This window comes from Muntiacus reevesi, chromosome 12, assembly GCF_963930625.1.
Source record: "Muntiacus reevesi chromosome 12, mMunRee1.1, whole genome shotgun sequence".
In the NCBI taxonomy this organism is placed as follows: Eukaryota; Metazoa; Chordata; class Mammalia; order Artiodactyla; family Cervidae; genus Muntiacus; species Muntiacus reevesi.
In genome coordinates this window covers 67,026,276-67,098,364 of record NC_089260.1, presented here as the reverse complement: position 1 = coordinate 67,098,364, position 72,089 = coordinate 67,026,276, and positions in this window count along the sequence as shown.

Sequence of the window (72,089 nt, the reverse complement as noted above, 5' to 3'; positions counted from 1 at the left end):
AGACTAGGACGTCATATTCAAAGTCTGATACTCAGCAAATGCTCCATAAATGCCATTTAAATGTTTATTGATCTATAATAAAGCAAACACACAAAAAATAAAGCAAACAAAAACACACCTTCTACTTTAAAATCTTAACTGAAGGAAACTGACTTACTTGTGAAGGCTTATTTGAGTGGGGCCACTTACTTATGCAAATGTACGCTGAGAGAGACATAACCATTGTGTTGAGATAATGTATAGCAGAAACTTTTATAACTTTAGCAAGAGTGTCCCTCTCTAGACAGACGGTATGCAAAGCTGATCTTGGCAGAAGAGGAGGTGAGTATATTTGCATGAGGATCCCATGACTTCTTAAAAGAGAAGGGACAACCTGTCCCTTCTCCCTGAGATCCTAATTAAGGGAGAATCATTAGAGTGAAGCTGGATGGGCCTGCTAAAGAGCTAGATGTAGGAAAAGGCAATAAACTTCTCCAGATAAAATCTTTCTGAAGGATGAGAAGACCTCTGCTGATGGCCTGAATCTCAGTCACCTTGCAGGTCAGCTGGTTGCCTCCACTGTGAGAGGTGTCTGAATCTCTTCTGGATTCAGCCATCACAAGAAGTCATACTCTGGGTAACAGGAGCAGAATATGGTGACAAAACTGAACACTAGTCTCAGTCTGGAATCTCTTTGGCTTATACTGCTCCTGGAGGAGTGAGATCATTTTCATTTGAAGAATAGTAGTGCTGTGAGCAAGGGAGCTTGACTTAGTGAGAGAGTATTGCTGTGGTGACCAATATTCCATTACATCAACCTAGAATGATAAGGTCTTGCCAGTGTCAGCATGTTGGAATTTGTTACACCACTTGCTCTGATACAATTTATTTTTAACAGCTTTACTGATGTGTAATTGATACCCCAAAAAGTGCAAATATTTAATATATGCAATTTGATGAGTTTGGACATAGGTATACACCTGTGAAATCATCATATTCACCACCTCCAAAGGTTTCCTGTGTCTCTCTCTCTTTTAAAAAAATGATTTTATTTATTTATTTATTTTTGGCTGTACTGGGTTTTTGTTGCTTCTTGGGCTTTTCTCTAGTTGCAGCGAGTGGGAATGACTCTCCAACTATGGTGCATGGACTTCTCATTGCGGTGGCTTCTCTCATTGCAGAGCACAGGCTTTTGGGCCCTTGGACTCAGTAGATGAAGCTCCAGGCTCTAGAGCCTGAGCTCTATAGTTCTGGCACATGGGCTTAGTTGCTCTGGGCATGTGGGATCTTCCTGGATCAGGGATCAAACCCATGTTTCCTGCATTGGCAGGCAGATTCTTTACCACTGAGCCATTAGGGAAGCCCCCCCTCCCCTGCCAACCCACTTTTTATTCACAGTAAGAACACTCAACATTGCATCTACCCTCTTAACAAATTTTAAAGTGCATGGTACAGTGTTGTTGACTATAGGCATGATGCTATACATCAGATCTCTACAGCTAATTTTGAAAGCACTGTGTTTTTGGACAATATAGGCAGTTTAGTGGAAGAAGGGAGTCTTGAGGGAAATGACTTGTTACTAATCTGGCAGGTGAGAGATCAAATATGCATAACTGTAACGAGGTTGATAGAACTTATGTCAGTTTCAGATGGATTCAGTGAACAGAGGAGTGAATGATCATGTATGCTCTTCTCCTACTGTGGGATTTAATAGGGAGAATGTGGCATCAGAAAGAGCAGTATTAAGAATCAAATTCCAACACTTATTACCTGTACATGTGAGCAGTGATTTAACTTCTCTGAGGATCAGTTTCCATTTCTGTCTGATGTGGATGTTCATATCTATTTCAGAAGATCCTTTTTGTGAGACAATGCAGGCCTCCTCATTCCCACCTAGACCTGTCCCCACTTTTTGCTTATGTCGTAGTCATATGGAAACCATTCACAGATTACTGTTTTTCAAATCCTGCCCTTTGTGTTAACAGTTGATACAGTAAAAGACTGTTTGCTTCCAGTATGCACAGGAATCTGTTCTCCATTCAGAACTGAGCGTGAGAACATCACTATTACACATTTTCTACAAGGTCTTATTTCCCCTCTACAGCTAAGATTGTGCCCCTCTGTCAAATGGAGACAGTACTTGGGATCAAAATGGGATGAAAATTCAGAAGGAAACAACAGAAGCTGAAGAGAAAGTGCTTTCAAAGGAAGTGAAAATACAAGAGGCTCTAGATTGCTCAGGATTGTGGCTTTAAGTCCTGGAAGATCTATTCTTACACTTTGCCTTTTTATTTAACAGGGGAGGGGCTGGTGGGAATTTACTACACAGAGGTATTTTTGAATGATACTGAATTCCCTATGTAGCTGGCTATTTAGTTTATATCCTGTGATCCTGATGTTCATTTTGGCTGTCTCTATAATGTAAGTTCCAGAAAGACAGGGACTAGGGTTTGTAATTTTGATTGTTGATACTTAATCAATTCATTGTCTCATTTCTTTAAAAGTATTTTTGTGCTCTTATTTTATAGGACTGTCCTTCTTATAAGGAAAAGACATTAAGAGCATTCTGCCTTGATAGAACTTTTATTCTAGCATGGGGAGGGGGGGCAGATAAACATTAGTATTTCCAGATATTTTCTAAAAAAATATCTATCATTATAGATGTTGTTATAGTGTCATTATAGATGATTTGGGGGATGCTCTCCTTAGATAGGTCAGGAAAATGATCAGCGATCCAAAGAACCATGAAAAAACATGCAAGATGGAGGGAACGTGAAACATAAAATTTTGAGACTAGAAAAAGCTTGTCAAGTTTTAATAATTTATAGAAACCAGTGTAGCAATTGGATGGGAATTGATGATCTAGACTATGGCACTTAGATACTTACTCTGTTAGTAATCTGTGTGTCTTTCTGAAGTCTTTAGCTCTGTAAGTGTCATTGCCTCTCACTGGCATAATCTTGAAACTCTTCAACTTCACCTACTTCTTCAAACACCACATCTACTCAGGTACCAAATCCTGTTGTGTTTCTATAAACTTTCCCACTGTCACTCTTAACTATGTTGATTCTTTTTGCCCCTGTTACTACGGGGCATGATTGCTATGGAACAAGTCCTCTGAGCTCTTACTTGCCTTACAGCAACAACCTCCTGTAGTCTGTATTACCATTGCCTCCCTGGTATCCTGTTCTGTATTTTCTCCATTAGCAGCATTGGTGTGCTATAGTGAGATCGGTCACACTTGAGCCTGCAACAATGATCCCTCCTTTGCTAATGTCATACCACTGGCATCTTCACATTGTGATTGGTTGAAGGAAGGGCATGTAACCCAGGTGTTGGTGGGCTTTCCCAGGGTCAAAAGGGTAGGTCCACACATGGTTACTTAATCCAAGTTGGTCCACTCAGTGTGAAACCCTGGATTCATTGATTGGGTGAAGAGACGCTCTCTCTTCTTTTGGATTTGTTGTAAGTCCAAGAGCACAGTGGTGAAGAGTCCACCTGCCAATGCAGAAGACGCAAGAGATGTGGGATTGATCCCTGGCTGGGAAGATCCCCTGGAGAAGGAAATTGCTACTCACTCTAGTATTCTTACCCGGGAAATCCCATGGACAGAGAAGCCTGGCAAGCTACAGTCCATGGAGTTGTAAGGAGTTGGACACAGCTGATTGACTAACATACACATTTATTTATTTGTCTGCATCAGGTCTTAGTTGTGGTACATGGGATCTTCCCTGCAGCAAGTGGGATCTTCCATTGCTGTGTGCGGGCATCTCTAGTTGTGATTCTTGGGCTCTAGAGCAGGTGGGCTCTGTAGTTGTGGCTCATGGCCTTAGTTGCCGCATATTGTGTGAGATCTTAGTTCTTTGACTGGGGATCTGACCTGTGTCTCCTGCATCGCAAGGTGGATTCTTAACCACTGGACCACCAGGGAAGCCCCCTCAGCATGGTTCTATATAGTGAAATCATTGGGGGAGAATTCTTTCTTGCCTCTTCCTAGCCTTTGGTCATTTGGATACATAGGGATGCCTCTGATCTGTGTTGAAATGCAGGAAATCCTTGGCTTGCAGCTGCAGCACTGTAATCCATGCCTCTACCATCACTTGGCCTTCTTCTTCCCATAAGTACCTTTGTTTTCTCCTCTTGTTATGGGAAGATTTCAGAGGGAGAAGGGCCCTGCTGACAGTTTGATTTTGAACTTGTAGCTTCCAGAACTGCGAGATAGAAAATTTCTGCCGTTTTAAGCCATCCAAATTTGTGGGACTTTGTTACAGCAAGCTAATAAGTGACCTTAGCCAAACACACAGAGTTCAGGAAGTTCAGTCTTCAGTGTGCCTGAAAAAAAGAGGAGGACTGCATGTCAGCACTAATGGCTAGAAAAAGAAGCAAAATACTGAATATTCTGTGGGTTTCATCAGAGCATGTAGCAAAATCCATCAAAATAAATACCTGAGATGGAGGGTAACTTGATTTATCTTATAATATTTATAAATATTGAATCATCATGTTATACACCTGTAGCTAAAGTTGTATGTCAATTATGATGATTATTTATCTGAGTAAAAAAATATCTGCAAAAGCTTTTAAGTTTAATTAGGTCCCATTTGTTTATTTTTGCTTTTATTTCCAATATTCTGGGAGGTGGGTCATAGAGGATCTTGCTGTGATTTATGTCAGAGAGTGTTTTGCCTATGTTCTCCTCTAGGAGTTTTATAGTTTCTGGTCTTACATTTAGATCTTTAATCCATTTTGAGTTTATTTTTGTGTATGGTGTTAGCAAGTGTTCTAGTTTCATTCTTGTACAAGTGGTTGACCAGTTTTCCCAGCACCACTTGTTAAAGAGGTTGTCTTTTTTCCATTGTATATGTTTGCCTCCTTTGTCAAAGATAAGGTGTCCGTAGGTACGTGGATTTATCTCTGGGATTTCTACTTTGTTCCACTGATCTATATTTCTGTCTTTGTGCCAGTACCATACTGTCTTGATGACTTTGGCTTTGTAGTATAGTCCAAAGTCAGGCAGGTTGATTCCTCCAGTTCCATTCTTCTTTCTCAAGATTGCTTTTGCTATTCGAGGTTTTTTGTATTTCCATACAAATTGTGAAATTATTTGTTCTAGTTCTGTGAAAAATATCATTGGTAGCTTGATAGGGATTGCATTGAATCTATAGATTGCTTTGGATAGTATACTCATTTTCACAACATTGATTCTTCCAATCCATGAACACGGTATATTTCTCCATCTATTTGTGTCCTCTTTGATTTCTTTCATCAGTGTTTTATAGTTTTCTATGTATAGGTCTTTTGTTTCTTTAGGTAGATATACTCCTAAGTATTTTATTCTTTTCATTGCAATGGTGAATGTTATTGTTTCCTTAATTTCTCTGTTTTCTCACTGTTAGTGTATAGGAATGCACGGGATTTCTGTGTGTTAATTTTATATCCTGCAACTTTACTATATTCATTGATTAGCTCTAGTAATTTGAATCAGCTCTAATGAGGTGGATGAATCTGGAGCTCATTATACAGAGTGAAGTAAGCCAGAAAGAAAAACACCAATACAGTATACTAACACATATATATGGAATTTAGAAAGATGGTAACAATAACCCTATATGCAAGACAGAAAAAGAGACACAGATATATAGAACAGACTTTTGGACTCTATGGGAGAAGGCAAGGGTGGATGATCTGAGAGAACAGCATCAAAACATGTATATCATCAAATGTGAAACAGATTGCCAATCCAGGTTGAATGTATGAGACAAGTGCTTGGAGCTGGTGCATTGGGATGACCCAGAGGGATGGGTTGGGGAGAGAGGTGGGAGGGGGGTTCAGGATGGGGAACACATATAAATCCATGGCTGATTCATGTCAATGTATGGCAAAAACCACTACAATATTGTAAAGTATTTAGCCTCCAACTAATAAAAATAATTGGGAAAAAAAGTGGAAAAACAAACAAATCTGTATATATATACATATGAATGTATATATGTATTGATCTATCAAGAAATCTCATTTCTAATCTTCTCATTTCTAATGTTTTCCCTAGCAACTACTCTTTCCTTCTCTTTGTTGTTTGGTCACTCAATTGTGTATAATTCTTTGTGACCCCATGGCCTGCAGCATGCCAGGCTTACCTGTCCTTCACCATCTCCTGGACTTTGCTCAAACTCATGTCCATTGAGTCAGTGATGCCATCCAACCATCTCATCCTCTGTCTCCCCCTTCTCCTCCTGCCCCCAATCTTCCCCAGCATCAGGGTCTTTTCCAATGAGTTGGCTATTCACATCAGGTGGCCAAAGTATTGGAATTTCAGCTTCAGCATCAGTCCTTCCAATGAATATTCAGGACTGATTTCCTTTAGGACTGACTGGTTTGCTCGCCTTGCTATTCAAGGGACTCTCAGGAGTCTTCTCCAGCACCACAGTTCAAAAGCATCAATTCTCTTTGCAATCTGCAAACAAAACCCTTTTGTTTTTCTTGCAATTTACCTCTCATCTCATTCAGCTAAATAAAAGCCCCATGATGAGCCAAGAATTAGCCTTGTTCCACTAACTGGAAGAATCCTCCTGTTGGAGGACCCCACAAGAACAGGAATATGGGGTCTTGGCCAGAGGTCACTTTGGTGCCTCCACAGCGTCACTAGACTAGGTTTTAATTACCCAAGAACATTCACAATGTGTTTCTTCCTTCTGATAACTTAAGGTGTTCATTGCATCACTTAACACTCATGAGTTAATACTGTAGCACAGTGGATACTTTTCCAACTATGTATTCCTATTACCTTATTGGCACATGGTACCAGTTTGACTAAATTATTGGATAATTTCTATTTCATACTGTTGGTGTAGTGCCTTGCCTAAAGGTGTAAACATCAGCTAATGAGTTTTTGCTGGAGGCAAACATCTACTAGTAGATGTGCATAAAATCATGATGTAAGGTAAAATATACTTAATTAACAGAAAGTACAGAGTGCTTTTGGTCTTCTCCTTGGTCTGTTAAATTATAAGGAAGATCTTGCTATTATGACTTCCCACAGGCAAAGCTAGAGACTGGAACACATATCAAGGAGCTGTGATGTGAAGTCAGGTCTCATTTTGGCTGAAGGAGGATCTGAGACCAGGTGGCAAGGACACTGAATAGAATATCCTTCCTATCACCCCTCTCGTTCCTTCAACACACATAATATTAGCACATCTTTAATTGAAGGACCAGCCCAGTAGCACAGAATGCTTCAATTCTCCAGGTAACATATGATACATAAATATTTCATCTGTACTAAGCAATCACAAGCCATTGCTTCTTCCCAGCAAGTCAAGTTGCATAAATTAGTTAATGTTTGGCTTGGATTAATATTTATGAGATTATCATTTACATTAAATGATATTAAAATATTAATTTAAGCATACATTGAACAAATTCAATTCCCTACCATGGGATGTTTGCAATGTGTTTGCTGAATAATTAGATATTTATAAATCCTTACAAACTGTCCCTTTATCTATGGCCAGATATGTCAAAAGGACCCTTTGAGGAAAATAAGTTACACTTTCCAAAGGTGATTTTGGCCTTTTGATGCTTATTAGAAGTTAAAAAAGTGTGATTACAAACATGTTCACTGTTTTCTTTGAAAACATTAACAATGTAACCCAAACATTGGGCTATACCTAATTTAGCGTAGGGTCTTTACCAGGGGTGATCAAGTTAAAATGATATCCTTAGGGTGGGCTCTAATCTGTTATGATCAGTATTCTTATAAAAAGAGAAAATTGGAGATGGGCTTGTAAGAGGGAAGACAATATGAAGACACACAGAGGAGACAGCCACCCACAAGCCAAGGGATGCCTGAGGCTCCCAGAAGCTAAAAGAGAGGTGTGGGGTCATTCCTGGTGACTCAGTGGCAGAGAATTTGCCCGCCAATGCTGGAGGCGGGAGCTCGGCCCCTGGTCTGGGAGGATCCCACAGTTGCGGAGCAATGAGACTTGTGAGCCACAACCAACGAGCCTCTGCTTTTAGAGCCTGAGAGTGGCAACTACTGAAGGCTGCACGCCCTAGAGCCCATGCCCTGCATCAGGAGGTGCCCTCGCAATGAGAAGCCTGTGCATCACAGCTGGAGAGCAGTCCCTGCCTGCCACAGCTAGAGAAAAAGCCCATGCAGCAGGGGAGACCCAGCACAGCCAAAAAGAAATGGCTCTTAAAAGAAAAAAGTCATGGGAGAGAGAGTCTCACAGCCCTCAGGAAGAAACCAACCCTACTGATTGCTTGATCTTGGACTTCCTGCCTCCAACCTGTGAGACAACAAATTTCTGTTTATAAGCCCTCCAGTTTATGGTATTTTGTATGGCTGCCCTAGGAAACTGATACACTGGCATTTTGATCTCTGTTCTTTACATGACTAAACTGAGCCTCAGTCACAGTAATACAATCCATATGGGACAAAGTCTGGGCTGGAACAGACACTTTTAGAGCCCCCAGATATCGACTCTTAGCTACAAAGGACACCGAGAAAGTAGGGTAAGAAGAAAACACTGAAGGGTTGAGTAGCTGAAGAGCAAGGGGCGGTTCCGGGAGGAACTGGCGCCCAGGGAGCTTGTATAGCTTTAATCACTTGCTTCTCCAAACGTGGCTGATTAAACCCCCTCTGATCATGAGTATTGCCTTTCACTTAGAGAATTTTTGCCTTTCGGGGTCACACGTTGACCCCTTTCTGTGTTTCTGGGGATTCACTGTGTCAAAGGGAATTCGAGCTGCTTATTCAAATGTGTCTGATTTGCACAGGGCGTCAGCCTGAAGGATGACAGTGCAAACCTGAGGGGACCACCTCCAATTAATCACGGTGATCAGTAAGTCAGGTTTAACCTTCCTAGCCTCACCCAGCGTGTCATGATCACACCTATTGATTCCTGGTTGGCAGATGCTACAGCTCAAAAAGCTCCAGGTAAGAGGAGGAATCAGAGCCTTGTTTTCTATTGCCACCAAAGTGTTCAGGCTCTTTAAGGAAGCTGTTTCTTCTAGACATTTAGTTGAGGAGTTGGGGCCTATTCTTTTCCAGTTAAATGGAGTCTAAGTTACGTTGTTGTTTCAGCATGATCTTTGGGCCGCTTACAAATCTCTCAGATTATGTCTCCAAGACTTTATTAATGTACCCTAGGCATTGTGATGGCTGCCACCTGATTGTTTTCTTCTGTCTTGTTTGCCCTGTGTCTCTAGTAGGTAGCAGACAGCCATGTATGTAGCAGAACCTCAACAAGTTTTTGTTTAATAATTGGAAGATGCAAGGGTTTGGAATCATATAGACTGAGTTTAAATTTGAACTCCTAATATTCTGGAAAATCCCATGGATGAAGGAGCCTGGTAGGCTACAGTCCATGGGGTCGTGAAGAGTCAGACCTGACTGAGCGACTTCACTTTCACTTTTCACTTTCATGCATTGGAGTAGGAAATGGCACCCCACTCCAGTGTTCTTGCCTGGAGAATCCCAGGGATGAAGGAGCCTGGTGGGCTGCTGTCTATGGGGTCGCACAGAGTCGGACACGACTGATGTGACTTAGCAACAGCAGCAGCACTCTGTTTCAGGCCTTGTGCTCAGTATTGGGGAAGCAGAGTGGAACTGATCCGATTCCTGTCTTCAGAAGCTCGCGGTGGGGTTAGGGATGCAGGTGAAGAGGTAGGGAGGTCGGTACAGAGACAAATCTGTAGTGGTCCATGGGTATACCCAGGGAGAGCGTTTTAGCCAGTCACCTTCGCTGGAAAGGAACTTGAGTCAGAGATACCAATGGGAACCTCAACTGTCCCTGACTGAGCTGTACTCAGAAAATGAATTTCTGTTCTAGGCCATTTAATTATTAATAGAAATAGATATTATCACATCACCAAGGAGAGAAGGTAATTTTTTTGGGTCAGGTCATTCACTGCTGAGAAGGCCCCCTGAGAAATTTGATGTCCTTGGGCTCCCTGGCAACCACTGGTATGATAAGGAGATAACCACTTCTTATCATGAGCACTGCTTTTTATAATTCTGCTTAATTTCTATAAGGTCCTATATATGTACCTGAATGATCGGTTGACTGGATTATTCTTTCCATAAGCATTTATTGCTTACTTACTGTAAGTCAGGCACTGTGCTGGGTCTTGGAAGAAGATGTAGAAAAATACACTCCCTGCCAGACTACACAGAATCAATAGACAAGTAGGAGACATCTGAATATCTAAATACTAGTCTCTCTTATGGACAGAGGAATCATTTATGAAGAATGATGGAATCACAGTTTAAGTGATCCTTGATGAATCTCATGAATGGTTATAAACAATAGAATACTCAGTTGATATAAACCTATGCTGTCTTTAAAAATGAGGAATGATTTATAAATAATTTGGAAAATGCTCACATGTAATAATAGTTATAAAAATGGGCACGCTGTTATGTATTTGACCCAGGCAAAGCAAGTTAAGAATTAAGACAAAGTAGGACTATGTAAATGAAAATTGGGAAGGATTTACACAGATGTGAAGATGAAATAATTTCTTGGTGTGGGGCTCTGTGTTTGATTTTTCTTTTCTTCTTTTGGGTATTTTCAAAATTTTACATAATTAGCATTCATAATTTTAAAAAATGGCATGAAAACTTCAATCAGCTCTTTTTAAAAATGTACTGGTTACTATAAATTAATGAAGCGTTCTGAGTGTGAGGTGTGAGTGAGGTTGTTTTTGAAATGAATGAAATGAACGATGTGAGCCCACTGATCCATGATGATCCTCATTAGATAGAAACTTCATTAGACACAGCTGAGGCCAAAACCAGCATGCAGAATCTGCCTGAAGCGTCTCCCAGGAGCAATGGGGAAACTTGCAACGTAAGGAAAAACCAATCGGTCAAAGAGGAGAAAGAAGTGATAAAATCTGCTGTATCAACTGAATTGTAATCTGTTGTTTCTTGATTCATTTCTTTCTTTCTTCTCCCCCCTGTGCCTTTCTCCTTTCTTGTCTCTTTACCCAGTTTAAATTAGTTGTTGTTGTTCAGTTGCTAAGTCCTGTCTGACTGTTTGTGACCTCATGGACTGCAGCACGCCAGGCTCCTCTGTCCTTCACTATCTCCTGGAATTTGCTCAAATTCATGTCCATTGAGTCAGTGATGCTTTCTAACCATCTCATCCTCTGCCACCCCCTTCTCCTTTTGTCTTCAAAACTGTTACTCAGTTTAAATAGAGGGCATCAAGTATGCAAGAATTTAACAGGCTGCTTTGTACCTTGATTTTCTGTACATTTAACTTGAAACGGAACATTGTCTAACCAATCTTTTCTATTGTTCCCTTACTATCATAAGAGGCATGAAAAGTGTCTCAGAATTTGTGGAGAGTCGTGTTTTCCAAGCTCTGCTCCTCTGTGCTTCTTGCTGTTTGGCATTTACATTATTTATGGCTCTAAGAATTATATGAAAATACATTCTTCTGATTGGTACAATATTCCTTACCTGCCTTCTTTCTTTTAGATTTTAGACTATGTTGGTGAGATGGCAACAAGGTCAGTGAGTCAAGATATTCTTGGGGAAGAGGAAATCTTCTGGGTCAAAGAGAGGGCTATGTAGAGGTAGGCTGGGCTGGGAACTTAATAAGTCTTCTGACTTTTGGCTGAATGGGCCCATGACATATTGTCTACTAGACTCTTAGCTTCTTAACGTCAAGGACAATGCCATTCATTCATTCATATATCCTTTCTTAGTACTTAGCATGATGCCTGACCCACAACATGTACTGAATGAATAATTCATAAATAAATACACCTTTGGCTTTTATAAGTGCTCAGTACTAAGTAAATGCCAACACTTTCGCTGGCCAGAATTCTACACTGCCTAAAATGTATAAGAATTGAATATGTGACTTATTATGCAGCATTTATACAGGATCAGTGTTAAATTTGATATAGTGATGATAGTGATTTATTTATTCACTTATGTACTTGTGTGTTCTAACATGGATTGAGTGTCAGTTCTATGTCAGTCTTTATGTTAGGAGTCAGGGAGATAGCTATTCCTGTTTTTAATCATTCCTTATCATGTGCGGGGATGTTCACTGACTCTTGGATCCTCTCCAGCCCTCACTCACTTTTCTTCAGAAAAGGACTTGTTTAATCTGATTGTTTACTTTAGAATGCTTCAGTAAGACCTAGTTTTACTTGGAGTGTTGTGGCAAATAGCCATGCTACATGGAGCCGTTGGAAGGCTCCCAGAGAAGAATCACAGGGAGGATCCACCAAGGGCTTTGGAGTAAATCTATGCTCATATGACTAATCACTATTCTCCTTTTGAGCAAAACCCTTTGAATTGCTACTGAGTCCCAATAGAGAATAAATATTTGACCAGTGCACCAGGTAGGAGCCAAAAATTGGTTATCTGATCCACTAAGATGCAAGATCGGGTGTGTGCAGTAGCAATCCATCATTAAGAGGAAATGGGAGATCTGAGCCTGGGCGGGACGAGGTCGGAAGGCACAGTAAATTGCCTGAGCAGGTAGATGAATCTCTTCTGACGCCCGTCCTAATGTACTGTTGCCATCCCCCAGAACTTTGGCTCTAGGAGAGTCCCCTGTGATCAGTTAAGCTTGATTCCCAAGATCTCTAACTTATGGTAATGATGAAGTAGTCTGACTGGGCTAAAGTTCCTATAGACAGTGATAATACACTATAGAATATGTATAAAAACAGCTGTTTGATGGCACTGGAGATCAAACTAAGGGGCAAACCTACAGAGAAAGAGAGAAGAGTTCAGGGCTTGCAGAAGAGTTTCTGGAGAGGAGGAAGTTCTAGAGGGAGTGAGTCACAAAATCTCTACATAACAATTTCCCAAATCTTTGGCAGATTGCTAAACTACACATGATTTAAGGGGAGTAGGTTTAGTAAATCCAGTGAAAAAGCTACAGCTGAAAGTTGAAAAACCTGAATAGGGATTTCAGTTTTTGTAAACTTCAAGGGAAGTCAGTTTGGAGTTTGAATCTAGTTTGGTTAACTAACTTCCTGGAATAAAAATCACAGAATGTAGAGACATCCTACGAAATGTGACATTCCATGAAATAAGAATTTTCATAAGAAATTTTATAAAATAAGAACTTAAAAAGCATTCAGTAGAGTTAAGGTGAGCGTTAGGATTTAGGCTTCAGTTTACCTTCATGTTTGGATTAGGAGAATTGGGTCAGGGTTAGGATTAGTGTTAGAGTGAACGTGAGGCTTTGGGTGAGGCTGAAAGTGAGTGTGAGGTTTAGTGCTATAAATTCCCCTCTTAGCACTGCTTTAACTGTGTACCACAAATTTTGATAGGAAATATTTTAATTTTTATTTAGATCAATGACTTTTAAAATTTCCCTTGAGATTTGCTCTTTGACCCATGGATTATTTATAAGGGTATTGTTTATTATATTGGTAGAATGACAACACTAGTAGACTTTGATTTTCTGTCTATCTTTAATTTATCACAGACTACTGGTAGAAACGTTGCCTACAGTTTTGTCCCTTGGATATTTTCCTGTTATCTACCTGTTAGTAGTCTCTGTTGGATTCCATTGTGATCAAAGGGTGCATTCTGTATGATCTCAATTTGAGAAAAAGTTGCTGAGATTTATTTTATAGCCTCGGATGTGATCTATTTTGACAATGTTCTGTGGGTACTGGAAAAGACTGTGTAATGTTCTGTTACTAGATGAAGTGTTCTACAGATGTCTGTTAGATTCTGTTAAAAGTGTTTAACAAAAACTAACCATTAGATTAGTTGATGCTATTTTTGAATTCTCCTATATCCCTGATTTTCTTTCTAGTTCTATCAGCTGTTGAAAGAGGAGTGTTGAAGTATCCAGTGTATTTTTTGATTTGTATATTTTTATGTCAGTTATTATATAAAGTGCTTTGCTTTTTGTATTTTGTAGTTCTGTTGTTTAGTCTATATACTTTAGGATTACTATGCCTTCTTAGTGATTATCTCTGTCAATGATAATTTTCATTGCTCTAGAGTCTTCTTTATTGTGTATTAATGCCGCCACTCCTACTTTATTTTTTATTTTACTCCTTTTTTGATTAAGGATTATGTGATATGTCTTTTTCTATCCTTTTACTATTTATATTTGAATTGAGTTTCTTGTGGCTTGCCTATTAGGCGTGTCATATTTTTAGTCCATTCTACTAATCTCTGTCTTTTAATTAGTATATTTATATCATTTAAATTTAATGTAGTTTTTGATATGCAAAGGCATACCTCTGCCATTTTTATTTGTTTTTTCTCAGTTCTTAATTTTTCTGTTTTCTTACCTTCTATGGATTACTTGAATATTTTTCAGAATTCCATTTTGATTTATGAAGTTTTGGAGTATATATCTTTGTGTAGAATTTTTAATGATTGCTCAAGGTATTTTATATATGTATAATAACATATATAATGTCCAAATATATGTATATACACATATAACCAATAAAATGGAACTATATATTTTATCACAGTGTACTTTAGTTGGAGAGCTTGGCTTTACAGTCTTAGTGATTTAGACTTCTCTGGGGGGGAAATAATATTTTCCAGCTTTACTATTCTTTTATTTCTGTGACATCAGTAAGTCATGTTCCACAGGCCCACCAGATAGATAAGGATCCCTGGTTTCACTGAATTCAAATAGCTTGTCTGAGATAACTCAATTTATTGACAGCACTAAGAAAGCAGGTAATAAAATTTTTGAGTGGATAAATGAATCGGTACCAAATTTCTTATTTCTTGATTAACCAGAAGTCTGACAGATTTCATAATTCTGGCCAGAGAAATTGGAGGCACTTCTTTTCTGCCAAAATTGCAGAACTTCTCCCACTTTTCATAAATAACTCTTGGGAGACCTTGACAAGTACATTGGTCTAATGGAAAATTACTTACCAGTGTTCCCTCCTCTTCTGCAGATGCTTGCACTTGTTTTATAAGGTCTCTGACATTTAGAAACATGAACAATATTTTCTAATTTAGTGCTAATGTAACACCAGTGCATTTCAGTGGTAACCAAATATAGACATTTGTAGAGGGTCAGCTCGGAGTCAAGAGCACCACCATCTCTGGACCCAATCCCAGGGGATGCAGTTTCTCTAAATTTTACATATTGGAAGAGCTGAGATATTAGAGTCCAGAAAGACCATATATTGTAAATTCCAGTAGATGAAACTCTTCATTTCACTATTACCCACACTTTGGGGAAACAAGTCAGCAATTTTTATCCAGTCTTCTCTGCTTCTGGGGAGAGTCCCAGTGGTAAAAATCACGGAGCGCAGTATAAAGGGAGCATGAGGTAATGTTTAACCTTCTCGTCTCCAGTTATCCTTAACTCAATTCCCCTTTGCTCACCGTCTCCCATGGTCACTGACAGAGACTCTTCCTCGGGTTCTGGAACTCAAATCCCACTTCTCATCCTCTACTTTTAGTTCTTTTACTTCACTCCTTGTCTGTCTTTTAGATCTCCAGACTCTTGCTCTGCTGTCTTCTTCCACTTATTACCCTGCTTCTTGCTGCATATCTCTTGCTATCTAGCTTGGCTAACATTATGTCACTGTGATCAGAGTTTCACTCATGTTTTCATGAATGGTCTTTCACTGTTCCTTTGTCTGTATTGCAAAACCCAACCTTACACCAGCTTAACCTCTCCACTTCTCATTTCATTAGCTAGATAGATGAATTTGCATAGAGAATTCAGGCTCTCATGGGTATTTGATATTATTACAAATTCAGTCTCTATTGGCTTTTGATGCTTTCAGACAGTTCTCCTTTTCTCCACAGTTCATCCCATCTTCCATTCCCACATCGGTTATTTTAAACTTTCACTTCTTTGTTCAAATCTCCATCATGCTACCATTCTTCTCACTTGCAGCAGATGAATGCACTGTCAACTTCACTGAGAATAAAATCCAGGGCAAAAAGGAGATTTTCATCAGTTTCCTTCTTTGACCTTTGTACCCTCATCTTTGTGTACTTCCACTCTCTTTTCTTTCCTATCTCGATGGATGTGATGACATGACCTCTGACCCAGGAGTTCACATTAAAATGTTTGCTAGATCTCACAACATTCTGTTCCTGCCATTCCCTTCTCCAGAGGACCTTCCCAACCCAGGGACTGAACCTGGGTCTCCCGCATTGCAGGCAGATTCTTTACCACCTGAGCCACCAGGGAAGCTATATGACCATTATTGTTGTTGGTCAGTTGCTCAGTCATGTCCTATTTTTTGCGAGCCCTTGGTCTGCAGCACACCAGGCTTCTCTGTCTTTCAGCATCTCCCAGACTTTGCTCAAACTCATGTCCATTGAGTCGGTGATGCCATCCAGCTATCTCATCTTCTGTCACCCCCTTCTCTTCCTGCCCTCAATCTTTTTTATCATCAGGGACTTTCCCAATGAGTCAGCTGTTCACATCAGATGACCAAAATACTGGAGCTTCAATTTCCACATCAGTTCTTCCAGTGAATATTCAGGGTTGATTTCCTTTAAGATTGACTGGTTGGATCTCCTTGCTGTCCAAGGGATTCTCAGGAGTCTTCAGCACCATAGTTCAAAGGCATCAATTCCTTGGTGCTCCAACCTTTTTACAGTCTAACTCTCACAACTCTACTTGACTGCTGGGAAGACCATAGCCTTGACTATATGGACCTTTGTCAGCAGAGTGATGTCTCTGCTTTTCAATACACTGTCATGTCCATCTCTCTCACACAGCCCTGATCACTTAAAGCATGTATCTTATCAAATTTCTAGTTATGTGTTCCTGTCACCCAGAATTTAAAGATAGAAGTTCCCTAAAAGTCTAGACTGCAGCCATGAAATTAAAAAACTTTTACTCCTTGGAAGGAAAGTTATGACCAATCTAGACAGCAAATTAGAAAGCAGAGACATTACTTTGCCAACAGAGGTCCGTCTAGTCAAGGCTATGGTTTTTCCAGTGGTCATGTATGGATGTGAGAGTTGGATTATAAAGAAAGCTGAGAACTGAAGAATGATGCTTTTGAACTGTGGTGTTGGAGAAAACTCTTGAGAGTCCCTTGGACTGCAAGGAGATCCAACAAGTCCATCCTAAAGGAGATCAGTCCTGAGTGTTCATTGGAAGGACTGATGTTGAAGCTGAAACTCCAATAATTTGGCCACCTGATGCAAAGAGCTGACTCATTTGAAAAGACCCTGATGCTGGGAAAGATTGAAGACAGGTGGAGGAGCAGATGACAGAGGATGAGATGTTTGGATGGCATCACCGACTCAATGGACATGAGTTTGGGTAAACTCTGGGAGTTGGTGATGGACAGGGAGGCCTGGCATGCTGCAGTCCATGGGGTCACAAAGAGTTGGACACGACTGAGAGACTGAACTGCAATGAGAAGTCTAGAATCTTTGATGCAGCCTTTGTTATTGCTCTGTTAACCAAAGAGTTAACTGGTGAATGTTCCAGGGCTTAAGTTTCCAAGAAACCTAGATGCATTGGAACCAGTCAGCCAACATTTTAGTTCTATTGAGGGTAGTTTTTCTCTCAAGGTATACAATTCTCATATCATAGAAGACTCAAGTGTGCTGAGGAGTCCAGAATCTCCTCACAAAAAAGTAGAAATGAAATAAAATGAAAACGTTGGAGTGCAGAGAAAATAAAAATAAGTGCGAGAGCTACCACAAATAAGGCAAATTCTGGTGTTCAAGGGATTGGTCAATTTGATATAAACTGAAAAGATTCTGCCCAGTTGCCCACCATGTTCACAGCTGATACTTAGCTTATTGATACAGAGAAGATAAAACAAAATTAGGCTGGGAGGAAACAACTATATTGACTTTGATAGAAGGAAAAATGGTGCTGTTGATCATAGGGCCAGATTCTGATGTGTCACCAGCTTGGCTAACTGACATTTTCTTCAGTTTAGTCAATCCCTCCAACTTCGGCTAACTCCATGAATTCATCCATTCCATATTAAATTTCAGGAAGGGAATCCATTTTGGGAGTTAATTCTTTGCAAGCAACATATCATAAGTAAAAAGAAAAATAAATATATTTAAGTTCCTTGATGGAATTTAGATGTGGATTAAATTTACATTGGCCCAGAAAAATCTCGGTAATAGGTCATCTACAGACATTATATTAGCATGGAAGGCAACATTTTTCATGAATCTTTCTAAGTATCCTAGTGTCTTCCTTTTTCATGTATATTTTCTCTTGTATGTATACTTTTCTAATATACATATAGATATGTGTGAATTCCTTTATTATGTTTCTATCCATTTGGTCCTCAACATCTTGGCTAATTGATTAAGGTTGGTTCAATAAAAACAATAGCTTCTGCTATTTGTTGTGAAATCAAATGCCTGGCACTTGGTACTAACCCAAGAACTTCATGTATATTTTTTCTAATCCTCATGGAGACCCTTCTAAGGTATTTATTATATTCCCACCTTACAGATGAGCTCAGAAAGGCAGAACGACTATCTCAAGGTGGTAAGTGGCAGTTGTGGATAAGAACCTAAATTTCTCTTATTCTGAAAGCTGAGATTTGACCTCAATAATATCCTCATTATTCAACATCATATTGACAAAACCATAGAGCGATGAATGATGGTTAGTCACGCAGTGGTCTCCTCCCCACCCATATCCCTGCCTTAGTTTCAGCTTCACTCTCTCTTTCCAGGAAAAGTGTGATGATTTCCCCATCACCTGGTGCTTTGTTCTGTATTCCCCTGCTTCTGAGATGGGATTAAAGCCCAGGTAACCTTATTCTAGGAGAAGGCAATGGCAACCCACTCCAGTACTCATGCCTGGAATATTCCATGGGCAGAGGAGCCTGGTGGGCTGCAGTCCATGGGGTTGCGAAGAGTTGGATACGACTGAGCACTTCCCTTTCACTTTTCACTTTCATGCATTGGAGAAGGAAATGGCAACCCACTCCAGTGTTCTTGCCTGGAGAATCCCAGGGATGGCAGAGCCTGCTGGGCTGCCATCTAAGGGGTCACACAGAGTCGGACACGACTGAAGCGACTTAGCAGCAGCAGCAGCAGCAGCAACCTTACACTGGTGCTCACGTCTTAATCACTGTTTTCCTGTCCCCAGTTCATAAAAAGACCATCCTTTATTCAAGGTCACACCTGCAGCTGGCTCAAAATAGATCGTCTGCTAATTATCTCACTTCTCTTACTCTATGGCTTTCCCCAGCCCATTCAATTCGCTGGATTTGGGACCACATCCCTAGAACTGGCCCTTCATTTTCTCCTGGCAAACCAGCATAGTTTGAAATTCTTTGATCTTCTATCCTAGGACCTGTTTCCTCTACCTTTAATAACTTGTCCTGGTCTTCCTCATCACTTGAATGCAGTCACTGAAAGTGGACCAAACCCAAACCTCTGTACTGTTTAGCTTCTGGAGAGATGCTTGCTGCAGCAACAAGTGTCCTTACACTTGCTGGTTCCTGCTGCATCTCGGCATTATGCAGTCTTCTATTTGTAAGGTACTGATTTGCAGTGCTTCCTAGCCTCCAGGCACAGATTAAATGCAATTACACAATTTATTACTGTATAATCATTATTTACCTGGGGCTTTCCAAACAATAAACCCTAAATTGCATTCCCCAAAGGTCAAAAGCAATTTTTCTTATCCTTGCAAAGTGTTTAATGACTCTGTATAGACGAAATATGTACACATGTGGAGTGAGTAAATATGGAAAATAAGTGGTAATATTGAAATGTGAGTTAGATTAAATTCTTGATTTTTAAAAAAATTCCTTCTGGTCCCTGGATTTATACAAAGTCTGCTATAGGGAAATATCACCTTGGACAGCAATAGTTGTATTTGCTTTATTATCAAGTTTAGATCATCTCATTTAATATGTCCTTGTGTGAGGTGTTTTTTTTTTTTTTTTTGGCATGCCATGTGATTTTCAGGATCTTAATTCCCTGACCAGGGATCAAACCTGGGACCCGGACCCCCTGCAGTGCAAGCACTGAGTCCTAACCATTGGCCCACTGGGAATTCTGAACATGCACATGTGTTTTAGTCAGGTTGAGCTGCTGTAACAGAATGCCAGACCAGATGGCTTAAGCAGCAATTGTTTCTCACAGTTTTGGAGGTTGGAAAGCACAGGATATGGCTCTGAGTGATGGATACTCTACCTGGTTGCAGATGGCCACCTTTTGCTGTATCCTCACGTGGTATTGGAGAGCTCTGCTCTCTCCTTTTCTTATGAGAACACTACTTCCATTATATTTCAGCCTCATGCTCTTCCAAAGGTCCTTCCTGCAAATATCATCGTGTTGGGTTGTAAATACCATCATAATAGGGCTTCAACATATGCATTTGGGGAGAACACAAGCATTTAGTGCATAACCCATGGAATGGATGGGGAGATGGAGGCTCAAGTAGCTGAAATGGCAGGAAGAAAGGAAGCATCAATTACAGACGGAACCTCCACACCCAGCTGCCTCACTCCTAGTAGAGAAGCTCTGTTTCTCCTAACACTGGCAGAGGAACTGAGGAGAATAATTTCAAAGAGAGATGCTGTACTGAAAAGGATGAAGTCAGAATAAAAAGGACTTATGCTTGAGTTTCCTCAGATCTTCAATTAGAGGACACCTTAGGGCTAGAATGGCAGATATAGTACAGGCATGTCTATCATTCTCCTCTGACATGTTGCTGCTAAAACACCCTGAGTTTTCCATCTCCAAGTATCCTCAGAGTCCTTTCCAACCCATTTCTCTGGTTCTTGTTACACACCAATCAGTAAATCCAGCTTTGAGGAACAAAGAATTATTTCTGAATCAACCCCTATGCATAGTTCTTTATAAACCCTTGTTCCCAATCCTTCCCCAACATTTTTGGTACCAGGGACCAGTTTCATGAAAGTCAGTTTTTCTATGGCCTGGTATGGGGTATGGTTTCAGTGCATTTCATTTCAAGTGCATTACATTTATTGTGAACTTCATTTGTATTATTATGATGTCAGCTCCACCTCAGACCAAGAGGCATTAGATCCCAAAGGTTGGGGACCCATGCCTCGGGGTGCTGCTGTGACCTCTCACAGCTCCCTCTGGATGGCCACAGCTGACCTCAAGCCCGTCACCTCTCAGCTGCCTGACTTTCTGATCATCATACTCTCACTTCCAGTTCAGAGGACATAAAATGTTCCTTCCCTTTGGGTAGTCCCTGCCTTCTTTACATATTTACATGCTCTGACAGCAAACTGCCCAAGTGATGGAAGGATTCTTTGCCTCTCTCTCAACTTCAACTCTCTAGTGGAATATTATTGTTCAGTCGCTAAGTCATGTCTGATTCTTTGTAACCCCATGGACTGCAGCACGCCAGGCTTCCCTGTCCTTCACCATCTCCTGGACTTTGCTCAAACTCATGTGCATTGTGGAGAAGGCAATGGCACCCCTCTCCAGTACTCTTACCTGGAAAATCCCTTGGACGGGGGAGCCTGGTAGGCTGCAGTCCATGGGGTTGTGAAGAGTCAGACACGATTGAGTGACTTCACTTTCACTTTTCGCTTTCATGCATTGGAGAAGGAAATGGCACCCCACTCCAGTGTTCTTGCCTGGAGAATCCCAGGGATGGAGGAGCCTGGTGGGCTGCCGTCAATGGGGTCACATAGAGTCGGACACGACTGAAGCGACTTTGCAGCAGCAGCAGCAGCATGTCGTTTGAGTCAGTGATGCCATCCAACCATCTTGCCCTCTGTCGTTCCCTTCTCCTCCTGCCTTTAATCTTTCCCAGTGTCAGGGTCTTTTCCAATGAGTAGGCTCTTCACATCAGGTGGCCCAAGTGTTGGAGCTTCAGCTTCAGCATCAGTCCTTCCAGTGAATATTCAGGGTTGATTTCCTTTAGGATGGACTGGTTTGATTTATTTGCAGTCCAAGGGACTCTCAAGAGTCTTCTCCAGCACCACAATTCAAAAGCATCAGTTCTTCAGTGCTCAGCCTTCCTTGTGGTCCAGCTCGCACATCCATACATGACTATTGGAAAAATTATAGCTTTGATTGTTCAGACCTTTGTTGGCAAAGTAATGTGGAATATTAGTGAACAATAAAAGGAGTGCAATAACATAGCTGAATCCCCCAAACACTACACTGAGTGAAGAAGATACCAAAAGAAGAATATATACTGTTTGATTCCACGTCTACAAGTTCCTGAGAAATGCAGAGCAGTCTGTGGCAAGGAGGAGCCAGATCACTGTTTGCCTGGTGGTCATGGAGGGGAAACAGGGGTTACAGATGGGGCTTGGGGTGGGGGAAGGGGGATTGTAAAAGGGGAACAAGGAAACTTTTGGAGATGATGGCCATGACCTGTGTTGACCGCAGTGACCCTTTCATAGGTGTATACGTTTGTCAAAATTTAATGAACTGACCATTCTAGGTTTTGCTTTTAAACATTTTAAAGCATGACAGAGCAACATTTTGTCTAGGGCTATTTTCCCCTGTTACTGAGGCAGAACTATTCCAAATATTTTACCCAATACTCCATGAAATATGAGATTTTCCTCCTCTAACTATTGGGAAAAAGAATTGTTCTGGGCCCTCGTGAGCTTCGGGGAATTATCCCTGTGCCCCTCCTCCTCCCAACCCTGCTGGCCTCAGGGCTTCTCCTCACTCTGTGTGCAGTTTCATAGTGAATTGAAAAATATTGGCAGTTAAACGGAAATAAATCAAGAGGACCAGATACAAAGTATTTTTGACCTTAGCTTTAAAAAAAAAAGCAATGCCCTTGCAAAAAAGAATTATCAGACTCTCATAGTAAATATTCATCTGTTGAAAATACTTTTGACTTAAAGATTTTCATTGCAAAGTGGGGTTTCTCTCATTTATTATAATGTTTGGAAGGTGAAAATGAAAGTTGCTTGGTCGTGTCTGACCTCACGAACAATACAGTCCGTGGAATTCTCCAGGTCAGAATACTGGAGTGGGTAGCCTTTCTCTTCTCCAGGGGATCTTCTTAACCCAGGGATCAAACCCAGGTCTCCCACATCGCAGGTGGATTCTTTACCAGCTGAGCCATGAAGGAAGCCCAAGAATACTGGAGTGGGTAGCCTATCCCTTCTCCAATGGATCTTCCCAACCCAGGAATCAAACTGGGGTCTCCTGCATTCCAGGGGGTTCTTTACCAACTGAGCTAAAGTTTGGAAGTCTAGCATGAAGGTTTCTTAGCATTCTCCAGTAACATTCTTCCCAGTTAACTCTTTAAAAAAATTAATTTCTGTTGGAGTATAGTTGCTTTACATTGTGGTTTTAGTTCCTACAGCAAAGTGAATCAGCTGTATGTAGACACATAATCCCTGGTTTTTAGATTTCCTTCCCATTCACGTCACCACATTACATTAAGCAGAGTTCCCAGGCTACACAGTATATGCTCATTAGTTTTCTAATTTATACATATTATCGATAGTGTATATGGAGGTCACTGTCCTTCATTGCCTTATGTTCACTGTCTTGAAAAATATCGTCTCATATGTATGTCAGTTTATTAGGTGTTTCAGGTAGATGGGTGTATCTGGTCCCTGTTATTCCATCTTGATTAGAAACATACATCTCTTTTCCCTTTGGATTGATGAAATTGCTTGGATCCTTTAAAGAGGCATTCCTTTTGAATTCTGCTCCCAGAAATTGCCTTTACATGGCAGTCTCTGGGATACTTTCTCATTGGACTGACAGTATTATCTTTCTCCTTTCCTGTTCTCATTGGTTGGAGAAGAAAGTTTGGGCATAGCACTAAAAGTCTTGCTTCTCTGGTAACTGATGGCATAAGGCAGTGTTCTCAAGTTGAAAGCCTGTAGACTAAATCTAACCCAAAGATGTATATGTGTGCATGTGCATGTCTGTGTGTGTCTGTGTGTCTATTTTTCCCTACACAGTGCTTTACAAAACTAGTTTTTTTTTTTTTTTAATTCGTTTTTAACATTAAAGCACTGGAGTTTTCTGTAGATGTCTGGATTTCTGGCTTCTCTTAAAAAGTCAGAAGACCTGATATCTTTGGCTCTTGTTTCTACATAGTAATATAACTCTGCTAAAATTCATTAGCCTTTGTCCATTTTTGAAGGGCTGCACACTCTCTGCCTTGACACAGGCCTCCTCCTTTATTTCTGTTACTTGGCTGGTCCTAAGAGGCATGAGGATCTCTTGTCCCTGCTGTGGAGGCCAAAGGCATCAACTCTGGAGTTCAAGGGCAGCTGGACCAAGTCCGTCCTCTGGCACTTTGCTGACTCGACTGTGATGCTTTCCCTGCCTGGATCTCCAGACTCCACAGAAACACTTCTTGATTCTTCTACAGCCCTTATACTACCCTCTACAGATCTTACAGATTCTGGTTTTGCTGCCCTACGGATTTTGCCCCATGTCTTGTCTGTACTTTGGCTACTGACCCCAGGACCAGCCACCTTTTCTTTTACATGTTTCACATTCAAACTTCCTTTATAAAAGCTGTCTGATGGATTCAGTAAGTCATTAGTATCCCTTTCTGACAAGAGATTTGTATCAAGAGAACCTGAAATCTAGAAGTCACTATAGATGACCATTGGGTCAAGTGCCTATTTTGAGGTCAATCAGCTTTGTTCACAGTATCGAGGGTCATCTGATCAACTTTCTTGAGAAAAGACTGGTTTATCAGGTAGCTTTCTCTATGCTACTGCAGCTAGACAACTCAAATGCTACCTATGACACAGCAAATGTTCACCTGATAACTTTATAATAACGATAACAAAAGTGGTGATAATTGCAATAGAAATAGGTGCCCTTTGGTAAGCACTTACTGTTTTTCAGGTGTCACAGGGGCTCAGACAGTAAAGAATCTGCTTGCAATTCAGGAGACTCAGTTTTGTTTCCTGGATTGGGAAGATCTCCTGGAGAAGAAAATGGCTACCCACTCGAGTATTCTTGCCTGGAGAATTCCATGTTCAGAGAAGCCTGGCGGGCTACAGTTCATGGGGTCACAAAGAGTAGGACATGACTGAATGACTAGCACTCACTCACTCTACACAAATTAGCTTGTTTTATCCCAATAGTAACTCTAATCACTATGGATTTTTTTCCCATTATAAATGATGCTCTCAGAGAAGTTAAGGGGCTTTCCCAAGCTCTTGTTAGAGTCAGGAATGAAATCAGCACTAGACAGATCAGTTTCCAAAAGTTTTTGCAATGAAGCACAGACGGAACACCAAGGCCATCAACAGGGGTGTGTGTTACTGGGAACAAAATTGTGGGGGTAGGACTTAACTTCCTCATGTTGTGGAGGCCTCTTGGGGTAACTGGGAAGGGCTTGGAACCAAAAGGAGAAGGGACAGAAAGAGTATTCAGTAGAATCAAAGTGGCTCCCAAGAAAGTTTCATGTCATGGAAAAACACAGCTTCTGGTACCAGCAGATGAGGGTACCAGGGTACCTGTCATTTACATTCTGCACGACCTTATGAGAGTTCTTTAACCTTCATGAGCCTCAACATCAGCATCCTTTTCTTCAAACAGAGAGAACACCGTCATGTTGCAGTGTTACAAGGTCCACTTAAGGTGGTATGTGTGAAAGTTTATCAGGGAGCGTCTTCAGTAACAATAAAGCACGAGTTTCCTTTGAAGGGCTGTTTGGAGGGTTGTGTTAATGTTAGTCGCTCATTTGTGTCCGATTATTTGCAACCCAATGGATTGAAGCCTGCCAGGCTCCTCTGTCCATAGGATTCTCCAGGCAAGAATACTGGAGTGAGTAACCATTTCCTTCTTCAGGGGATCTTCCTGACCCAGGGATCAAAACTGAGTCTCCTGCATTGCAGGCAAATTCTTTATCGTTTGAGCCATTGACAGAGGGTAAGACGTATCTGTTTCCTGGGACATAGTGAAAGTGAAATTTGCTCAGTTGTGTCTGACTCTTTGCGACCCCGTGGGCTATAAAGGCCATGGAATTCTCCAGGCCAGGATACTGGAGTGGGTAGCCTTTTCCCTTCTCCAGGGGATCTTCCCAACCCAGGGATCGAGCCTAGGTCTCATGCATTGCAGGCAGATTCTTTACCTGCTGAGCCACCAGGGAAGCCCAAGAATACAGGAGTGGGACATAGTAGAAACTCAGTAAATGATAACTATTAGAGTTCCACAATTCTGTATCTGCAATTCCTTAACCTGAAAGTCTCTGAAATGGAAAATTTGGTGCCAAAATGAGTATGGAGACAAACCCTGACCTAAACTGGAAGGAGGCTACTTGTCTTACTGCACCAGTTGGAGTTGATATCAGGGCCCTGTGAAATACACAAAATAGGACATGTCATGTCTGTAAGTCTGAAAATTTCTGAATTCTGAAACTCCACTGGCCAAGAGGATTTTGGATAAGGATCTGTGTACTGGTATTGTTGTCATTATTATCTCTTATCTTTTTCCCGTGTTTTGTCCTTGCAGGAATCGTAGCCTGTATTGTTTAGCTTTTTCCCCCCCCTCCAACCTTTAGCACAAGTGCCTGGGTCATGGTTGGTAATTTATAAATGTGTATTGATTAAATGAATGAAAGAAGGATAAGGTTCTTGGTGATGAAGAAAATAAAAATGGAGTCCCAAAAACTGATAGAGGAAGGAGACACATTATTTTTCTCCCGTCTTTTCTTTGGTCTTTTAATGGATTCTGAGCCTTTTGAAGGGCCCACATCATTAGCCAGTGGAGTGGGGAGGAAGGGCTGGAAGCAGCCCCAGAATCCTGAAAAGGCCGCTGGAGGAGCCGAGCTGGCAGCAGCTCCGTGCTTCGCGATTCTATCAGGGAGCACAAATGCCTTTTTTGGAGGGTTGGCTCAGACACGGCTAGTGTTACAAGCCCTGCAACCGTAATGCAAGGAAAAGCTGGGAAAATCCCACAAAGTGAAATTGTATCTGCTTGTGGTCAAGTCGGGACTCCAAATTTGGACAGTGGAATTCGGTGGGAAAAATGGGAAAGGCATCAGGGGTTACATAGTGAACCCAAGATTTATCACTACGGCAGGCAGCTATTTCCAGAGAAACCAGCAAGGCAAGCTGTGGTCATATTTCTGTGAAGGAGCTGGGAGGGGGAGGGACCCGCAGCTCACTGCTGATGTGATCAACCTGTTAAACTCTTTGAACAAATGGAAAAATCAAAGTTGTTCCACGATGCCTTTCATATCGCTGCACATCAGGATATATATGAACATTTCAAAAGCATGAAACCGATTGATTAGAACATAAAAAACCAGAGGCAGTCAAAGCAGATGGACTAGATGCCAAAATCATATGTTGCCAAGCTTCTGTTTAAAGCTATTTAAATATATCCCAAGGAGAGAGTTGGAGGCCAGAAGTGGCCCACTCAGGCCAGGGCTGTCTCTTAATTCACCTCCTGGGGCATCTTAGGTAGTGAGGCCATCGGAAACCTGAAATATAGACCAACTCAGTCCTCTCCAGCTTGTGATGTTAAGTAGCCTCTCTGAGTCTCAATTTTTCATCTGTAGAATGGATTTAATCTGTAGAATAGACACGGTTTCCCTGGTGGTTCAGATGGTTAAGAATCTGCCTGCAATGCAGGAGGCCCAGGTTTGATCCCTGGGTGGGGAAGATTCCCTGGAGAAGGAAATGGCAACCCACTCCAATATTCTTGCCCAAATCCCATGGACAGAGGGGCCTGGTGGGCTATAGTTCATGGGGTTGCAAAGAGTCAGACAGGACTGATTTCACTTTCAGTTCCTTACGGGCAAGTATGATTGTGCATAGGAAAGACTGCTACCAAAGACTGTTCAGAAGCTGTGGCCAAGAGGAATCTGGGGAAGCCAGTATCAAAATGATCTATCCTTGTGAGATATGTCCTCATTGTCCAGACATTATTTAGCCAAAGGTTGACAGCTCACATGCTGGCTGAACACAGTTCACAATAATAAGTGTATATCACACACAATTCTGGAGTTCTGGTTTCCACTGGAAGATTGGAACATCATCATTGTGATGCCAAAACTCAGCTTCTTTGTACACTGGTGCCACATCGAATCTCGGAGACAGAGTTTTGAGGAAAGTAGAGAAGGAGAGTTTTATTGTTTTGCCAGGCAAAGGGGCCCCAATGGACTACTGCACCCCGTGTCCCCCTTTGGGGAAGATAGTGACAAATTTTATAGCAGTTGTTCCAAGAGAGCGTGGTCAGCTCATGGACATTCTTCTGATGGGTTGGTGGTGAGGTAAGTAGGAGTCAACATCGTCAACATTCAGGTCCAACTGGTTTGGGGTCTACATGCTTGTGGGCATCCTACCACTGTTAATCATTAACTTCTCCCACCTGGAGGGGGTTACAGTATCTGCAAAATAGCTTAAAGTTATTATGAGTGCATCCTTTGATGGGGAAACAGGATCTTGCCCCAGCGCTGCTCTTGGCTGTTTCTTTCTCCCTGGTCTCGCATCCTCTCCCTTCCCTAATGAACAACTGCTTGAATCTACCCGTTGGAATTCAGGGAAAGGCATGGAGGCTGGATGAAGGCTATTTCCTAGAATCAAAGGAATGGGGGACCCAGAAAAGCCTTGTGTCCAGGAACCCCACAGGGTCCTGCATGGTATAAATTCCAACATGACAACACACAAACTCAGTGTCCAGAAGAAAATGGGGGTTGGGGAATGGAGCAAGGATTTTGGAAAACCCTAGAGTGAGTGGCAATGCCTCAGAAATATCCTGAACCAACTGTTTTCATTTTCACTCACTCAGATCCTCTGTTTAGCCCATGAGCACATTTGAGACTTTGACCCTCACTTTAAGGTATTTGAAGGCTTTAGTTAAAATGCTAATGATTTTGGAGGGAGTTAAAATATTAAGCAATGATGAAGCCCAAACATCCTAATTGAAGTCAATTGAGTAAACACATCTGGTAATTTATCTAGGCTGCTGCTGCTGCTGCTAAGTCACTTCAGTCGTGTCTGACTCTGTGCGACCCCATAGATGGCAGCCCACCAGGCTCCCCTGTCCCTGGGATTCTCCAGGAAAGACACTGGAGTGGGGTGCCATTTCCTTCTCCAATGTATGAAAGTGAAAAGTGAAAGTGAAGTCAGTCATGTCTGACTCTTAGTGACCCTATGGATTACATACAGCCCACCAGGCTCCTCTGTCCATGGGATTTTCCAGGCAAAAGTACTGGAGTGGGGTGCCATTGCCTTCTCTGAATTTATCTAGGCTAGTCACAGACAAAGAAGAGAACAGAAGACCCCAATTCTATCTGGGGACTAAAATGGGCTGAAGGTCAAGAATTTTTACCAATTTTTATCTATTTAGGAGTCTAAATAGTAGCTGCAGATGGCTGGTTAGGCAGCAAACAGTTCATGTCATTTAAGCTTGGATCCTATAAGAAAACATTTTGTATTATCTTCATATAAGAATTGTATTCAGGATTTGAGGACACTTAATAATACTAAACCATAGAAGCCTGTTGTTCTTCCAGTGGCTCAGATGGTAAAGAATCTGCCTGCAATGCATGAGACCTGAGTTTGATCCCTGGGTTGGGAAGATCTTCTGGAGACTGGAATGGCAACCCACTCCAGTATTCTTGAATGGAGAATCCCATGGACAGAGGAGCCTGGAGGGCTACAGTCCATGGGATCACAAAGAATCAAACATGACAGAGTGACTAATACATTCACTTTTCACTAGTGATACTAACTCACAGAATCCATCTAATAAACACACATACCTCTGCCCTCTTATCACCAAACTTCTCTCTGTGTTCTCGTCACCCTGGACCAATGTATGTTTTCTTAGCTGTCATGCCTGCAAAAACTTTCTACTTCAGAGGTTCTAGACTACTTTTGTCCCTTGCATCTTTTTGTTTAGGTGAAACCTATGCACCTCTTTTTAGAATGATATTTTTCGTTTATGTTTTAGTGGAAGTATAGTTGACCACAATGGAAGTATGTGGATCACAATAAACTCTGGAAAATTCTTAAAGTGATGGTAATACCAGACCACCTGACCCACCTCTTGAGAAATCTGTATGCAGGGCAAGAAGCAACAGTTAGAACTGGACATGAAACAACAGACTGGTTCCAAATAGGGAAGGGAATACATCAAGGCTGCATATTATCACCCTGCTTATTTAACTTATATGCAGAGTACATCATGAGAAACGCTGGGCTGGAGGAAGCACAAGCTGGAATCAAGATTGCCGGGAGAAGTATCAGTAACCTCAAATATGCAGGTGACACCACCCTTATGGCAGAAAGTGAAGAACTAAAGAACCTCTTGATGAAAGTGAAAGAGGGAGTGAAAAAGTTGGCTTAAAGCTCAACATTCAGAAAACTAAGATCATGGCATCTGGTCCTATCACTTCATGGCAAATAGATGGGGAAACAGTGGAAGCAGTGACAGACTTTATTTTTTGGGGCTCCAAATCACTGCAGATGGTGACTGCAGCCATGAAATTAAAAGACACTTCCTCCTTGGAAGAAAAGCTATGACCAATCTAGACAGCATATTAAAAAGCAGAGACATTACTTTGCCAACAAAGGTCCATCTAGTCAAAGCTATGGTTTTTCCAGTAGTCATGTATGGATGTGAGCGTTGGACTATAAAGAAAGCTGAGTGCCAAAGAATTGATGTTTTTGAACTGTGGTGTTGGAGAAGACTCCTGAGAGTCCCTTGGACTGCGAGGAGATCTAACCAGTCCATCCTAAAGGAAATCAGTCCTGAATATTCATTGGAAGGACTGATGCTGAAGCTGAATCTCCAATACTTTGGCTACCTGATGTGAAGAGCTGAGTCATTTGAAAAGACCCTGATGTTGGGAAAGATTGAAGGCAGGAGAAGAAGGGGATGACAGAAGATGAGATGGTTGGATGGCATCACCGACACAATGGACATGGGTTTGAGGAAACTCTGGGAGTTGGTGATGGACAGGGAGGCCTGGCGTGCTGCAGTCCATGGGGTCACAAAGAGTTGGACATGACTGAGCGACTGAATTGAACTGAACTGAACTGATAGTTGATTTAAAACGTTGTGTTAATTTCTGGGAGTGATTTAGATTTATATACATGTACATAGGCTTCATATTATTTCCCATTGTGGTTTATTAAAAGATATTGAATAGTTCCCCTGTGCTATATGGTCGGTCCTTACTGTTTATCTATTTTGTATATAGTAGTATATATCTGCTCATCTCAGACTCCTGGTTTGTCCCTCCCCTGCTCTGTTTCCCTGTTGGTAACCATACATTTGTTTTCTGTGTCTGTGAGTCTCTTTCTGCTTTGTGAATAAGTTCTTTTGTGTCATTATTTAGATTTAACATGTAAGTGATGACATGATATTTGTCTCTCTGTGTCTGACTTACTTCACATAGTAGGCTAGTCCTTAGGTTCATCCGTGTTGCTGCAGATGGCATTATCCATTCTCTTCTTTGGCTGAGTAGTATTCCACTGTGTGTGTGTGTGTGTATGTGTGTGTGTGTGTGTGTATGTGTGGTGGTCGTGGTGATGGTTTAGTCGATAAGTCATATCCAATTCTTGCCATTCCATGAACTGTAGCCTGCCAGGTTCCTCTGTCCATGGGATTCTCTAGGCAAGAATACTGGAGTGGGTTGCCATTTCTTTCTCCAGGGGATCTTCCTCACCCAGGAACTGAACCTGGGTCTCCTGCATTGCAGTAGATTCTTTACTGACTGAGCTATGTGGGAAGCCCATGTGTATGTGTGTGTGTATACATATATAATGTAGTTTATAATTATATGAATGTAATTAATATACTAATTACATTTTATTTATGCTTTCATATGTTGATGGACACTTAGTTTCCTTCCGTGTCTTGAGTATGGTAATAGTACTGCTATGAACACTAGGGTGTGTGTATCTTTTCAAACTGTGTTTTTCTCTGGATATATGCCCAGGAGTGTGATTGCAGGATCATATGGTAGCTCTATTTTAGATTTTTAAGGAACTTCCATACTATTCTCTACAGTAGCTATGCAAATTTACATTCTTATAAATAGTGTAGGTGGTGGTTTAGTAGCTTTGTTGTGTCCAACTCTTACGACCCCATGGAGGAGCCCAGCAGGCTCCTCTGTCCATGTGACTTCCCAGGCAAGAATACTGGAGTGGATTGCTGTTTCCTTCTCCAGGGGATCTTCCTGAGCCAGGCAGGGATCGAACCTGCATCGCCTGCACTGGCAGGCAGATTCTTTACCACTGAGCCATCAGGGATTTCTTTTTTCTCCACATCCTCTCCAGTGTTTATTATTTGTAGATTTTTTGATGATAACCATTTTGACTGGAGTTAGATGATACCTTGTTGTGGTTTTGATTTGCATTTCTCTAATAATTAGTGATGTTGAGCATCTTCATGTGCTTTTTGACTATTTGTATGTCTTCTTTGGAGGAATGTCTATTTACGTCTTCTGCCCATGGGTTTTTTGACTGGGTTGTTTGTTTCTTTTGTTATGAGTTGTATGAACTGTTTGTATGTTTTAAAAATTAAGCCTTGTCAATTGCATAGAATGATATTTTTAAATGAATCAAATTATTTTTATTACATTATAATAGATAAGAAATAAGATGTAATAATGCACATTAAAATATGCATTATAAAATTCAAAATAAACCAATTATATTTAATACAGTCATCAAAATATTTTAAAAAGCATTTGTGTTATAATGATATGTGGTCTTCCTTATTAACACATCAGATAACAAGATCTAGCAGCAAGTTTAATAGCTACCCTAATTTTAAAGTGGTAATGAATACAAATGGCATTTTGTGATGTTTACAACAATTTTAGTGTGATATGAAAATATCTATGATTTACACTGAAAACAGTTACAGTTATGGTTAATAATATTGTAATTTGTTACTTAGATTCAAACTTGATGGAGATGCTAAATTTCGGTTAGAGATGAATCCAAATGAAGATATAATTATTTTCCCATCATACAGATTTCCTAAATTTTTTCTCCAAAGTCCTCCCTTATCCGTAAGAGGTAAGAGCTGGGCTTTAGGGTTAGCGTTTGTACTTAGCTCTGCTATTTCTGCTAGTTATGACCTCGGCCATGTAACTTGACTGGTAACAATAATATCTATTGCTGCTGTCTTCATGCTCACACCCCTGACCTCTCAGTGATATCTGGGCTGGCGTTCCTCCTATCCTGTGCAGTTGATCGGCTGCATTGTTTGTTTCAATATTACTTCGCACTGGGTTTGCACACCTCAAAGAACAACCTGTGTGTTCAAACACCTGAAGAATTCACAATTGGTGGAGGGACTGAATGTTTAAATTTTCTGGCTGAGTGCGTGGTGGGGGTTCAGCTTCACTTTATGGTATAACTACTTTGGAGACCTGCAAATAAGCAGCCTGGCTCTGACTTGATGGCGAGTGGGAAGGAGGTTCATTTTACAACAGGCCTCCTTGAACCTGAACTGAGAATCAAAATTTCTGGGCATGCCTGGTATGAAAAAAAATCAGCATGATGCTTGCTTTGCTTTATTTTAGGCTGTCTTTTTCTTTCTCTGTTCTTTCTGTGGACTAAATAAGAGAGATGATGTGCATATATGTGTGTCCGTGTGAACTGTTCCTGCCCGTGTGTGTTGAGACCTGGACATCATGGTATCCTTTGCAGAAATCAGTTCCTGTCCTAACTCCTGTAGAAAACCTGTCCTAGCCAGTTTGGGCTGCAATACCAGAACACCATAGACTGGGTAGCTTAAACAACAAGCGCTTATTTCTTACAGTCTAGAGGCTGGGAGATCTGGGTGCCAGGTGGGTTGAGTTGTGCTGGGAGCTCTCTTCTTGGCTGACAGATGGCTGCTTTCTTGCTGTATCCTCACATGGCAGAGAGAGAGATTGAGAGGTCATCTTTGTGTCTTTTTACAAGGGCACTAATCCTACTCATGCAGATTCCACCTCCCAAAGGCCCCACCTCTGAATACTAATATTGGGAATTAAGGCTTCAACATATGAATTTTGGGAGGACAAAAACATTCAGTCCACAGCAAGCACCCAGGAAGAGGCCCAAGGCACTCTTTCCTTAAAGCTCTCTGTGAGTCAGTGAGACACAAAATGTCTTTGCTCAATGTCCATTTCTGGAAGAGAAGTGGGGAATGCAAGGGCCCCATCTGAGAGCGTGGGTGCCATCTGCGTTTGATGCATTTGCATATGTGTATCACCCTCATTTATTCCTCATTCCAGCTCAGTGGTGTAGGTATTTTTCAAACCTATTTTACAGCTAGAGAAATGAGGAGACCTGAAATAACCGGTCTGAAGCTCCCAACTAGGTGGTGGTAGGACACATGAGTAGAGTGGGGTAGAGACCTTTTCTCCCTGGGGATCCACTTGTGCATGGAACACAGCTTTTCTCCAGCACCTTGAATGCTGGCAGCTTCAGCAGCATTCCACCCTCATTGTGGGCATCACTGTTCTCTCCCAGGGCACCGGCAGCAGGTGCAACGGTGAGGTCTCCACAGTTGGTTCCACATCCAGCAGGTCAATCAGGGTACCTGCAAGGTAGAAGGCCTCAGAGATGCTGAGTGCCATGGAGACAGACAGGAGTAGTGGGAGGTACCTGCTGGGATCTCTTAGTCATAAAGGGTGACCTAAGTGGAGCTGAAGAACAGTGTAAGCCAGGAAGTTGGTAGGGCTGAGCTATGAGCTGTCCCTTCTTTCTCAATCCCATCTGTGCCCAGGGATAAGAGAGGTCTGGAAAAATCAGGGCCGTGTTCATGTAGAGCCCCTATGCATGTAAGACCCTACATTAAGCACTCTCACATAGAACATTTGATTTCACCTTAGGTCAACTTGGCAGGGGAGGAATTATAACTCCCAATTTAGAGACAAGCAAACTCTGGCTCTAGAAATCAGGTACATAATGCAAGGTTCTGAATCTGTTGGGAGGCAGGGGGAGGAAGAGATGTTTGTAGGTGCAGATGATGGAGGCAGGGAGACAGATTCTAGAGTCTTCTGCTCAGCAGCATATACTCAAAGTCCTGGTTTCAGGATGGTTTTCCTGAGTTAGTTATGTTGTAGAAGTTCAGACTCTATCAGTGTAGCTGATAGGGGCAGTTGTGAGTGTGTGTGTGTGTGTGTGTGTGTGTGTGTGCAGGTGTGTGTGCAGGTATGTGTATGTTTGGAGGGGATAGGGCTGAGTTTTACATTCATTTAAAAAAATTCATTTATTTATTTATGGCTGTGCTGGGTCTTTGCTGCCACACCCAGGCTTTCTCTAATTGTGCCTAGTGGGGGCTGCTCTCTAGTTACAGTGTGAGAGCATCTCATTTGTAGGAGCTTCTGTTGCAGAGCACGAGTTCTCAGGCTCGTGGGCTTCCATAGTTGTGGCTCATAGGTTTAGTTGCCCTGTGGCATGTGTGGTCTTCCTGGACCAGGGATCAAACCCTGTCCCCTGCATTGGCAGGCAGATTCTTAACTACTGGACCACCAGGGAAGCCCTGTATTCATTTTTATGTTTGCTGTTGGTTGAGGCGGCATTGTTCAATAAATTAGGTGAATGATTTTTAAAATTTTCCCCAACTCCTAATACTTTTTTACTTGAAATTGTAATTTAAATTAACCTATTTTCAGAACTCAATAGCAATCTTATTAAAAAAATTGGGTTTATCTTTCTCAGTTCTCTCATTTCTTATTCATTTCCTCACCCGGTCTTTCTTTTTTTCTTTGTTTATTTTCTTTTTTCCTCCTTAAGCCCCCTCTCTTCATCCTGTCCTTTTGGAAGCTTCTATTTTGGACCCCTGGTGATCCCACACAACTTCAGTTTGGTTCTGATTCAAGCAATGAAGATAAAATATGAATGGGCTTAGGAAATGCTCTTCAACTTTCATAAAAGAAAAAAAAGTAACATTGCTGCCAGGTCGCCCAGAACAAGTTCCAATTCCCAAGAGCCCGGGAAGAATTTTCAAAGTAAAAAATCAATGGCTATGAAATTACACATTAGTCCAGGGGAGAGTTCTCTGTCTGTTTTCCCAGCGAACATCCATCTTGCTATAGTAATAGTGGCACAGACAATTTGCTGCAGTGAAGTTGATCTATAAGTGTTTTAATTAAAGTTCTGACAGCCAATTGAAGCCTTTTTTATTTTTTGGATGTATCGTATCAATCTTTCTCTGTCCCTGAACGACTGTGCCTGGGGAGTTTAATCTATTAGGGAGGTGTAAGTTAATGCCCTGGATGCATTAACCGTTCAGAAAGGAAAGGACATCCATGGTTTTCTTTTTATTTTAAGTTCCCCAAGCTCAAAGTTCCATAAAGATATCCCCTAATAAATGTTTGCTGAATGCAAGAGTTGATAAGCAGTGCTTGAAAATTGTGATAGAGGGTGAGACTTCTTTGTTTGCTTTTAAAATTGAGTTCTATTGGAGTATAGTTGTTTTACAATGTTGTGATAGTTTCTACTCTACAGCAAGGTGAATCAACTGTGTATATATATGTATATACACACACACACTCTTCCCTCCCTTTTGGATTTCCTTCCCTTTCAGGTTACCACAGTGCCTTAAGTAGAGTTCCTTGAAGCTTAACTTCCCATCCACATTGAATTAAGTGTCTCTCTTTATATAACCATCCTTTCTATTTTCAAAGAATATTGTATGAAATCATATATACGAATTGGCCCTGTAAACTATAAAGCTTCAGTTCAGTTCAGTTGCTCAGTCATGCCCGACTCTTTGCAACCCCGTGAACGGCCACATGCCAGGCCTCCCTGTCCATCACCAATGCCCGGAGTTTACCCAAACCCATGTCCATTGAGTAGGTGATGCCATCCAACCACCTCATCCTCTGTCGTCCCCTTCTCCTCCTTTCCTCAGTCTTTCCCAACATCAGGGTCTTTTCCAATGAGTCAGCTCTTCGCATCAGGTGGCCAAAATATTGGAGTTTCAGCTTCAACATCAGTCCTTCCAATGAACACTCAGGACTGATCTCCTTTAGGATGGACTTGTTGGATCTCCTTGCAGTCCAAGGGACTCTCAAGAGTCTTCTGCAACACCACAGTTCAAGGTAAAAATATTATTATTCATCTGTTGCCTGCTTCATGTTGCTGTTCTGGGTGGGCAAGGGAACATGGGATGAGGGGAAGGGTTTAGGCCAGTCTAAATCACAGCACAGAGGGTTGAAATCAAGATAAATAGATGCTTAAGGCAAAGGTTGAGTTCTTATTATATGACAGATTTTACAAGCTTGGGGGATATAGGGAAACTCATCTAGGTACCTGTCCTTGAAGGGACCCAGGTTTAGAAGGGAAGATAGACACAGGACAATTAATGAAAACACAACGTGAAAGAGGCTGCCCAAAGTGAGTACCATAGTACCACAGGAGACCCAGGGGTAGAGGAGTGAGCTCTGCTCTAATGAGAGGCAAGTAAGAACATAGAGACCCACTGAGATGAATGCTCGTCTCCTTGGCTCACCGTATTGGTCTCAGGGCTGGAATAGTGCTTAGTGTATATTAGACACTCAGACAATTTTGTTGAATGACTAAACAACTGATTTTGAACTATGACTTGGAAAAAAAGATAAACATAGAGGTAACTGACTTGGGGTAAGGAGGTTATATTAGGCCAAGGCATTTCTGCCTACTGTTGTAGTGCCTTAGACTTTTCTAGCACCTGCTAAGTGGGGGCTTTTCCTCCCTTGAGCAGTTGCACCCCTTGGTGGTTTTGCCATCACTGGAAGGGAAGGATTTGTTTCAAAGATTGTACCAACTTTGATTATATCCATCAGTTTCAAGCACTTGATATCATTCCCTAGCTTGGATTTCTAAAAGATTTTTGAAATTGAATTCTGACAAGGATTAAAGGAAACAGGAAGAAGTTAACTGTGTTTCCAGTGTCACCAAGCGTATTTGCTTGGCACCAGCAAAAATTTCACAATCTTTATGGTTCCTGAAATTCAAACTCTGGCAAGTAAATGATTATACAACTGAAAAGAGCCAAGTTGATGATGGCCAGTGCCCCACTGAGCATTGGTTCTATTTTTGGCTGTTAGAAACAAAACTTAATTCAGCACTTAGTAAATCTTTGTTGAATAAGTGAATATTGCATATCAGTATTCAGTGTCAGATATTTTTGTTGAGGATGGAATGAAGAAAGGTAGTCTGTTAGGGCTGGACTCTGACATGTGTGCCAAGAAGCGTGACTATGGAATAAATGTTGCAGGATGAGTAGTCTGGAGAGTTGACCTAAAGTTCCAAGTCTGCCAGGATATGAATTTGAGCTAAATACTTCTGCTTAAGGAATCTAGGTTGTCTGACTCTCTAAACTGAAGTTCCTTCAAGCTCTGAGGTTTTATGATTCTACCATCATCCCTTCCATGTGCACCACTCTTGCCAAAGGCAAAGAGATTTTTCTATTTTTGAGTGAAGAAGGAATTCACATTGGGTTTTGAATCCTAAATAATATTGCGTTGGCCAAAAAGTTCATTCTGTTTTTCTGTCATACCTTGTGGAAAAACCTGAAGAAACTTTTTGGCCAGCCCAATAGAAACCCAGATAATTTGAACTCATGTAAACATTTCATTTTTAAAAAAATGCGTTGGAAAGTTCAGAGATGGCAAGTAACTTGCCTAAGGTCATGGAGCAGGTTTGGATATGCCTGGAAGCCTGGGTTTCTGACCCTCTGTCCAAGATTCTATAGGTTTTCACCATAACACGAATCAATAATAGTGGCATTGTGTGGAGAAGGTCAGACTGAGGTGCACTGAGGTCAATGACTTGTCTAAATGATGTATTGGTCTCTGTGACCTTGAATGAATTGATTGTGGGTGGTGGAGTTCCATTGCCCCAGTTTTCCTGTGGTCATTTTACTTTCTGCCATGAGATTGGCATACCTTACATGTTAGATGTGTGCCTATGGCATCCAGAGGCCCAGCAATAACCAAAGCACACTGCTTTTCAGGCTGAACTTCAGCATGCATGTTTTAGCCAATTCCCGCACCATGGCCAGATCTGACCCTCGCCACTCACACCCTCAAATTCCTCTAGTTCTGACATGGGGGAAAGCTGTCAGAGGACACATAATGAAACAGCAGAGTATATCAGAGAACTTTTTCCTCCTGGCATTTGGGTAGAGTTGACCTAGGATCCTTTGCTTGTCTTATGATTGAGGTGACTGGGTACATCACTCAGTCTATCTGAGAGCAACTCAGGTCATTTTTGGTTTTGTTGATGTCCAATATGGGACACGGGTGGTTCTTGAACATTTTCAAGGCTAATTGTGTATGTGTGTTGGCTTTAATCCATATAAAATTCAGATCACCTAATGCAGTGACCAGAGATGGAGACAAAGAAGAGGATTTCATAAACTAAAGAAGAAAGTATTCCTCCAGGAGTCTGTGCATACACATGTAAAGCCTGTCAGTTAGGAGAGGGCCAGAAGGATCTGGGTTTTCAATCAAAGGCTGTGCTCACTTTATTTAACTAAATTCAACAAGTGACAGACACAATAACCTGTCATGAGGATATGAAGGAGGGAGAAATCATTCTCATTGGAAATAGCATTTTGGAAAGTCTTCCTTAAAAGAGGTGAGTTAGTGTAGTTAACTTGTAACAGTTAAGTATAGAGGCTAGGGGTTAAGAAGACTTGAATTCTGAGTGACCTTGAAAATATAACTGACTTCAGTTTTTCTCTTGTCCATAAAATAAAAATCATGATGGTATCTACACTGAGGGTTGTGAGAATTAATAAACAAATCTCTGTTATATGCATAGCATAGTACTTTATATAGATCAAGTGCTCCATAAATGTTGGCCATCTTCAGTGTTGTTTTATCAGATACAATGGCTTTCACAACAATTCTGCAACCTTGCTTGGCAGGTTACTTTGGGATGGGTAGGAATATGCTGATTTTTAAGCTATTGTCTCTGAGCTCCAAATCTCCAATTCCGTATCACACTCTGGGATACTGGAGTTTGAAATCTGCCAACTCTGCTTCTTCCTTTGCTGTTTGCTCCCTTTTAGTTTCTCCCAGTAGGGGCACTGGAGGGAAACCAGAAGGCAGGAGGAGAGTGGGAACTTGCTTCTTTCTGTTTGTTACTGTTCCTCTCTGTGCTATCCATCAATAGCTGTTCATCCCAGTCTGATTCTGGTTGCCAGCCTCTTTCCACACATTTAGTTTCCGTGCACTCCTCAGAATGAGCCTGACAGCATTTATTCCTTACAGAATAGAAACTTAGTTCTATAGGGCTCTTCCTCGAAGCTCTTGCAAGAAAGCAGCAGCCAGGCAGTACCCTTTTCCAGAGGGCCTGAGTCCTAGCTCCCTGAAGCCATTTCTCTGAGCTTCTGACTTCTGATAACCCCAATGCCTTCCCATTCATCAGCTCTAATGTAGCGGCTTGCCACCATGTTTTCATTGTCTTATCATTCCCATTTTAAAAAATTTGCAATTTCTCCAATAACTTTTAAAGCAACACCCCATATTAACTTTCTCTGTTAAAACCATTCTTCCCAACTGGGTTGTTGGGAACTGCAACTGGCTGTTGCAGGGTAACAGCTCACCTAGAAAGAACCTTGAATGGTGGTTCAGTGGTTAAGATTCTGTGCTTCCACTGGAGCGGGCACGGGTTTGGTCCCTGGTTGAGGAACTAAGATCCCACACACTGCAAGATGCAATCAAAAAAGTGAAAAAATTCTCCCATTAAACAGGCCAAGGTATCTTGCTGCTTTCTGGTGCTAGTCTGTAGGTTCAGTCTCTGTCATTCTTACTTCCTTTCTCCCCATAAAATTTTTCCTGCCATTTTTTCCCAGTCTTTTCACAGTTGATGAGTTAAGGCTATTTTACCATTTCAGATGGTTATGAAATGTATTTCTTGTGCTAGATCATCCTGCTAGATTGGCCAGAGATAGACAAAAAAGCCACTGTCCTTTGGATAGTGGTGTTCCTCAATAAGTTGTTTCAAGCTTGGCTCTAGATCTCAGCAAACTGGTCTGAGCTGCTCTTAATTTTCTGCTCTGTAAATTATATAACACAGGACTCTTTCTATTTTAAGTGACAAAAGTCCAACTCAGTCTCTTAATGAAAAGAGAGTCCTTCTGACTTGAAAAGTTTAGGATATCTCTTTCAAGAATAGCTGAATGCAGTTGCTCCAAATGATCTCTCTAAGAATCTGCTTCTCATAGACACACAGTAAACCATACAGGGACAAGAATCTCTGATTGACTGGACCTTGGCCATGTTACTGTGAGTATAGGTAGGGTAGCACATCAAATGGAAATCAAGGTGGTATCTCTAGAATAAAAAGAAATAGATTCTGGGGAGGTAAATACAGCAAATGTCACCTACCACGGTATTGGTCTCTTGAGAGTCCCTTGGACTGAAAAGGAGATCAAACCAGTAAATCCAAAAGGAAATCAACACTGAATTTTCATCGGAAGGACTGATGCTGAAGCTCCAATACTTTGGCCACCTGATGCGAAGTGCTGACGTTGAGGCTTGGAGGACTCTTGTTTGTCAAGATGCAATGCTTTACTCTCCCCATGATGGTCAGCCTCTGCACACAACCTTGTGTCTAGGGCAAGCAGCCTTGGTACTGGACACAGGAGCAAGTCCTGGATGTGACACGCTTGCCTGTTCCCTCACTCTGTGAGGGACTTTCCCCTTTTATTTCTCCTTCTGGAAAATAATATGGTGAACTGGCTGATAGCCTGGGTTTGCTACAGCTAAACAGCCTGGAGTTGAATCAAGGCACCATTATTATTAGTAGTAGTATTTATTTATTTGACTCTGCTAGGTCTCAAGTTGTGACATGCAGGATATCAATCTTCACTGGGGCATGCAGTATCTTTAATTGTGGCATATGAACTCTTGGTTGTGACATTTGGGATCTTTTTCCCTGACCAGGGATTGAACCTAGCCAGGCCCCATGCATTGAGAGGGCACAGTCTTAGCCACTGGACTACCAGGGAAGTCCCCATAGCACCCATTCTTATTAGTTCTTTGACTTTGGGTAAGTTACTCAACCTTTTTGCACATCAAGATAATAGTGCTTTTCTTCAACTTCATTTCTTTCATGAGCTTCTTTTCTTCATCACATATGACAATGCTTCTTTCTCGAGAAGATCAAATGAAATAATAATTGTAAGTGCTCAAACAGTGCCAGACATATGGTTAGTGATCAGTAGGTTTTAGTTTTACTGTACTATAGAAAACTCCTCCCAGAGAGTTAAACCAGTAGTGGACCAGATTGACCACATCGATGTTTTACTGGATCCATTTCCCTCGCTTCCTTAGAATCCTCCAGACTTTGTCCCATTTGTCCTCTTTTCTCTTGAGAATAAGAGCTTGTTGCTTAAGTGTATGAGTTTGGAAGTCAGGCATCCCTGGAAATAAGTCCTGGAATTATCAGAAGTAATCAAAATGCTGGGTTCCCCTGGTGACTCAGACAGTAAAGAACCCTCCTGCAATGCGGGAAACCTGGGTTTGATCCTTGGGTTAGGAAGGTCCCCTGGAGAAGGGAATGGCAATCCACTCTAGTATTCTTACCTGGAGAATTCCATGGACAGAGGAGCCTGGTAGTCTACAGTCCATGTGGCCGCAAAGAGTCAGACACGACTGAGTGACTTTCACTTTTAATAAAAATACTAACCACTGTCATAGATACTGGCCCTAACCATTGAAGCAGGATCCTGGAGACCCTCTGATGTACTAGGTATTGATCACTGAGTTACTATGTCATGAGTGGTCCAGGTTTATGGAATTGGGTGGGTATATGTATGCTGGATTTACATGTAGGAAATGTTTAAAGGCTTGGGACAACTGCTATTTACCAGCTAGTGTGGAAGCGCCCCCATATCCTAACAATTGGTAGGGCTCTCTGTGCATGTCTTCTGGTAATAAATCCTGACTGTACCGTCTACTCATGCTGTGATCTTGGAGGTCACAAGTCTATTCAAGCCCTAGTTTTCACAGCCTTTAGCATTACATGGGTTAGCATATTGTATGTGCCCAATAATGCTATTAGTATTAAGAATACCTGGGCCTCACTGGTTGCTCAGCAGTAAAGAACTAGCCTGCCAATGGAGGAGATGCAGGTTTGATCCCTGGTTCAGGAAGATCTCCTGGAGAAAGAAGGAAGTGGTAATCTATTCCAGTATTCTTGCCAGGAGAATCCCATGGACAGAGAAGCTTGATGGACTACAGTTCTTGAGGTCATAGAAGAGTTGGACATGACTTAGCAGCTAAACAAAAACAAACTGATAATACCTACTATTGCCGTGTATATTTCTCCATTCCCCACCTCCACTTTGTTTCAGCTTGAATTTATAGACTATGTTTTCATTGACATTTGGTACAAGGTATCCTGATTTTTGCCTTAAACAGAGAAAATATTATTCACTCATGATGGCAATTGATTCTTCAGAAATAGAAGGCTATGCTTGGCTTATCAAATCTGAGTTTCATTCCTCCTTCACGATGCACTGGTATTCAGATTCTTTTTTTTTTTCCCTCCATGGTGCCCTAGCAGAGACTTTGCAAGGTTCACGCCAGGTCTGCATAATACTCTCAGATAAATCTCTGGCTTTGTCACACTGTTGAGCTACTAATAAAGAGAGCGGGCAAGCATCATAGCAGGGCTTTCTTTGGTCAGAGAGCCCTAATGGTGTGTCAGGATTATATAATTCACTCTCCTAGGGAATCCAAAAGAAAGATAAATTGTTTGGTTGGGAGAAATTAACCACAGATTGATCCTATCTGTTTTAATTTAGCACAGGATGGCTTAGACTACTCCAAGGAGCAGATGGGCTATTGATCTGACAATTGAATAATCAGAGCATCAAAGCTGGGTTGGGGGAGAATTCGGAGCACTTGGGGCTTTGCCAGGGTGGCCGTCTCGGAAGGAAAGCTATCCCTTAATTGAGCAAATGCCTCTGCCTGCTCACAGGTCTTATTAAGGCAAGGACTCCTGAGGTCTGAACCTGGCATGGGCACGGAGCTCTCATGTAAAGAGGCCACATCTTATGCCAGGCTTGCTGGCAGAGAGAGGCAACTTGGCAGCAGAAGGTGGATAAAATGTGGGGGAGGGGCAGATACCTGTGGGAAGGCACCAAAGAAAGATGGAGATGGAGACAGAGGAGAGCTGGAGTTAGGATCAGCTAGCAGAACTTGGAGCCTGCTGGGTCTTTTTCTGCCCTCCTTTCTGCCTTCTTTTTCTTTGAAGATGTTTCTTTGCCCCTTCTCCTGGGCCGTTTCACTCCTGCCTCGTCTCTACATTTACCCCTGTTCCCCCTGCGGCTGCAGTAATGCTGGGATTGGACTATGGGACTACGATTGCCCCAGGAGCCAGGCTGGGGGTGTGTGCTGGGTCGGGGGTCCCAGAATGAGCAGGGTCACACTGCCCCGTAGCTCTGTTTGTGGGTATGACTTTTCCTGCTGCTTTGGGAAGCTCCCACATGGGTCAGGCAGAGTTCCTGGGATGCTACAGTGACTGCTATGTCAGGACACCCTGACACATGAGCCAGATGAAGACCCAGCCAAGGCCTGAGCATCAAAGGGCAAGTGGAGACATGGGGGCCCAGAGAAAGGGTGGAGGGTTCAGAAAATGACACTTGGCATAGAGTCCTGCAAGCTTCCTGTCCCCAGCTAAGGAGATGCTAGGCTCCCTTACTCCAAAGACCTCTTCTCAGGGGTAGGGATGATAGCAGGTTCTGGAGAGCTGTGGTCAACTGTGGGTGGTCATCCACCAGACATCTATTAATAGATTCTACGGAATCTGTTAATGGGCTCATGAAGCTTGCATCCTAGAAGGGAGAGAAGGCAATAAAAACACACATCTCAGGTATTGAGTGCCAGGAAGATTTTTTTTTTTTTTTTTTTTAAGATCCTAATAAATGATTTTTGATCTTCATCTGAATGTGAAATGACACTTTAAAATTAAGCATAGTTTACTGACTTTGGTGGCTCAATGGTAAAAGAGTCCACCTGCAGGAGACAGAGGAAACTCAGGTTCGATCCCTGACTTGGGAAGATCCCTTGGAGGAGGAAATGGCAACCCACTCCAGTGTTCTTGTCTGGAAAATCCTATGGACAGGGCTATAGTCTGTGGGGTTGCAAAGAGTCAGATATGACTGAGCAACTGAGCATGCAAGCACTGATATTAGGTACCTTATATCGTTCTTATTCAAGGTCAGTTGAATGGGCAGTTTTGTGACTTTGTCTTGTCTGTTTTTAAATTCAATTTTATAGATGGGAAAAAAGAGACAAGACCAAGCCTATATACTCAGTTTGGACTTTCCACGTAGCAAAGCCTGCTTTTGCTTCCATTTTCTATACATGTGAGGGAAAATAGGATTTTTGAAGTCTGAAATGATAATGATTTCTTTTTTCTGTCTAAGAGAGATATCAGCTAAAGGAACAGTGAGATTCTTGCCATAGTGGAAAAGTAATAAAGTATATTAATAGCTGAACAAATGGATCTCACTGGGAAATATTTTAGGCTTTCAATGGTCTCGCGGAGATAGAATATTCCTTAAGCCAAGAAACTTTTTTTTTCTCCTTTTGGATTATTTTTAGCAAAAAGATGAACATGTCTTTCAATTAAAATTGCGGAACCATTTGAAGTTAAGCTGTTCAAACTCCAGTGTAACCGAGGTCCTGAATGCACAGAACACTAAAGCCCACACTTGGCTGTCCTACGCTCAGGACCTGGAATGACTGCCCTCAGGCCTCCCACCTTTTCAGCCTTGCTGTATTCATTGGGGCTTGGAGCTCAATCTGTGGCTGCAAAAACAATGATTCGTATGCAAACACGGAGAGTGAAAGAATGAATACAGACTAAGATGACTTAATAGTGAAGGGGATCTTCTCCTTAATGCTTCCAACCTATGCAGTCTGAGGGAAAAGTATAAATCAAGCCCATTAGCAACCACAGATCTTTGCATAAGGATTTCATATGTCGTGGGGGGTGATCTCAGGACAGATGGGTACAGGGAAAGAGATTTTGGATTCAAAAAGCCTGGTTTGAGCTCTGGCCCCAAACAGGAGAACTGGGTGACTTTGAGCTGTCTCACCATGGCCAGGGTATTAATTGAGGTTCTCCTTGGAACAGAACCAACAAGATACACATCCTATTAACAGTAGTCCTTCAATCTGCTGTCTTCAAGGAGGTGCAGGAAGGTGGATGGTGTAATTCAGCTCAAGTCAGAACCATGGGAGACAATGGTGTAAGTCTCAGTCTGAGGACAGGAGACACCAGTGTTCCAGTTGAAACAGTCGGACAGAAGAGGTCAAATTCTCCCTTCCCGTGCCTTCTCATTAGATTCAGGCCCTCGTAGGGTTGCATGATGCTCACTTATATTGGAGAGGGCGGTCTGCTTCACTCACTCATGCAAACGCTGATCTCATTCAGAAACACCTCCATGGACACACCCAGATACCATGCTCAGCCAGGCGTGTCTACACCCTGTGAACCACTCCGGGACGCCTAGAAAGAACCACCACAGACAGGCTGCCTCACCTCTCTTGTCTTCAGCTCCCCCGACTTTAATGAGGAAAGTAAGAAAATCTCTTGTGATTTGTTGTATGCTCAGGGAACTCAGACTGGGGCTCTGCAATAACCTAACAGGCGGGAGGGAGAATCAGAAGGGAGGAGACACATGTGCACCTATGGCTAATCTGAGACTGCCCCGCTGGCTCAGACGGTAAAGCGGTAAAGCCTACAGTGCGGCAGACCCAGGTTCAATCCCTGGGTTGGGAAGATCTCCTGGAGAAGGAAATGGCAACCTACTCCATGGTTAATTCATGTTGATGGATGATAGAAATCAAACCAATTTTGTAAAGCAATCATCAATCAGTTAAAAATAAAAATATTAAAGATTAATGAGTTCACCTATTTAAAGCATGTAGTTAGTTGTGCCTAGCACACAGTAGGCATGATAAAGCATGATAAAAAAGTTGATTATTTTACCTCTTCCCATCCAATTTTTATAATGTAATATTAAAACATGTCTTTCAAAAAAAAGTTGAGTCACTCTGGATCTCAGTTTTCTGACTCATGAAAGAAGTCAGAACTGCTTTCTGCTTGTTATTAAGCAGTTCAGGTTGTTTTAACATCATGAAATAGTGCCATGTTTTGTAAACAATAAGATACTAAGCAAACGGAACTTAGTTTAGCCCACGTAATTCTTTTAAAGCTTAAATTTCCCATTTAGTCTGTTTTTTTTTTCACTAACTTAATCCCTATTCAATGAACTAAAAGAAAAATAGCTTTAAATGGGTCCCAATCTAATTTGGCATTTATTACTGGTGGTTGGCATTGAGAGACTTCAGGGTTTTTATTAAAAATGTTATGCAAAAATTGATACGGTGCATTAAAATAATTGTGAAAATATGACAAATGAGCAAAACAGTTCATTATTTACTAGTTGACCCGATGCCTATGGGAACCTCACTTGGAAGGAACACTTGGAGATAGACAGACTTGAGGAATAGTTCAGTGAAGTTTAATGTAATTTACTGGAATTATTCACTGAGTATCTTCTATTAAATATCAGGTACTGCACTAGAACAGGAGAAGTTAACAGTTAAATTTCTCTGTCTTCAAGGAATTCTCAATTTAAGAGGGAGCTGCAAAACTGTAATACAAGGTGGCCTAAGTTTTCTGTGACTTTGGAAAAGAAAGCTATTCCATTAAGTGAATGGAAATAGAATTACAGGTTTCTAAAGTTAGAGGAGAGCTTAAAAGGTGAACTAAACTAACTTTTTTTTACAATTAAAGTTCTTTCCATAATATCATTCATTCAAGAGTCAATTTATTTGCTTACTTATTCCACATTCCTGAATGTCTGCTGTATATCACATAGATAGAAGAGAAAGAGGTTCATAGGACATTGTGTTAGGGTTCTCCAGAGAAAAGAATCAACAGAATGTATATCTCCATTTCTATCTGTGTATCTATCCATCCATCCATCCATCCATCCATCCATCCATCCATCTATCCATCCATCCATCCATCCATCAATCCATCCATTCATCCATCCATCAATCCATTCATCTATCCATCCACTCATCCATCCATCAATCCATCCATCTATCTATCAATCACCTATCTAGAGAGATTTATTTTAAGAAGCTGGCTCTGAGATTGTGGAGGCTGGCAAGTTCAAAATTGGTAGAGTAGGCCTGCAGGCTGGAGACCCAGGGGGATGTTTGCAGTTCGAGTCCAAAGTCAAAATTCCATCTCTCTTAGAGAGGTCAATCTTCTAAGACCTTCAGCTGATCAGATGAAGCCCACTCATATTATGGAGGGTACTCTGCTTTACTCAAAATCTATTGATTTAAATGCTATGTCATCAAAAATAGACCTTCACAGAAATATCTAGAAATTATTGTTAGTGACAGGGAGAATTGCAGGCACCATAGGAGGCATGTAGGAGGGAACAGATAATCTAACCTGAGGATATCAGGGAGGATGTCTTAGAAAATGGACAGGCAAGCTGGATCCTGAAAGTTGAGATGCATAAAGATTTGGCCAGATAGAGGAGGGAATGACATGACAAACATAGGAGTTGGAAAGAATAAACACACACACACACACACACACACACACACAGAGGTCCTTATAATTAGAGACTGAAAGCTGAAGGTTGTCAGAGACTACCTGGTTATTGTGATAGGCCATTAGTTATTTGTATTAATGACTGAAGTTTTAGTAGCAGCTATATGGTCTCCCATAGGGTTCAGGTCACACATACTGAATTTACTCTATTGAAAACTGTCTTTTTTCCAATGCCTATATTTCTACAATTAGCAATAATTTCCTTTTGTTGTAATTTTCTTTCAGTATAAATTCCATTTCAAATCATATGACACCTCAAAACTTCCCTGGCAGTCCAGTGGTTAAGACTTCACCTTCCAATGCAGGGAGTGCAGGTTCAACCCCTGGGTGAGGATCTAATATCCCTTGTGCCTCCTGACCAGAAAGCAAAACATAAAACAGAAGCAATATTGTAACAAATTCAATAAAAACTTTAAAAATGGTCTGCATCCAAAAAAAAATCTTAAAAAATACCCCCAAATGATATGACATCTTTTAATGAATATGTGCCTAACACTGTGCAAATAGTATATCTAGACCTCATCAAACTCTACATAGTAGGTAATTTTATATCCATAAAAAAGTGAGAAGATGAATGATTTCAGGTGGGTTAATTATATGTCTATAGTTACCTATGTTTTAAATGGAAAAGCCAAGATTTGAATTTATGATTTTCTTGCTCTCTCTATTTCTGCAACTCCATGGGGTCATGAGAAAAATGGCTACTGGGTCCAGAACTTTAGCCAAAATGAGTGAAACAAGTGTGTGTAAATGCACATACACCTGTGTGACAAGTGAGGCCTGTAGTAAATTGGAGAGCTTATGAATTACCCACAAGGGCAGGTGCTACTCAGCCCCAGCCAAATGTACCCTGTGGGAAAGCAGGCCCTGTGTTGTTAGAACCCCCATTTTCAAGAAAAACTAGAGTTCTGTTTTTTTTTTTTTTTTTTTAATATCAAATCTTTTTCTTATTCAGTACTGGCCCCAATATATAAAAACACCATGGGGGCCAAAGAAAACACATTTGGTGGCTGGGAGGTTCCCATGAGTCCCTGATCTCTATCATTATTCCTCCTAAGATGTAAGTATTTTTCACACATTAGCATTGTAGCACCTCAGAGTGTTTAAATATGTAGTAATAATATTTGTGAAGCCAAATGTGGTTTCATGGCTTTCATTATAATCATGTGAGGCAGAGAGGGAAATGATCATTACACTCCTGTTGTTTTTGATGCAATTGAGGGTAGAGAGAAATTAGCAGACCTGTCCTTGGACACTCATGACAGAGAAGGACTCATATCCTCCAGCATCACACAGTCTCAGTTATATTATGTAACTTTCTTCAACACTACTCAACTGGTGTGTGCTCACGTTAGATTGTTCAGTTGTGTCCAATTCTTAGTGACTCCAAGGACTGTAGCCCACCAGGCTCCTCTGTCCATGGGATTTTCCAGGTAAGAATATTGGAGTGGGTTGCCATTTTTTCCTTCAGGGAATCTTTCTGACCCAGGGTTTGAACCCAAGTCTCCTACATCTCCTGCATTGGCAGGTTTAATTTTCACCACTGAGCCACCAGGGAAGCCCTGTTCAACTAGCATACAGTTTCAATTTTGCAAGAAGCTTAAATTCTAGAGATATACTCTACAACACTGTGCCTACACTTAACAATATTGTCTTGTGCCCTTGAAATTACATTAACTGGATAGATCTCATGTTAAGGTTCTTACTCTCCCCCCTCCATCAACATACACAAGAATTAAACTAACTACATATCTAGAGAGAAATGGGAAAAATCAATGGTTTTTCATAAGCTGGTGTTCGAGGAAATTGGAGAAATAGAAATGTGGACATAAATGGCCAAGGACTAAAGCTAAGTTGGAAGGTCAAGTCTCGGCTAATTTTAGACCTCCTAAAAAAGTGTGGGATGTGGAACATCCAGACATGAGCCCAGAGCCCTTCCAAAGTGGGAATTGGTTCAAGAGTCTGATGGACTCGCCCTGCAATCCCAAAGATATTGGAGTTCAAAGAAGTCTAAAATTTTCTGATTCATTTGTTGAACACACAGTTACCAAAGACCTACCATCTTCCAGATGGTCTGTACTTTGCTTCTCTCTCTGTTTTCCCCTCCCACCCTGAAAGTTAAAGTCGCTTAGTTGTGTCTGACTCTTTGCGACCCCGAGGATGATACAGTCCATGGAAATCGCCAGGCCAGAATACTAGAGTGGGTAACCTTTACCTTCTCCAGGGGATCTTCCCAATCCAGGGATCGAACCCAGGTCTCCTGCATTGCAGGCAGATTCTTTACCAGCTGAGCCACAAAGGAAGCCCAAGAAAACTGGAGTGGGTAGCCTATCCCTTCTCTAGCAGATCTTCCTGACCCAGGGATCAAACTGGGATCTTCTTCATTATAGGCAGATTCTTTACCAACTGAGCTTTCAGGAAAGCCCCAAATGAGATCTATAAGCCATGACCCTGGAACTTGGTAAACTGATGAATGATTGGTTTTACTTGAAAATACAAACTATGTTTTATTATAATCATGGAAATAGTTGTCCTTAGGAGGTATTGAGGAGATAGGAACTGGGTCCTGAAGACAGTCTATTCTTCTGCTTTAAGAGGCTGTGGTGCTTCCAGCAGATTTCCCCTGACTTCTTTAGGCCAAAATGAGATAGATAAGTATCTAAAAATTTGAATAATATGTGAAGGACAAGTAACTCCATCTGTAGTGTTAATTGGCATACACTCACTTCTCTGCCTTCTGTAAAATACAATCCGGTATGATACTATATACACCATGACTTGATACAATATAGGCCCTGCTGCTGGAAGAGATTCTGGAGCTCGATCAAAGTGAGGGGTTTAGTCAATAAAGTTGTATTAGATGTCTGTTATTTGCCAGTTACTATGGTAAGCCTTGGGGATACAGAAGGGACAAGACTCCTCTCTGTCCTCAAGTATCCTAGTAGGGATGAGAGACCTGTAAAGTAGACGTTTCAACAACAAGGAGTAAGTGATGAGTGGGAACCCTAAAGGCTCCCAGGAGTAATGGGAGCCTGGAGGAGCCGGAAAAACCCTTGGAAGAGGTAACTCTGGAGCTTGGAAATGGCAGTGGTCATCATTTGAAGCCTTGGAGGGAAATGTAACTTGTGAGCTGTTTTAAGGTCATGCTGGTCCTGTAGACAGGTGGAAATACAGCAGGAGGCTGGAGTAGAGCGAGGCAGACAGTGGAAACAAATGGGAAGTAGACAGAGGTGGAGGAAAGGAGGTGGAGCCTAGATGAGCAGGGAGCTGCGTGGGAAGGTGGCATTCAAGTGCAGTCAGGCTCCAGCTCAGGAACAGAAAATAAGAAAAGGATCTGAGGCCAAGGCTGCTCAGGAACTAGTCAGGGACTAGAGACCATGGAGATACAGCAGAACTCAGAGCAGCCATCTGAAAGCTAGACATCTGATTCCAGTGTCAGCATTTCCAGGACTTGGTTCTGAGGAAGTGCTCCCTCCTCTTGTCCTTCACAGGAGGACAGGACAGGAGCTAATCCCTTGGCTAAAAACATAGGAGACTGGTGGGACCACCTAGCGGGCATAGGTTGTCAGTTCAGTTCAGTTGCTCAGTCGTGTCCGACTCTTTGCGACCCCATGGACTGCAGTGTGCCAGGCATCCCTGTCCATCACCAACTCCCGGAGCTTAATCAAACTCATGTCCATCGAGTTGGTGATGCCATCCAACCATCTCATCCTCTGTCGTCCCCTTCTCCTCCTGCCTTCAATCTTCCCCAGCATCAGGGTCTTTTAAAATGAATCAGTTTTTTGCACCAGGTGGCCAAACTATTGGAGTTTCAGCTTCAGCATCAGCCCTTCCGATGAATATTCAGTACTGATTTCCTTTAGGATGGACTGATTGGATCTCCTTGCAGTCCAAGGGACTCTCAACAGTCTTCTCCAATACCACAGTTCAAAAGCATCAATAGGTTGTCAAGGGCAGGAATTAGAGGAAATTTCTTATTGACAAGTTATCTAATATTTTGCTGACTGATTCTTGGCTGTGTCATCTCAAATGATCTCAAGTGACATCAAATGGCTTAACCAATGAAACTTTTTTCTTGATTTTTTCCCACATGCTGTAAACTATTCATGAACTGCAATATCCAAGTTCAGTTTTACGTAAACGTTTTTACGCATACATGTTTAGTAGGTCATAATGACAACCCATGTCATGATGAGAGGTGGTTTCCTGGGCTGATGGTGGCTTGGCTTTTTTTCCAGTTTTGACATATACTAACAGACATAAAGCAAGCTCATCTTCCTCCCCATGTCTCACTGTAGAGGAAAGTTGTAGGAAATTACAGATAAAAATCTTAAATGCTCTCCTCTGTTCTCCATAAAAATTGTAATTTTACCCATAATCTTGGACATCTTTTTCTGTTTTGGTGGTAGGAAGTCATTAAGTTGAAGAGTTATTAAATCATCTCTAGGTAGATGGAAAACTCCTCCTAGAAAACAATATGATTTAAATAAGTAACTTTAATAACCACCTGTAAAGTGAAAAAGTGAAGGTATTAGTTTCTCAGTTGTGTCTGACTCTTTGCAACCCACGGACTGTAGCCTGCCAGGCTCCCAGTCCATCAAATTCTCCAGGCAAAAAATACTGGAGTGGGTGGCCATTCCTTTCTTCAGGAGATCTTCCTGACTCAAGGATTAAACCTGGGTCTCCTGCATTGCAAGCAGATTCTTTACCAGCTGAGCCACCAGGGAAGCCCAATAACTACCTACCTGTAAGGCTAGTGTAATTACATCTATTTTGCAGGTGAGGAAACAGAAGCCCAGACAGGTTAGTAGAAATAGTGTACCATAGCTCTGGGGCTTTGAAGTTTCGTTATCTGATTAAACCTCAACTCTGCCACTCAGCACCTGTACCACCCTGGGAAGTTTACTCTTAGCTTTTGTTCCCCCATGTCCACAATCTTCCTTCCTCCCTCCATAAACACTGGTTTCTCTAGTATATTCTACTTTAATATATGGAGCCAGCAGTCACCTGGTTGATCATGCCTGATTCTTGGGAGTGAATTTTTGTCTCTTTTACACTGCCTCCTCATCCCATCAGTCAAGTCCTGCTGCTGAAGTACTGACCACTTTTCAAATCTGTGCTTCTCTCTGCCCCTACTACTTCAGTCCATGGTCTGTCTGCTCAGTTCTAGCCTCCTACATCTTCCTGTGCCCATCCTGATTTCCGAACATTCTCTCCTTGCAGTCAGAGGGTACATTTAAAGCCCCAGGCCTAATTCTATAAAACCCCTCTTACAGTCATTTTATCGTTCTCTATGGCCCATAGCGGTGCAGATAAAATCCAAAGTTCTTCAAATATTTAACAAAGACTTGTATATATCTCTCCAGATCCATCTTCTGTCACATGGCCCGTTTTCCATGCTTTAGTCTTTCTGGACTTTTCTTCAGTACCCCAGATGGGTCACACACTCTTGGCTATTGCATAACCTTCACACTTTCTTTTTTTCCCCTTTTTCATGGAAAGCTCTGCTCCTCCCTCTTCCACTCTTCCTTTGCTTGGCTAGCTTCTGCTCACCCCTTAGGTTTTCCCTGACTGTCATTTGGCTCCAGGACCCACATTATATGATCCCACAGAACTCTGAACTTCTCCCTTCTGATGCTTATCACACTTGGAATTTTTTGTTTGGTGTGTGTCTTCCCAAGTGAATTGTAGGTTCCAGGCTCAGTGCTGTGTTTCAGTGGTTAACACATTTTAATCGCTCAGTAAATATGAACTGAATGAATGTGCATTTAAATGTGGATATTGCAAAATTAGATAGGTAAAAGAGTAATATAGATCCTAGAACATGTAAGCATTTCATCAAAAGTATTTCTCACACAGCATATTTTGAGCTCAAAGTTTATAATGCAGAAGAGAGAGTGACGTCTTGGTCTCCCTGATTTAAAAAAAGGGTCCTTTCCACCACATCACCTTATTTGCAGCTCTAACTTTAAGGTCAGTGCTTATTATTTTCATTTTCCAAAGTGAGTAGAGTGTAATCCTCTTCTTGTTGAAGGCTTTCCATGAATTAGACTTGCTTATTGAGGGAAAGAAATGATCTACCTTTAAATAAAATTCAATAAACTGCTTGGCTCAGGTCAAGTTGACCAGACTCCCTAGCAGGCACGAGCAATATTGGCCAAAATTGTGGAAGATACAAAGTGAGGACTATTGGCCTAAGGAGGAGATGAGTCCATGGGGTTAGGGTCAAGTCGAACAGAAAAAGAAGGGGTGATACAATCTCTGAAGCAGACACGTGTATAATTTACACATAGCTGGATGTGTCTGGCTCCCATCGCTTCTAGCAAAACATCTTCTCTGACCTGGCTTAGGTTTGCTTAATTGCCCCATGGAGTCTGGTTTCCCTCACACTTGACTAATGTGAAATCTGCAGGCAAAGAGTGGATCAGTTAACCCAAACTCTACCAGCATGGTAGAGACTTGTGATGTGTATTACAAATGTAAGACATCTGAAATAAGAACAATGGGATAATAATGTCTAACATTTATGTAGTACTTTATAAAGACCAATTAAACATAGTTAAGATTTATATAATTTTCACACAACAGTGTGGGCTTCCCTGATAGCTCAGTTGGTAAAGAATCCACCTGCAATGCAGGAGATCACAGTTGGATTCCTGGGTCTGGAAAGTCCACTGGAGAAGGAACAGGATACCCACTCTAGTACTTTTGGGATTCCCTTGTGGCTCAGCTGGTAAAGAATCTGCCCACAATGTGGGTGCCCTGGGTTCTATCCCAGATTGGGAAGATCCCCTGTAGAAGGGAAAGGCTACCCACTCTAGTATTCTGGCCTGGAGAATTCCATGAACTGTGTAGTCCTTGGGGTTGCGAAGAGTCAGACACAGCTGAGCAATCTGAAATTCACTTACACAACAGTAGGATACAAATTCTATTCAAGTTCTCATAGACTATAAACTAGGTGTCACTGGAACATATCCAGAGACATAAAACAAGGTGCAAAAATTTCATGGTCTAAATATGCAGCACTTTTCAAAAAGTTGGTAAGTATCCTGCATATTTACATATGTGTAAATGTCCTGTAATCCTTACAAAATCCCAATAAATTATGACTGCATACTTTAAGAGTACTTAGTGACTCTTCCTGTACTCTGTACAGATGGTTGGGTTTCTTCAGTCCAAGAGGAGATCTGGGAATGAATTTGTACTTGGAGAAGGAACATTATAAAAGGAGTCTGAAGGTCTGGTTTCTAGGGCTGTTTTAAAGGTTTTTTCAGCTGGGCTGTTCTCAAAGATCATTTCACTTTTCTGAATCTTGATTTCCTCATCTAAAGTGAGGTTTGTAATAAGTTCCCTGACTACCTGATAGTGATATTTTGAGGCTTAATAAGTTAATTAATAGAAAACATTTTCTAGCTGTAATGTAATACTCTAAAATTGGGCTTCCTAGGTGGCTCAGTGACAAAGAATCCACCTGCCAAGCAGAAGATGCAGGTTTGATCCATGGGTCAGGAAGATCCCCTGGAGAAGGAAATGGCAACCCACTCCAATATTCTTGCCTGGGAAATTCCATGAACAGATGAGACTGGAGGGCTACAGTCCATGGGGTTATAAAAGAGTTGGATATGACTTAGCAACTAAACAGCAGTATTCTAAAATCTTGTTTTGCTGTTATTAATATTATAGAGGATATATATTATATACAAGTTATTTAATATCAAAGTCAAGAAATGATGATAACATAATCACTGGTGTTGACTAATATTAATCATGAACTATTATATGGGAGAGAGAGAGAAAGCAGAGGTTAGGTTACTCTTCCTTTCCTCCTTTCCTCTGTCCCTTCATCCCTTCCTTCCTTCATATTCAAAGCACATTCATATTAATTTGATTCTGGTAATGGCCTCAGGAGGAGAAATAGTAGGTGCTCTTATCCTCATTTTTAGTAGAAGAAAATGAGATACAGATTTGAGTGATTTGTCCCAGAAAGAGGCCATGGCTGAATTGAAACAAGCATATAAATATCTGACTCCTGGTCCAGGGCCCTTCCCAGTAATCACACTACTTCTTAAAGTAATAGCTCACTGGCAGTAAGGTTCTAGAGGGAGCTTTCCCTTGGGAAAATTGAGGATAGTTAAAAAAAAAAAAAAGACCTGGATCCCTGTGGAATTGCATTTAAGGGCTCCCTGGACCACAGGATCACCCTGAAGAGTTTGACATCCTCATACAACTGGGGCTGAGAAGTCACTCATTTGTGTCTGACTCTTTGTGACCCCATGGACTATACATTCCATAGAATTCTCCAGGCCAGAATACTGGAGTGGGTTGTCTTTCCCTTCTCCAGGGATCTCCCCAACCAAGGGATCAAACCCAGGTCTCCTGCATTGCAGGAAGATTCTTTACCAGCTGAGCCACAAGGGAAGCCCAAGAATACTGGAGTGGGTAGCCTATCCCTTCTCCAGCAGATCTGCCTGACCCAGGAATCAAACCGGGGTCTCCTGTGTTGCAGGCGGATTATTTACCAACTGAACTATCAGGGCTGAGAAAGGCTTAGGAAATTATAGATTCCCATAGGCCACCTCTAGAAACCACTAGACCATTCAGGTATGATCTAAATCAAACCCCTTATGATTATACAGTGGAAGTGGCAAACAGATTCAAGGGATTAGATCTGAAAGAGTGCCTAAAGAACTATGGACAGATGTGCGTGACATTGTACAAGAGGCAGCGATCAAGATCATCCCCAAGAAAAAGAAATGCAAAAAGGCAACATGGCTGTCTGAGGAGGCCTTACAAATAGTTCAGAAAATAAGAGAAGTGAATAGCAAAGGAGAAAAGGAAAGATATACCCATTTGAAGGCAGAGTTCCAAAGAATAGCAAGGAGAGATAAGAAAGCCTTCCTCAGTGATCAATGCAAAGAAATAGAGGAAAATAACAGAATGGGAAAGACTAGAGATCTCTTCAAGAAAATTAGAGATACCAAGAGAACATTTCATGCAAAGGTGGGCACAATAAAGGACAGAAATGGTAGGGACCTAACAGAAGCAGAAGATATTAAGAAGAGGCAGTAAGAATACACAGAAGAACTATACAAAAAAGATCTTCATAACCCAGATAACCGTGATGGTGTGATCATTAACCTAGAGCCAGACATCCTGGAATGCAAAGTCAAGTGGGCCTAAGAAAGCATCACTATGAACAAAGCTAGTGTAGGTGATGGAATTCCAGTTGAACTATTTTAAATCCTGAAAGATGATGCTGTGAAAGTGCTGCACTCAGTATGCCTGCAAACTTGGAAAACTCAGCAGTGGCCACAGGACTGGAAACTGTCAGTTTTCATTCCATTCCCAAAGAAAGGCAATGCCAAAGAATGTTCAAACTGCTGCACAATTGCACTCATCTCACATGCTAGCAAAGTAATGCTCAAAACTCTCCAAGCCAGGCTTCAACAGTACGTGAACCATGAACTTCCAGATGTTCAAGCTGGATTTAGAAAAGGCAGAGGAATCAGAGATCAAATTGCCAACATCCACTGAATCATTGAAAAAGCAAGAGAGTTCCACAAAAACTGCTGCTGCTGCTGCTGCATCACTTCAGTCGTATCCGACTCTGTGTGTTACCATAGACGGCAGCCCACCAGGTTCCCCCATCCCTGGGATTCTCCAGGCAAGAGTACTGGTGCCATTGCCTTCTCTGAGAAAAACATCTGCTTCTGCTTTATTGACTACACCAAAGCCTTTGACTGTGTAGATAACAACAAACTGTGGAAAATTCTTCATGAGATGGGAATACCAGACCACTTTACCTGATTCCTGAGAAATCTGTATGCAGGTCAAGAAGCAACAGTTAGAACTATACATGGAAATACAGACTGGTTCCAAATTGGGAAAGGAGTATGTCAAGGCTGTATATTTTCACTCTGCTTATTTAACTTATATGCAGAGTACATCATGCAAAATGCTGGATTGGATGAAGCACAAGCTGGAATCAAGATTGCCAGGAGAAATATCAAAAACCTCAGATACCCAGATGATACCACCCTTATGGCAGAAAGTGAAGAACTAATGAGCCTCTTGATGAAAGTGAAAGAGAAGAGTGAAAAAGTTGGCTTAAAACTCAACATTCAGAAAACTAAGATCATGGCATCTGGTCGCATCACTTCATGGCAAATAGATGGGGACACAATGGAAACAGTGACAGACTTTATTTCTTGGGCTCCAAAATCACTGCAAATGGTGACTGCAGCTGTGAAATTAAAAGACCCTTGCTCCTTGGAAGAAAATCTGTGACCAACCTAGGTAGCATATTAAAAAGCAGAGACATTACTTTGCCAACAAAGGTCTGCCTAGTCAAAGCTATGGTTTTTCCAGTGGCCATATATGGATGTGAGAGCTGAAGTATAAAGAAAGCTGAGCACCAAAGAATTGATGCTTTTGAAGTGTGATGTTGGAGAAGACTTTTGAGAGTCCCTTGGACAGCGAGGAGATCCAACCAGTCAATCTTAAGGGAAGTTGGTCTTGAATATTCATTGGAAGGACTGATGCTGAAGCTGAAACTCCGATCCTTTGGCCACCTGATGTGAAGAACTGACTCATTTGAAAAGACCCTGAGGCTGGGAAAGATTGAAGGTGGGAGGAGAAGGGGACAACAGGGGATGGGATGGTTGGATGGCATTTACTGACTCGATGGACATGAGTTTGAGTAAGCTCTGGGAGTTGGTGATGGACAGGGAGGCCTGGCATGCTGTGGTCTTTGGGGTTGCAAAGAGACAGACACCAAGCGACTGAACTGAATTGAACTGAACAGATAGGCCACCTCATCATCATCATGAATGTTATCATTACTGAGGGAATATGTTCTTAGGGTGTGATGGAGGACAGGACAGTTTTCTATTAGAAGACCAAACCATGTTCTGGAAGCTGCTGCAAACACTTCACATGCATGATATAATTTAATCTTCATAGCGATGGTCATATACATATACTTAACTCTTCCCATTTTTTAGATTTGAGAATTAAGGCAGAAGTTAAATGTTTTGTCACAAGTCATTCAGTTAGCTCTCAGTGGTGTTGAAATTTGCATCTGGAAAATCTGAGGTTTCAAGGTTAATAATAAGTGAGCTCTGCTGCCTCTTATGTATGTACACATTTGCATGCGTGTTTGAATTGTTCTCTGGTATGCTGTGTGACTTAAATGAATTTAATATGTTTACAATGTAATTTGACACTCATTCCTGTTATTTTCTCTTTTAAAACCCAAGCTTTGGGAATTTTTAATCTCTCTGGTAATTTCTCAATAACGATTCCCATTACACAGCAGAGATGACCTCTTATTTATCTTCATAACCATTTTGGATTCCCCAGCACCATGCTTGCCCCATATTATCTGTGTGTGAAATATTTGTTGTGTTAATTTATGACACTTCTTTCCTCCTATTATTTTTGCAATCTTTTTGAAATGTGCATGGATATATTTCTTAGAAACCTTCTTTGCTTATAAAAAGCTTGGTTAGAAGGAAACTTGTCTTCTTTGGAAAAGACCCTGATGCTGGGAGGGGTTGGGGGCAGGAGGAGAAGGGAACAACAGAGGATGAGATGGCTGGATGGCATCACCAACTCGATGGGCATGAGTTTGAGTAAACTCCGGGAGTTTGTGATGGACAGGGAGGCCTGGCGTGCTGCGATTCATGGGGTTCCAGAGTTGGACACGACTGAGTGACTGAACTGAACTGAACTGTCTCCCTTGGAACAGTTATTTTATTGATCTCTGAAATTATGGTTGTATTAATGTTACTCCCTTCTCCTGCGTATTTGGGGACAAGGCAGAGGGATTATTAATATCTTCAGAAGAGTCAATAAGTGTGTGATCATCTCATATTTCTGGGTCTTAATTTATTTTCTCATCTGTAAGATTAGAAAGCATTTAACTTACCAGCATTAAGAGTTGGTGATCTTATTCAGATCATTTAGATATTTTCAAATACCCTGATATTTGGGATTATAATCTCAGTTATCTGGATTTCAGATTGGCTTTCCTAGTTTTTATATACATTCTTAATGAAATTGCTATGGTGGGGCATATAAGATGACTTCTGCCTGGATGTTCTTCTTTAGCAAACTAACAGTCTTCCTTCAAGATCTAGGTTTGCTATCACCTCCCCTGGATGAGTTCTCCCAAACCTCTCTCATCATCCCTCCTAACTGCTCGCTGAATTTTCCAGGTGGAGTAGTTCCTTCTCACGTTAGGGTCCATTGCACCCTGAATGCATCTCCATTATTGGAGTTATACCTTTGATTTGTAGTTGTTTAAACTATTTCTCCTTCAGTCTGTGATCACCTGGAAAAAGGTATATTTCTTCCTTTTGAGATTACTAAATTCACCATTTTTGTTTCCCATCAAAGAACCCTTCATGGAATCAAACAGAGCCCAGAAAAGGAAAGATGTGTGTATTGACAGCAACGTTTGAACATCTGATTATAGTTGTCTCTGAAGCTAGCTATTTCTGGACTTTTTGTTCAGTTGATTGGGCCAAAACATCCCTCTCCCTTTTCTCAATTCTAGAGTTAGTTGGAATCATATCACTTGCAACTTTAGTATTTATATGAATAGTTTTGGACCTCGAGCGGTCTTTACTGGTAGAGAAAAAAAACGTAATTGAGCCACTGCAGCAGAGTTCTACAAAAGAGTTCAATGCACAGGGTACTGCTGCAAGAGCTCTGCAGAGGTGTTCCTAAGCTACTCAGGCTTGGTACCCAAAGTGTGGTCCACAGACCAGCAGCGACAACAAACATCACCTAGGAGTTTGCAGAAACAGCAGCCCCCACCTCAGCCCTACTGAATGGGAACCTGGATATTAACAAGTTCCCTCAGTGACTTATGTTTACATTCAAGTTTGTGAAGAGTTGCTATCAAGGACAAGGGGAGGTATATACGGGTGAGATTATCCCAATATAGGGTGACGACTGAGATGAATTTCAGGTGATGATTAGTACCCACGCCAGGAAGAATTGTGGGAAACAGGAGGAGGGGGCTTGGGTTTCCAGGCAGAGTAGTCATTAGAGAAACCAGAGTGGCAGCAACTGGGAGCCTAAGGTGAGCAGGAAATGGTGGGAAAGGAGGCTGAATAAGCAGATGCGATGTGGCTTGTAGTGAGTCACAGGAGGCCCTTTACAATTGCAGCACATTATTTTGAGGGGTCTTCGAGGCAACCTGATGACTCTAGTGACTGGAAATCCATGGTGGAGGGACGAATTTACTCTCTGATCAGCCATCACTCTGAGAAGTGATTCACTTCCTGGATTTCCCACCACTGTAGTTAGAAAGCCTTTCAAATTACCATTGATCTTCCAAACACTTGCTGCCCATATTACATCCTCAGTAGTCAAATTTCTTCTTTTCCAATTGCCGGGGTTTTCCTGTTAATGGCTGGACTTGAATTGATTCAAGTCAGGGGATTAATGGCAATCTTACACCTCCCCCTGAAGACTACTTCTGACTGTGTTCTGATATTCACAATAGTCAGTTACCACGATCCCCGAGTCATTCTCACCATCTCTCAAAGACACAGTTTGGCAGAAAATGTCTCACATTCCTTTGGGCACATCTCTTGAAGTTTGTGACAAGATGGGAGAAGATAGAAATTAGAATAAAACTGTGGATAAAAAAGTAAAGCAGGATGAGCTTACATTAAATTTATGACATGACAGGGCAGGCTCATTTTGCTTTGTGAATAATGGTTAATCACTCTTTGAATCAGAAACTATTTACTAGCTGGCTCTCATAAATCAGGGTTGGGGAGTAGGAAAATTTATCATGGGCTAATGTCATGTGACTTTAATATGGCCAAGTATTTTAATAAGATTGAAGACTCTTAGACACAAATGTTTTAAATGATAGCAAATCTCAAGGCATGAAGAGAGGAGCCTAAAGATTTTTGAAGTCAGGAGTTGCCCTTTAAAAAATTTCACTTTAACAATGCCTACACTCTCTCCCCAACCTGGTCCCTCCTCCCTCCTCTGCCTTGGGCTGTTGAGATGTGGCCAGATTTATGGTTCCTGGGTCATTTTCTTGACTACTCTTTCCATTTTATACAAGCTATTAAATGTAATTTATGAGAGTGAAGAATACTTTCTAAATATGAACACGTTTACAACTATTGGGGAGAGTCAAATGAAGGAGGCTGCTTGATGCAGTAGAAGAAGCACCAGCCAATGAGCCTAGAGTCATCAGATTGACTTTCAATCCTAAAACTTGTTGTGTGATCATGAGCAAGTCACTGCTCATCTCTGGTCTTCCTCCATCACATAAAGGGATTGTGTTATCTAGCTCACCCTCTGCCCCTGTCCAGATTAGTTTATCTCAAGGACATGACTTGGTGCCCATTGTCTGTGTATGTAGAAAATATATACATTGTTTTTGGGGAGGGGGAAAATTGGCAGTAAAAGAGAAGAGTGATCATGGGTTCTTACTGGAAGGCCAAGGTGGAGTTGAGATGATTTCTTAAAAGATGGGCTATATCAAATATATTCAATATGCTCATGGGAAAGGATCTGGCAGAAGGAGATTTTATGCAGGGAGAAAACAGATTGTTGTTAGTGTAAGAGCTTCTGAGAAGGAGGGAAGGGGTGGGATCCAACATGTAAGAGGAGGGAGTGGTATTGCATAAGACTCATCTATTATGGGTGGGCTTCCCTGGTGGTTCAGAACAGAATGACTACCCACTCCAGGACTCTTGCTTGGAGAACTCCATGGGCAGAGGAGTCTGGTGTGCTACAGTCCATGAGTTTGCAGTCAGACACAACTAAGCCACTAACACTTCCACTTCACTTTCCCCATTATGGGAGGAGGGTTGGAGAGGATGGCTTAGATGCCTTTTGTAGATTTATAGTAACAGTGTATTCTGATGGTTTTCTCTGAGAAAGCAGATGTCAGACCATTTGTGCAGTGGGACCAAGGGTACAGTATGGAGTTCTAAAGAAGAGAGAAGTTTGGAAATTAAAGGTGAAAAGTTGGAAAAAATATTAGCAAGAGAACCATAAATATATTTGAGGTCCAGTTGGGGTGGTGGTCATTCATGTAAAGTTGTGGATTGTCCCATTCTACTTACTGTGCTTAATAATCTTAGTTTGTTCCTTAAAAACCACTCCTAACCCTCTAAAGACTGACCTATATGTATCCTATATGGCTACACTTAACATCTCTTTTGCCCTTTGGGAAGTTTTGTTAATGGCAAATCTCAGCAGAAAGTCAAAGGCAAGGAGGGAGAAAAAGGTTGGGGAGTTGGTTCCATTGATTCCTTCATTGTTGAGGCTGCCAGAGTTTCAACTGCATCCTTCACCTGAAGGACATAGGTCCTGCCAGGTAACCTTGTCCTGGGACTGGTGGCTGCTCCTCCTTTATCCCCTATTAGGCCTTGGAGTCATCAGTTCACCTTGGCTGTTGCTAGTCCTGGTACCACAAGATCCATTCTGGGTTTCCTAATACACCGCTCGCAGCTTGGTGGACAGTATGTATCTCTGTTAGTTTTTTTTTTTTTTTTTCCTGGAACAACCCAATTTGGGTTTGCTATATGTTTCTTGCTGGGACCTTAATTGAAATATCCTATTAAATCTTCCTCTCCAGCCATGCTTAACCACCCATATATAGACAGAGGGAAGTTTTCAAAGATAGGGCTTTTGTAGTTAAAGATTAAAAAGAGACAATGAGGGAGGGACAGAAGAACTTGGACTATTTTGACCAAAAGTTGCTAAAACAATGGGTCATATGAACTGCTTAGGGCAAGAAAGGAATTGATCCTGGTTTGGGCAGTGAGGTCAATTTATAGTAAGTTTCAGTGTTGAAAAATAGGAGAAATATGAAGCAGTGACTAAGAAGATGAAGGAGAAGAATTTATGATCAGAAGAGGAGTGGTTGAGTCAATAACTTCAGAGGTAGCACGGTGCCAGATGATGACAACCTGGGAGGTAAATCAGACTTGGAGAAGGAAGTTCAAGTCATTGAGAAGCCAAGTTACTGGATAACTCTGCTGTGTTGTCACTCAAGTCACAAATGACTTGTAGGTATTGAATGTGAGGAAAATGAGTCAGAAGCCAGATTCTTTTTAATTAAAAAATTATTTAAAAATGCATTTAAAAAGGTCACTTTAAGTTAGCACAAAATATTAGCTATTAATATATTCCCCATCAAACCAGTCAGTCCTAAAGGTAATGAGTCCTGAATATTCATTGGAAGGACTGATGCCAAAGCTGAAGCTCTAATACTCTGCCCATGTAATGAGAGTGACTCATTAGAAAAGACCCTGATACTGGGAAAGAAAGGAGGCAGGAGAAGAAGGGGACAGCAGAGGATGAGATGGTTTGATGGCATCACCGACTCAATGGACATGAGCTTGAGCAAACTCTGGGAGATGGTGAAGGACGGGGAATGCTGGCATGCTGCAGCCCATGGGGTTGCGACTTAACAACAAATATTCCCCATATTATATAATTTTGCTGTTGCTAAGTGCTAAGTCCTATTTGACTCTTTGTAACCCATGGATTGCAGGATGCCAGCCTTCCCTGTCCTGTATTGTCTCCTGGAGTTTGCCTAAATTCATGTCCGTTGAGTCAGTGATGCTATCTAACCATTTCATTCACTCTTTTTTTTTTGGCTAAAAGATAGATAATAATTTATCGCTTCAAAAAACAATTTAATCAGAGGATAATTACTTTACAATAATGTGATGGTTTTTGCCATACATCGACATGAATCAGCTACGGGTGCCTGGGTGTCCCCCATCCTGAACCCTCCTACCACCTCTCTCCCCACCTCATCCCTCTGAGTTGTCCCAGAGCATTGGCTTTGGGTGCCCTGCTCCATGCATCGAACTTGCACTGGTCATCTATTTTACATATGGTAATACACGTGTTTCAGTGCTATTCTGTCAAATCATTGCACCCTTGCATTCTCCCGCAGAGTCCAAAAGCCCATTCTTTACATCTGTGTCTCTCTTGCTGCCTGGCATATAGGATTGTCATTACCATTCATTCTTTTTTTTTTTTTTTTTAATATATTTTTGAGCCTGTCTTATATCTAATAATTTGTACCTCCCACCCCACGCCTATATGTCTCTGCCTTCTCCCCACTGGTAACCACTAGTTTGTTCTCTGTAACTGTGAGTCTGCTTCTTTGTTGTTATGTTCAGCAGTTTTGTGTATTTTTCAGATTTCACATATAAGTGACATCATACAGTGTTTGTTTTCCTTTGTCTGACATTTCACAAAGCATAATGTCCTCCAAGTCCATCCATGTTGCTGTAAATCGCAGCATTTCATTCATTTTTATGGTTGAGGAGTATTCCATTGCGTATTATTGATAGATTGTTGCTGAACGATAGGACGCCGGGATTCTTGGCCTCTGGAGGAGACAAATTCAATCTGGGGCCAGAGACGAAGCTCATGAATAAGCTTCCTCTGTCTCAGCACAGGGCAAAATATCATCTACATATTGTAACACCACCGCTTCAGAGCTATTAAAGTTTTGTAGATACCGTGACAAACTTTGTCCAAATAGCTGAGGGCTGTCACGAAATCCCTGGGGCAAAACTGTCCAGGTTAACTGAGAAGCTGGCTGTGTAGGGTCTTCAAAGGCAAATAGAAATTGACCTTCCTCTGCCAAAGGCACTGAATAGAAGGCATCTTTCAAATCAATTACTGAGAATTATTTGGCTCATTCAGGAATTTTAGACAATTGAGTATAAGGATTAGGTACCATGGGGTGTAAAGGAACTACAACCTCATTTATTATTTGTAAATCTTGAACTAGTCTCCATTTACCATTTGATTTCTTTATACCCAAAATAGGAGTGTTGCATGGATTGTTACAGGGAATTACTAGTCCCTGCTCCTTTAAATTTTCGATGATGGGTTTTAACCCTTCCTTAACCTCAGGTTTCAGTGGATACTGCTTCTTATGTGGAAATAAGTGCGGATCTTTGAGCTTGACAACTACAGGAATAGCATTTTGTGCTCGACCCACAGATTTTCCATCAGCCCATACCCTAGGATTTACGTTTTGTTCAACTAAAGGGAGAGAAAGGGAGGGCTCCATATTCATGAAAACAGAGGCATGGACCTTGCTCAGTATATCCCTCCCCAAAAGGGGTGAGGGTGATTCTGGCACAATAAGAAACTCGTGTGAAAATAGCACAGAATCCTAGTTGCAAGATAGAGAATAACTGAAATAATACCTTTTGGCTCGTCCAGACAGTCCCATTATGGAAGTAGATCGGGAAGAAAGTGGGCCAGGGGCTTCAGTAAGCGTGGAGTAAGTTGCCCCAGTATCTAAAAGGAAATTGACGGATTGGCCTCCCACAGTTATCAATACCCGGGGTTCCTCAGGTGTAATTAGGACGGGAGCTTGTGTGGGGACCCCCGGGCACCTTCAGTCCTGATTGTCTTGGGAGTCCGACCCCTGAAACCTACACCTCTGGGGGCAGTCTCTCCTCCAGTGTGGTCCCTTGCAGACCAGACATGGAGCCGGGGAGGCTTAGATGCCTGAGGGCAATCCCGCTTGAGGTGCCCCTCCTTTCCACAGCAATAGCAAGCCCATCCCTTTTCACCTGGGTCCCTCTGGGCATTTTTCTCAGGCTGTTTAAGAACGGTTTTCATAGCCATTGCGAGGGCTTCCACCTTTTCCTTTGTCTTTCTCTGCCTTTCTTTCTTTTCCTCATATTCCCTTCCATAATAGACTGTCTGAGCCAGTTGTAACAGATTATCTAAAGACTGATTTGGTCCATACGCCCGTTTTGATAATTTACGGCGAATATCTGGAGCCGACTGAGTGAGAAATCTATCCTTTAAGATCACTTTTCCCTCTTCACTTTTGGGATCAATCTCAGTGAATCAGCAAAGGGCTTCTCTCAATCTGTCTAGGAATTTACCAGGAGCTTCCTTCTCTTCTTGTTTTATGTCTGCCAGTTTGCCATAGTTTAAAGGCTTAGAATGCGCCTGTCTGAGTCCTTCAAGAATACATCTGACAAAATGACACTGATCCCATCTTCCTTTAGCAGTGTTATATAGTCCCAGTCTGGTTCTGTAGAGGGGATCGCCTGACTCCCAGTGGGGAGGGCAGTTATCTCGTCCTCCCTCTTTCCTACTGATTCATTACCAAGCCATTCATCTCCATAAGCAACCGGTTTTCCCAAAACTAGAGATTTCGAGTTGGGAGTCAGCGTTTGTCCCAAGATATACATCACATCCTTCCAAGTAAGGTCATAAGGCAGAGTAACACCTTTAAAAGCTCGAATATTTTTCTGGGTCCTCTAAATAGTCTCCCAGATCCTCCTTAATTCTTTGTATTTCTTGATAAGAAAAAGGCTTATTAACTCTCATAGACTGATAATTTCTCCCGGTGGGTACTTCATGAAGAGGCAACAGCTTGAGTGACTGTCCCTCAGTCTCTCTGGCTGCTCTGCACATATCCCAGGGATAGGTTGGAGAAACCTGCTTTTCTTTATCTCTTTGCCTCCTGTCCTCCATCTCATCTCTTACTTCAATGGTCTGAATTTCTACTGAAACCAGAGTGGTCTGAAGTCGTACTGAGACAGGAGTTGTTTGGACCTCTACGCGAGCAGTTCGAATCTCAATTTGGGTTCCCACTGAGACCGAGGCAGTTTGAGTCTCAGTTTGGGTTTCCACTGAGACCAAAGCAGTTTGAACCTCAGTTTGGAGCCCCAGGTGCGGGGGCAAAGTAGGAGGACAGGGGGAAGCTGAAGGTTTCACACCCAAATCTACACCCTTAGGACATAAGTCTGGCATATTTCGCAGAGAGAAAAAGGGCAACACATATGCTACTTCTACCCATTTCCCTTGTTTTTTACAGAACTGGTCTAATTGTAAAACAGTATTATACTTAAGAGACCCTCCAACTGGCCACGGTTCGCCGTCCTCCAGTGGGTACTGTGGCCATGCAGTATCACATAGGAAGATCAGGTGTGTCTTCTTTAAGCCCTGGGGATCAAATCTATCCCAGTTTTTCAGGATACAGTTCAAAGGAGTGAGGCTGGAATTGTTAGCTCCCATCTGTAAGAGAGGAAAAAAAAAGCGACCAACGCCATTTTTTTCTACTGGAGGCGTCCCTCCCTGCTCTAGATGGGGGTGTAGACAGACTTTACACCAAAAGCTTTTCCTTCCCAGTCAGACTTAATCTGTCCCTTACCAACACAGGCATCACACTCGTCCCTCCTGGTTCTACCACCGAGATGGGGTGGGGATGCACCAGGGGTAGACCCGTCTAGCTCTTCACCTCGCTTGCCTCTGATGCCACCCAGGGTGCAATCAGAGTAACCTTCCGGAATGCTTCCCAAGTTAAGACTTCTGGGGGAAACATTCGTTGCCTGAGTGCCTATTCGTCCCTGAGTGTATTCCTGACCGCAATAAGACCTGTATGAACTTAAAACTGAGATATTCCTTCCAAGCGTCACCACACGAGTGTAAGAGCCTCCTCTGGTCCACTAAGAGCCAGTGTTACCAAAGGAAAAAAAACCATTGCAGTTCCAATCCAAGTAACCTTTAACCTCAGAGATGCTCTTGGAGTTAGAGCTCCATCTAGCTTCCGAACTTTCGAGTCCTAGCGAGGCTAGGCGCTTCCTGACTACCAATCCAAGTCTGGGACCTAGGCCACAATACACATTAGCAACATAGATTACAAGTCCCTTGAAAGTCTATGATCCAATAGATTAGGTTAGTACTTCTAATTCCCAAAGAGTTGTGAAATGGTCAAAGAGAACAAAAAGTTTGACCGAGATAGGAGAGTTTGGTCCACATGCTTTGCCCATTCCTGGTCGGTTCCCAAAGGAGACATTGGTTGCCTCTTGGCAGGTTGGTATAAACCCCTGACAGGTTTTTGCCATGAGCTGTATGAGGTCGCCGCGGAACCGCAGAGCAGGGCTCTTTACTTGCTTCACACAGGTCGTTTCATTCATTCACACAAGCACACGGCAGAGTTAGTAAAGTACAGCAGAAAACGTGTTCGCTAGGAGAGCAAAGAACTAGAGCTCCAAGCATCCTTACCTTGTCCTGAAGGATCCTGGACGAGCCCCCAAGATGAAAGGTTGTTGCTGAACGATAAGACGCCGGGATTCCTGGCCTCTGGAGGAGACTAATTCAATCCGGGGCCAGAGACGAGGCTGGATCGCTCAGAGCTTTTGTGTAATAAAGTTTTATTAAAGTATAAAGGAGATAGAGAAAACTTCTGACATAAGCATCAGAAGGGGGCAGAAAGAGTACCCCCCTGCTAGTCTTCAGGTGGATGTTGTATAGTCACTGGCAGTCTGTTAATGAAAAGAAAGGAATGTCTTAAAACTCAGAATGGCACCAGACCCCTCATCCACAAGTTGCATTTTGTGATAATCTTGGCACCAGATAATTCATCCCAGGCCATAAAACGATTGACTTGAGTCTTGTAGAAGGGCAGATTACCACACGAATAGTTTTGTTTACATAGATTAGGGGAAAAATATCTGAGTATAACATACTGGCTTGTCAAGTAGGTTCTGAGCCATTTGGCGGAACTTACAGAGTCTGGGGCAAATGCATAGCACATTAACATAGCTTAAGACAAACATTTCCGTAAGAAAAATGTATTGGTTAACTCAAGGTTTGAGAATAGTTAGCTTCAGGTGAAACTAGGTGTCATGGCAACACAGCATTTTAAGAGAAACCTCCTTCTAAATGTGTATAGAGAAGGAAAAAAAAAAATCTCTAGTTTGTTTCCTCCTGCCACTTAAGAGAGAGAAAATTGTCTGACACTTGCAGCCTGTTTCCTCCATTTGGAGACCCCTGGCCTTCCTGCCTGTTACCCTCTCATTACACCACATCTTCTTTATCCATTCCTCTATTTTTACTCTTGTTATCCATTCATTTGTTGATGAACACTTAAGTTGCCTCCATATCTTATGACCCAGCTTCTTCAGTGAGTGAGATGGAGTAACTCAGGGTCCAGTAAAAGCCAGAAGGTGGTAGCAAAGTGGTCAAAGCAGGTGTCTTGAGCCTTAAATGAACAGACTGGTCAGAAAAGTGACATGAAGCCACAAAGTGGACAGAGAATAGTGTGCTGACCTGTTTCGTGATTGTGTTAAAAACAACTGTTGAAAAAACTGTGAGAGAAGCAACATCTTTAGAGGAGAGCCATGGTTCTGTTGTGGACAGAAAATGGAGTGAATGATCTGGGAAGAACTGTATGTTACAGAGAAGTTTTCTGGAGATATTTTCCAGAGGACAGAGTAGACATATGTGGAGGGGAATATGAAATAGAGCTGAGTCAGGGGTGGTGGCCAGCCTTGGAATTCAAAGGCATTGCTTCAGCTTGGAACTTCTACATCTGGGAACCCATAATTGAGGTGAGATGAAGTTATTTATGATGGGGAGGATTTGTAGACAGTGAGAATTAGGCATAGTGGGTGGAGAGCCAGGGTTACCAGGGCTGAGAAGCTCTCCCTAAGTCTGAATATCTAGGGCTTATGGGAACGTGGAGTGTCAGCTTGTCCCTCTTCTGGTTTGTGCTGTTTAACCTCCTGGTATTAAAATCCTATCAGCGTATCTGCTTTGGGATAATGTAATCATGTATCTGTTCATTGGTTCAATTATTTATTTGAACATGCTAAGTTAGAATCAACAGGTAATTAGTTCATTAGGTAGAAGTTATAGAAAGCTTGCTTTGATTCAATAAAACAAAGAAAAAACCCTAACAAAATGTTCCTACTCTGTTCCAGTCACATTGACTTTCTTTCTGTTCTGGAAACCAATAATTAAAGGGTTTTTTCAGTTCAGGGTCATTTTCTGTTTTCTCTCTCTGGAGTCACTCTCCCTCCGAGTCTGTGCTTGATCCACTTCTTCACTTTAGGAGAAAATTTTGCTCCATGTCACCTCCTTTGGGAATCCATCCTCTACCAGTTTATTAAACCTCCTTTTTGTATTCTCTTATTCTGTGCTTTTTTTTTTTTTTTTTTTTTTGGTTTTTATTATATATGTATTGACTTAGTTTTCTGTCTATGTCACCCACCAGAATGTATGCTCTGTGAGAGAGCAACTTTGTCTTATTTGTTTTCTTATCCATGATTCCCAGGAAAGTCCCTCCATGCAGCAGATGTTCAGTAAATGTTCATTATCTGATGGCTACATGCAGGAATGAACAAACTGGAGCTCTGTTCTGAAATCCTGAGTAACCTTCTCCACGAGTGTTCAAGTCTTCACTTGATCACCTGTAAGGGATTTGTCAAGATGATTTTTGCATTGGGTAAGAGGTTTGATGGGGCTTCCCAGCTGGCTAAGTGGTAAAGAATCCACCTACAAATGCAGGAGCCCCAGGGGATGGGGGTTTGATTCTGGATTGGGAAGATCCCCTGGAGGAGGAAGTGGCAACCCAATCCAATATTTTTGCCTGGGAAACCCCATGGACAGAGGAGCCTGGAGGGCTACAGTCCCTGGAGTCCCAAAGACTCAGACACGGCTGAGCGACTGAGCATGGTACAGTGAGAGGTTTGATGAGAGCATCTCTTAAGTTTCCTTTCCACTCTAGTCTACTCTGATTATTCCTTTGTCCATTTATTAGAGTATTTCTTGGATAACTAGAAACAATGCTAGGAATTGAAAAGAAT